The 72,089-nt window shown below is 40.7% G+C and overlaps 2 protein-coding genes across 2 annotated transcripts; both read right to left on the bottom strand.

Moving 5' to 3' along the window:
* Window positions 1-51,949: 51,949 nt before the first annotated feature.
* socs9 (suppressor of cytokine signaling 9) lies at window positions 51,950-54,409 on the bottom strand. Its single transcript, XM_078167012.1, has one exon. It carries the CDS (start codon window positions 54,267-54,269, stop codon window positions 52,638-52,640), a length of 1,632 nt encoding a protein of 543 aa, XP_078023138.1. The 5' UTR covers window positions 54,270-54,409; the 3' UTR covers window positions 51,950-52,637.
* Window positions 54,410-56,324: 1,915 nt separating this feature from the next.
* On the bottom strand, window positions 56,325-70,218 carry samd4b (sterile alpha motif domain containing 4B). The gene is made up of 13 exons (XM_033630654.2): window positions 69,873-70,218; window positions 67,733-68,257; window positions 67,091-67,561; window positions 66,627-66,869; window positions 66,369-66,478; window positions 65,960-66,046; window positions 65,422-65,713; window positions 65,218-65,303; window positions 64,853-64,968; window positions 64,413-64,611; window positions 63,430-63,556; window positions 60,899-60,982; window positions 56,325-59,252 (listed from the first exon to the last, which is right to left on the bottom strand). The coding sequence occupies exons 2-13, from the start codon at window positions 67,926-67,928 to the stop codon at window positions 59,224-59,226; spliced, it is 2,040 nt and encodes a 679-aa protein (XP_033486545.1). The 5' UTR covers window positions 67,929-68,257; window positions 69,873-70,218; the 3' UTR covers window positions 56,325-59,223.
* Between the last annotated feature and the right edge of the window lie 1,871 nt (window positions 70,219-72,089).

Raw genomic sequence — 72,089 nt, 5'->3', positions numbered from 1 at the left:
AAGTTGGCCGCCTCGACCTCATGCTCCCTGGCAGGGTCCTGATGTCAATTTGTGAAAAAACTCTGGCAGGTCTGGAGGAGCTCCTTGACTCACAACGATCCTAATCCAGGGCCTGGAGGGAGGCAGGGCAGGGTTGGAGTAGGGAAAGGGGACATGCTGAATGGATGCTAGAGTGGACTTCAGTGTGAGGTCACAAAAAACTGTTAACAGTCCAGGCACTTGGTTTGCTGCAGTGTGTCACAGCTCTGTACCCACCACTGCAATTTTATTTCCCAGTGGCCTCAATTTGTCAAAAGGGATTCTGTGTGTGTCAGGACTTGCCCTCATAACTAAGGACAGTCTAGTTGTGAGAGAGAGGTAGTGAAACTGTTCTAATGCTAACACCCCTCTACTTAAGACAGAATAATCACTGTCAAACAACTGCATTTCCTCTGCCCCATCCCGCTCCCACTCTCCACGTTGCTTCAGGGGGTTGGTGTGTCATGCCCAGCATAAATAGAAAACAGCATTTCCATCTGTCTGGTAAACAAGCTGACTGCGCTGTCACCTCAGTTCACCCACTTTGGATATTTCCCCATAGATGAGGAGATTCAGATGCTTTATGTTGCACATAAATGAGGCTTTAACGTTAATTTCATCGAAAAGCAGCCACTGTGTTTATATGTGCCTTATAATGGGACGGAGCACAGTGCAGTGGCAGTATTGGCAAAGGAGCAGACACTATTCATCTTGCTTGAATAGAAACAGGAATCTTTCATCTTTGATAGATATAGAATTCCGAACATAAGACAAACTCAGACTTTTTTGTGTTGCTTGTTTACTGCACATCTAAATGCTTTGAATGATTTTCCTTTGATGGACTAAGGTGCTCGTCTGTGAATTAAGAGGTGACTGGAGGTGTTCAATATGATTAGCATTAACTTAAGGAGCTTTATAAGAAATATGATATAAATTACAATACTTGGTGTGAGGTTTACAGGTTTTGATCAGTGATAGCTTCATTTTAGTTCAAAGGTCTCAACTCCTCAAACAGCTCTCGACTTTATGAGTTAATGTCATGACATAACTATAACTTGCAATACCAATTTTCTTGACGATATGACAAATTAGTGAAAAAAGTCATATAGTTTTACATGTCAACCTAGCAATATTCAGTAAAAACTAAACAAAAATAAGCTCTAATTTCTTTAGTTTGTAAACATCAACAGTAACTTAGAGTGAGATTTAGATTTTGTATACGGTTTTAATAGTTCAACAAAATAAAATCTACCACAAATTACACATTTAAACAGCTCTAAAATACAAAAAAAATGTACCCTGGGATCTATATATATAAATCAACAGGCAATATCCTTCTCTTTAAGCAAAATCCTAAATGACTGAGTTGTTTTTTTTTCCACCTGGACCTTTATGCTCTGCCATTTCTCCTCTTATCATCACGCTGTAACCTGTGACAGGCTGTTATGCTACTATAACGATTGTACATTCACTTATATGTAGTTTTTTGTCGAGCCGTGAGCGTCACGTAGGTTTACATTGCCAAAGGTTTACGACAAAATCACTTGACGATACTGACTCCCATTTTGCACACGGTGAGCCAGGAGAGGGAGAGACACAGTGCTGCTGCCAGAGGAGCCGCTGAATGAGTTCCCACTGAGTGGTAAGTCGCTAAAAGAGTCTGAAAAGTCCGGGGCTGTTGATAAAATATTCAGGACGCCACAGTTTATTCCACACTACTGAAGCTGCTCTTCTTTTTGGAACCACCATGGAATCTGTAACTTCACTTTCAGCCATGCTTGTTGTTGCCGTGGGTAACAGTATGACGTCAATATGTCAAAAAGTCAAAATATTTTGAGTATCATGATCTGAATTTTTTGTATCATAATAAAAATTATACTGGTATTATCGTGAACTATATGATATGGCACAACCCTAGCGTTAACTGACAGGTGTGTGTGTGTGTGTGTGTGTGTGTGTGAGAGTATATATGTGTGTGTGTGTGTGTGTGTGTGTGTGTGTGTGTGGCAGTTCCTTTTTATTTATTTATTTATTTATTTGTTTTTTATTTAAAATTGTTGAAATGTTATTTTATTGTAAAGCTGATCGTGTGTAGTGTATTGCTTCACTTAGAGCCTCCTTGCCCCACTTCCGCTAAATGAGACTACAGAGACTACAGAGCATCATCATGCCAAACTCATGCGACCATAGTATAGTTTGCTAATGGCCTAATATTATCTTTCTACTTCTGGCGGTTGTATTTATGCTTCAAAAATAATACAAGTGGTGTTCAGTTGGGAAAATTATACTAATTTGTAAATGTTAAATGTACAGAGCTTATATTCTGCAATAATCTAAAGTCCAATGGAAAAAAATCCCATTGGCTTTTTAAAGAGGGAACCAGGGCAATGTTAAATTCCGTGTTGGCCTACAGTACAAATAAATGTCATCTCTGCAGCCCTCGATAAGTGTCCACCCTCTGCCTCTGGGTCATTAGCTCGTTGAGAGGTACTATAATCATCTCCCAGGTGCAACATCATGGCATTGTATCATGGCATTGTATGACACCAGCCTGGGCAGCAGCAGACTCAGCTGCCTCATCATCACCCCCAGTTGTGCCACTATATCACGTTTAATATATATTTTAAACTGTTTATATTCTTATTGTTTGGTTCATGGTTAAACAGTTAATTATTAATATTCCTACCTGATAACCTATATTGTTGCAAATAAAAGACACATATACTTATGTTTCAGGGTATTCAGGGTAAATGTCAGCTTTAAAAACAGAATAATACATCTTCTTATTATGCAGAACATCCAGCAGAGCCCAGCAAATTAGTTCACACACATACACATGAACACACAGGACCACAAATACCGCAAGTCAAAAGGTTCATTACATCTAGATTTTGTCTAATTTATGTGACCACATTTTCTCAGCACTATTTTGTTCCCGTTTTAATAGATGATTATAAAATTGAAAGTTATTCAACACCTGAATAGATTTCCAGCTGAGATGGGAGTCAGCTGTGATTGGGCTATTTATGCAACTCCAGCCAGCAATTTGTCTCTGTAATTGTGTGAATAATTTTTCAAAAAATAACCTTTGAATTATAAATGCTTGTTAGCCATTAATGAAAACATCTGTCCTATTGATGCTTTGCTGCACAACTGGTTAGATGTGTATACAGAACAATCATAAACTCTGGGCCATCGCTTTAATCATGCCAGACTTTTCTTTTACCCTGTGATTCTTCATAGTCAAAGTGTCTTTCATTAAAGAAATTGTCAATAAAAATGATTTATTCACCTGCTCTATTCTTGTTGTCGCCCACATGCTTTACTAATATAAATCATTTAGCAGATACTACAGACACTCAAGAAACTCACTCCCTAATTGGACAAAAACCTGGTGTCAAACATGTGATCAACAATGGGTATTAAATCCTGTGATCCCATGACCAGACACTGCAAGACTCACACATCATTCTGCACCCTGCTTGCACACACACATAAGGTAGATACACACACCTCTTGCCTCCTGTCAAATCTGTTCACAGCTTCATAAACAAGGCACAAATAAGCACTGATACCAGCAACAAGAGCTGTAAAAACCGACAGCTGTGTTGATATCTCCATCAGGGGGGATAGAGATGACTCTGCTGCAGATATGACACTCTTCTCTTTACACAACATATTAGGCAAAGTAATCACTTAACAATGCTGCAGGTAATCAGTGCAGACAGGATCATATGGTCACCCATTTCGGATGCTGTCTGCTGGGATATGACCTGAATTTCAAAACTATCGCCATCGACACATCGCCTCCCCGAAACAAAACAAAACAACACGACTGTTTGCTTTCGGGATACCAATTGTGTAATGCAAAGAGGGACTGATTTAATTTTGTTTGTCGGGGAAAAAGCTGCATGTTGTGCCTGCATTTTCTCTCGACACCAGAGTAATTTTTGCCGTGTGAAATCAAATCTATTTCTCATTACACCGGCAGTGTTTGAAAGGCACAGTGTTACATATCCATGGGATAATGTTGGACTGTTTTGAATAAAAGCCATTGTCTGATATTTGCTTTCCTAAAATAAAGAAAAATAAACTTTAGTGGAGACCAACTTTGGATACCAAGCTGCACAGCCTCGGTGTAAGAAACCCATTTTTCTTGGGTCAAATGATGCGACCAAACAAATATGAGATAAAATCCTTGGATTCCTCTGCTGCAAAAAACCCCCCATCTATTTCATAACTTCAGTGTTATCAGACTGAAGATCTAAGAAATGAGTGGACTTGATTCTTAGTAAGATTATTTCAGGATTTAAATGGGTCAGAGGGATACTGGAATTGTGCCCGTTTCCCTTTTCTTGATCAAAGACGTTACATCCAGTCTAGACAAGAGAGACTCTCTTGAATGCTTCATGCTGAACAGCGAGAAGAAAAGCTGTGCAAAAACCAACCTCCATTCCCCCAAACAAGATTTGTGGTTGCTGCATTTAAGGTGTCACCGAGTAGAAACAACGCACTCAATTTTGTTTCCATGGTGGCCCTGTATCTTCTGATAAAAGCGATTTAGAGCCACTTCTGTTAACATCACATTTATTTATCCGTTGACCTTTCTTATAGCAAGGACTTGAGAGTAACTTTTGCTCTTCCAGCTGTTTCTGGACGCTACACTGCATTATCCATTAACTGCTTATACTCACTGCAGACATCTTATCAGCCTTAAAGAAGTATTTCACAGCTGGATAAATAGTCTATGCGGTAGAAAGACACAAATACTTTTGAAATTGGTCTTACATGACCTGAGAAAACAGAGAAAAATGGCTGTGGTAGAAAACCTACAACTACCAGAATACACTGTGCTGGATCGGACCAAGAAACGCTCACACTGGTGGGTGACGTAATGCAAGCTTGTCCATTTTGGTGCAGGAAACAATATGGTTTTAAACTGGTAATAAACAAGCTCAAATGGGGCGCCGGTGGCTTAATGGTAGAGCAGGCGCCCCATGTACAAGGCTGTTGCTGCAGCGGCCCGGGTTCGACTCCAGCCTGTGGCCCTTTGCTACATGTCACTCCCTCTCTCTCTCCCCCTTTCACGCTTGTCTGTCCTATCAATTAAAGGCTAAAAAGCCCCAAAAAATATCTTAAAAAAAAAAAAGAAAAAACAAGCTCAAATTACAGTTAGACAGTAAGCTAAAATATGTTTCTGAAAAAATTTGAGGTGAGACATATGCAACACAGTCACAGAATCTTGGTTTATATCTGGTATTTGGTTTAACGTTGCTTTGGTATGGAATTTTTCCATTGGATTTTGGATGGTTGCAGAAAATAGGCTCTATTGCATTCAAAAGTTATGATACCAAAAATTTTTGTTCACCAAGGTAATCTTCACAAATGAAAACTACTCCTATGATTTTTGAAACGTAAATGTAATCGGTTGTAATTAGGTTATAAACAAACTACACCATGGTCGCCTGACTTAATGTCACCACAACTGTAAAGCTCTGTTCAGCATGATGATATTGTGGTCGTACTAAGCCACTTCTTAGGAACCATTCTTTTTAAGACATTCATTTATTTTTTCTGTAACTGCTTATCCTGTTGGGGGTCGCGGGGGGGGGGGGCTGGAGCTTATCCCAGCTGACACTGGGTGAGAGGCGGGGTACACCCTGGACAGGTCGCCAGATTATCACAGGGCTGACACATAGAGACAGACAACCATTCATGCCCACATTCACACCTACGGGTAATTTTAGAACCACCAATTAACCTTTAATTAACTTGTCTGTCTTTGGACTGTGGGAGGAAGCCAGTAGTACCCTGAGAAAACCTACACTGACACAGGGAGAACATGCAAACTCCACACAGAAGGACTGACATATTATATGTCATAAGAAAAAATGTGAAAGTCTCTTCAGCTTGCATTTCCCACATAGCCTACCTTATTTCAGGCATCTAACCAAAAACCCATTAAAAGAAATCCCTTGAATTTGAGAGAAGGGAACCGGGAGTGTGAAAATGCTAACTCCAGGTTAATTTCCTTGTTTTCCGACTCATTCCTGCAGCACTCTATTACAGCCAAACAGTGCACTAAAATATGTTTCTGAAGACATTTAGGAGTGAGACAGGCAACACAGTAACAGAATCTTTGTTTTTATGTGATCAGCACTTCCTAGTTTTACCGTTTGATCTCGGTTTGCGAGAGCGAGAGTTAGAGAGGCGGGTCCTTCTCTTAATCCGCTTCTATACTCTCTGTGTCAGTGGGGGTAGGTGTAGGAAAATGCGGAAGGACAATCCGTAGTTCACGCAGCAGCCCCAGAGCCAGCCAAAGTCGTGGATGATATGATTTGAGCTGAGAGATGAATATGGAGATCCGGGCACTGGTAAAATGGATGGGAGCTTACCACAGTTTATTTAAACATACTACCCACATTGTTATGATACAAAGCTGGTTGACAATCGGCAAAGTGTGTCTTTAAACCTAAAATAAAACCTAACGGCCTTGTCAGTGTCAATACTACTCCAGCCGTGAATTGCAAACACATCTGTATTTGTATTATTTTAACACTTCCAAACAGCAAATAGCTTTTAGGTCATTTCACTCTGAATGCAGAATGAGATGACAGAATTTATGAAGCAATGTGCTTTGATCTTGTTGTGTTGTCCTCATTTTACAGGAAACACCTGCCTCAAACACATTTAGGGAGATTAGGAGTGAGCTTGTTATCTTTCCACTCCACGTTTGTGTCTATTACAGGACTGGAATTTCAATGCAGGACCAGACACTGTGAAACTGTCTGCACAACCGGCAGAACACAGACGTCGTTCATTTGTTGCTGAAATGTTGTTCAGCCACATCAAGGACCTGCTCACATTGATGAAATCCCAGCGGTGCTGTTGTGATGAGGTAAAGCGATGCTGTATCTTTAAAAACCAACAGGTCAGCAGTAGTTAAAGTCAGTGCAATTAAAAAGCTCTACTGCACTCAGCCCAGCAGGAATGAATAGAAAAAAAAAAATCAACCCTGATGTATTAAAAGGTATTTTCTGGTTAAGGACACTGATTTCAAAGTAATTCAATTGAGAGAAAATTCAGCACAATTTTGTCATTCTAGCATTCATGCTTCAAAGAACTGAAATAACAACCAACATGCATCACCATTTTCATCTTCCAGAAATTCCCTGAATGCCTAAGAGACTTTTCTCGTTGGCAAAGAGCATTACTCCCTTACAATCATAAAGTCTGTACTGAATAAACACTCGCAGCTCGCAACATTGTCTTATTGATGTGCAGAATATACATGGGTAGGCGGAAAATCCCAAACCAAATTTCAGCGAGATGGATTGTGATCTCATCATCCGGGAAAGGCGATGGCTGAGATTGATTGTGCTGCGTCTTTTACAAAAAAATAAAAAGTTGGCAGCCCGCATTGTGGATTTCTCATAGGAAAAATCACTGTTTGCTCTGAAAATAATACATCTGTGGCTGTGTACATTTGCTCCAGGCTATAGTGTGTCAGCCAACAATCTTTAAAGCGCATCGTGATGTTTTATGGTGATGGACTGACAGTGAGGTAGTTGAGCTAACTGTGAAACTTGCTGATCTACAAACCACATTGCCTTTATGTTCATGATATCTGTAATTTGCTATTAATCGTCGCGTAAAATATACACACACACCTCCCACTGTCACCATGCAGAATGTGAGCAAGGTGAAAGAGGCTAAATAAAAAGGACAAAGTACAAGACGGACATAAACAATCAGCTATCTTATTTCTGCAGCCTATCTGTCAGTCTTATCAGTCTGTCCCCACTACAACGGTGTTAATGATATCTCACTGGACCCTGTCAATGGTTAGAACACATCAGCCGAACTAGAGCCCATGCTTTGTAGATCTCATTTGATTTTCACTGCTGATAGTGGATGCGGCAATTTATGCCAGCGCTCATTCAAGTAGATGGAGATCAAAGAACCTCGTCCTACCCCTCCCCTCGCTCCCATCTCTGGTTTCATCACATCTGCAACAGGACTCCTTACAGAGGCTTCCTGATTCACCCAGTGAATGGCCAGAGTCAGAATCCTTTCCTGCAGTGTGTGTACTGAAAATTTAAAGTTTTACAGAGAAGTGATGGAAATTTGCTCGTATTTGTGTGTTTACCAAGCATGGCAAATGAGTTCTCTCAATCTTTCCTGATCATACCAGGTTGTATTAGCAGAAAAATAGAGTGTGACATGTTATTTTCCTCTCTGGAACTGGAAAAGACAGACTGAGCACCGTTTTCAGGTGTTACCGAGTTGTACGAATGATTTCATCACTTTACACTGACAAATATTCATCCACGGTGCACCTATGGACAAGGTTGTCAAGCCTTAAATATCAGTTTAGGCCAACACCCAATGCATTACACATCACCAAAGGGAAGAAGAGAACATTTTCAAATCAATTGTTGTCTTCGTGTTTCACTGATGAGTTACATGTACAGTACATATAATGGAGTGTGCACAAATTAGTATACCTCATTAAATATAGACCAGTTTGTTTTGCATTATCCCTGAAGGTCTATTCATTATAGCATTTTCTGTTTTATCTAAGCAGCTGCACATGAAAATTAGAATGTTATTATGAATAGCTTTTACTTCCTAGTTAAGAGCATGTCCACTCCAAACATTTGATTTGGTGCACATTTACCAATCAGTGTGACTCTTATTCAGTTTCTACTGCAAACTAATGTGCCTTATGGAACACTGAGGGATGCTGGCACTTAATTGATGTTTGCAGTGAGACACAATACATGACTCAGAACACGTGGTGAGATCTGAAATAGGTTTGGAAATGTAAAAAATTTAATGTCAGATACTACATGCAGTACTGGATGCTGCAGGTTATACGCTACCCTATGTTCTCTATCAGTGGCTCCCAACCTTTTTGTCTCATGAACCGTTAAAATGACCATTCTTATGGTCACAGGTTGTGTGTGTCTATCAGCTTTGAGCTGTTTAGTATTTGAAGAAGGTATGTGAGGTCGAGTTAAATATTCTTTTGAAGCCAGAGGAGATAAAACAGTGTTTCACAAGGAACACTTTTTTTTCCCTCTCCTGTCATGTTAATCAGCTCATGAGCCCCTCAGTTTTATCCTGTGACCCTGATTGAGGATCAGCCGATTATCTGCCTGGCTGATTGCTGGCTGCAATATGCAACGTTTTTATTTTATTTTTGGAAACATTATTTTTTTCATCCAATATCCAATAAAATAAATGAATCTAAAAATCCACTACTTTAGCTGTGACCCAGCCTCACTGCCTGCAATAACAACTCTGTAGCCTCACTCAGAATCTGATTGGTCACAAATAACAGCCAACACAGATTGGAGCTGCTCCGATCAGCGAGCAAATGTAAGACAGCAGATATTACTGATGTTGGAAAACACTACTATCCAATACCATGAAGTTGCAAATACAGCGAGTCTTTTCATTGGTAATGTTTTACCATTGGTAGCCGTAGTAACTGGATGTAACTTCAGTTCTATGAGTACGAGGAACTGCAAAGTAGAGCTTAGATTCTCTGCCCGAGCCCGAACCCGACCCGGACCCCAACTATTCTCGGGCTCGGACGTGTCAGGCTCCTCATAATAGACCTAGGCTATGTAACCAACTACTTATCACACCTGGGGTGGTCACACCCCCCCCTTGACGGCGCCACTGGCCGCGCACATGTGAGTTGTTGACAGTGACAACGTGTGTGTCGGCTTTGTCGGGTGTACCAAGTGCAGTGCGATGCTGGCATATGACAGCAAAAAGTCGGGGACCTCGAGTCCTCGACACTTAAGAGGCACATGATGAAGGCTTGCCATGGAAAGAAAGACATGAGTCAGCTTTCAATGTCCACATTCGTATCCTTAAAAAAAATGTTGGGTTTAAACCGGGCTTGGGCTCATAATTAGAGTTAAAGGGACGGGCTGGGCTCAGACAGAACATGCACGGGCTCGGGTGGGGTCGGGCTGGATATTTTGGGACAGATCTACTGCAAAGAGAGTAAGAAGGAGTGAGATGGCGCCTGGACACGGCAGGAGATGTGGCGAGTTTATCATAGTTTTAATGTCAATGAACACAGCTGATCACTTACACAGACATTTTAGACACCAGTTGTGTATAATGCAGACCTGCCAATGTGCATTAAACCAGCATGCCTATGACTCAGCTGTCACTAGGGCTGTACTTGACTCAGAATTATGTCAGTCAATACTCCACTATTCGTTCCTTTTTTTCCATGTAGTGTTTAAGAGTTTGAAAGGGATTCGGCGGGACGTTCAGTGTAACAGTGACATTCACATAATATAGTAAACAAGCCAACTACACTGATGACGGATGGAAAATGTGCAAATTTTTTTGCCGACACTAGATATAAAACCAAAGCCAAAGACGTTATCTCGGAGCCTTACAGTGCAAAGCCTCTACTCCTCCAGGCACCTGCCTCTGTGTCTGCAGGAGCCTGTACTGCAGAGCAGTGTGAAAGTGAAGAGCGCATGCTCTGCAGCAAAATCTGGGGGAACAAAACATCCCCAGAAATAGCCTTCACTGCACACTATTAATGTCTGCTCGACTTCAAGCATACTCAGTCGACTGAGGAGTCTTTGACTGATGATTTAAATCTCTGAAACATCTTTCAGGGGGCAGTCCTAGCTGTCACTCTGTCACTGTTGGTACAGACTTCAGTCTGCAGTGTGGCTCTTACACCACACTGATAAACCAGAGAATTACATGGCTCTTCTTTTAAAGGTAGCACTGAAAGGTTCTTGCTCTCTCTTTTGTAACATTTAATTGAACATATGCTCAAAAGCATTTAAACAAGCTTTGGGATGGAGTTGTGGATTTTGTGTTGTTCTAAATTTTGACATATTTACATTTTTGTTTTTGCAAATTATTAGTTCTGGATATCGGTCTCCTTGATTATAAACAATCTGTAACAGTCGATTTCTAATCCAGACCACCATGTTACCACTGTCCCATACGTGTTATATGTTCTATTTCTGTGCAACTGCAGTCATGTCAGCTTGATTATTACATGACACAACAGTTATATAATTTTGGCCCTATTTTCCCTGTGAGAGAGCTGGAATGCTGCGCCGAGTCTTGCAGCCTTGCTGTGTCATTTTAACAAGAGCTCATTACAGCTTCACCATGACAAACCTGATTCCTTGAAGAAGGGAAATGCGGTACAACAAAAAGCAGTGAGGACTTTGTTTCCAAGAGACCAGGTAGCACAAACCTGACAATGCACTGCAGCTGTGTGCCGCAGTGGATGCACCCAATCAGAGTCCACTTAAATACATGTATGGATGGCTTTACTGTTAACCCTTTAAAGTGCAAGACAAAAAACCTTGAAACCAATTTAAAAAAAAATTATTTTGCCGTTTGAATGACACTGAAAGATGAACAGCAATATTCTTCCACTTTAAATATGATTATTTTTTGCAACAACAAATAGTCGAATGGCAGAATTCATAGAGTTTTTATTAAATCCACTCTTGCATTGACAAAACAAGGCCAAAGATGCAGAAAAAAGATGTTCAACATTAGCCTAATTACTGAGAGTAATTCTTATGGCGACTGCTGCTGTAATTTATTAATAACTGTAAAAATATGCAGATGAATATTCATTAACGCCTTTGTGATGAAACACTAATAACAGCTGTTAAGTCTTTACAGTCAGGCTCTGTTCATCTTTGGAGCAGATGCCCAAGTAGTTTTGTTGACAAAGCACACCTCAGAATAGAAAAAAAGACAAACAAATGTGCCAAATGTTTATCTGACATGCACTAGGAAAGCTTATAGAAAGTAGCAGAGATTGCACCAGATGATGTGCGGCCGACGAGTCTCATCGGACAGCAAAAAGGCTGCTCTAAAACTACCGTCCTCTGAGGTAATTCACAGAGCAGTGATGAAGACAAGGCACCGTGATTTAGCTTCCCATTAGCACACATATGCACACACCCACGACTCTGCACACAAACAGCCATTGTTCAGCATTATACTGCTGGAGAAATTGCGCCCTGCCCACAGCACAAAGCATATACTTTTTGATCTCAGTAAATGCAGCCGTTTATGGCAGGTAATAGCATTGTTATTCAACTCTTTGCAGACACTAAATGAAGCAACTCTATCAAATATTCCATGACTTCAAAAAAATACCTATATAAAAGGAAACCACATTCATACCAGCAATATGAACAGTTAACTGATAACCTTACCTACGTGGTGATGGCTGGTATAGTTGCAATATGGAGCGGAGCTACTGCATTGTTTTCCAATTTCCACTTATGCCTCAGACTTATTTTTCTTCCAGATACAAACTTTTCCATCTCCCACCACCAAACAACATCTCAATGAAGATAGAATTTAAAACTCACTTTAATCTATGTGGCATGATGGAAAACAACAAACAATGTGGAAGAAAGATTTATCTGTTTTTCATTTTTTAAAGTGTGAAGAAAAGGCTGTATTTGACTTCCAGGTCTTTCTCTTAACTTGTTCTGAGGTGTCACATACAACTCAACCTTTTCAAATGTCAGGTGTATGCTGCAGGCCACGGTGAAAGAAGAATTCATTGGCAGCACTGTTTTTCTCATACACAATGAGTATTTTTTTTGCCTCTGGTTCATCTTGAATAAATGATGGGTTCTTGTGATTAAATTTGCGTACAAAGTTTGAATTCTAGGTTTGTTATGATCTTTTTTTATGAGGAAGTTGCATGCTGATCAACATCATCTATGTCAGTGTTGGCTTCCTACTAATTTTCACCTGTAGTCCCCGAGCAAGAAACTGCAGAAAAACCAAAAACCCTGATGAAGACTGTGAGATGAAACGTGTAGGCACTAAGCCCATTTATTAACGGCTGTTTAATTTTTGCAAAGCAGTGTGCCTTGGTATTTTCTGGTTATGACTTACTGAGCACAAAGCGAGGTACAAGTCTCACCTCTCCCTCTTTTGTTGGTCACATATGTCCTTGGATTCAAAGAGCACCTGTTTTTTGATTCCTGCATAAGTGTACTAGCACTCCTTAGCCAATCTACTTTATATATAATTATCTATGCTGGTGTTGGCCTCCTGCTATTTTTCTTTACTTCTAGTCTCTGAGCAAGAAACTGCAGAAAGAGCAAAGCATGTACAAACATGTACCAGGGACATATTCAGTACATCTATTCAAAGAGGTAAGTGGCAAGCAATAGAGATTCTTTTTAAATTGCTTTCTTGAATTGTTGGATAGATATTTAGAGGCCATTTACAAATGATGCATATCTCATGGGCAGGATGTGTTTGCTTTTTCTATTTTTTACCAAACCATCTCCTTTACCTACAACCACAACTAAGCCACAGTCTTTCACTTACCTTTGAAATGTTTTAGTGGCCTTAATCTAACCTTATGAGTAATGCAGGATGCAAACCCTGTTTTCCTCTATTAAAGTTCTTTGCTTTGTATCAAGCATGTAGAGAAAGGGAGGCTGAAAGAGCTCAAGCATCTGCCACTTTTCCATTGATGTCCAAAGTGCCCTTTTGTTGAGGCATTTTTTTTTCTTGTGGCCCTTGTCAACTTTGACAATTAATTAGCTATAAATTAGAATAACTTGACCGTTCACCACCAAATTCTAACCAGTTAATCCTTTAGTCCGACTCGACATTTGTGCCAAATCTGAAAAAATTCCCTTGAGGCCTTCAAGAGATATCATATTCACAAGCCCGAAACAAATGCAAGGCCACAGCGACCTTGACCTTTGGGCACCAAGATCTAATCAATTCACTGTTGAGTCCAAGTGGATTTTTGTGCCAAATTCAATGAATTTCCCTCAGTGGTTTTAAAATATCATGTTCACAAGAATGAGGCGGACAAAGTCACAGTGACCTTGACCTTTTACCTGTGACCTCAAAACTCTAAAACTCTAATTAGTTCATCACTGAGTCCAATCGGAAGTTTGTGCCAAATTTGAAGAGATTCTCTCACAGCATTCTTGAGATATTGTGTTCACAAGAAGAACAGAGGGTCGGATGGACAGACAACCCACAAACAAAATACCTCTGTCTACAGCTATCACCAGCGCCAAGGCATGAAAAAAATAACTGCGCTGCCACCACCTGCCACAGGTGAAAGGCCATCCATGCATCATGCAGACAGTAACTCAGCGATAATGTTTACATGGTCAGTTTCATTTGTGTAACTGATAAACACATTATATTCATAGTGTTAACACAGTGTCACCTTCAAATCATGCATCAGTTATGCAACATCAGTATAATAGTGGTTCTGAGTACTGCTTCTTACTGAGACTAAGTAAGATGTCTTTCGGGAACACTCAGTGAAACCAGCCGCTGCTTGGATTTTGATGCATGTCTGTTACGGTACGGGTGCTTGGAGTGGCCAAAAAAAATATAGGCCTGTTAAATTATGTGATTTAAGAAAATAATAGCTGGGCAACTAATTGAAGTTTTACAGTATCATCAGATACCCTCCTCATCTTTGACCATCCTTCCACGGGTTGCCTGAGGGGATAACCCTGACAGTGACAGTTCTTGAGAAATATAAAGGAAAAGTCACCTTTAATGTCATTATAACGCATTCATAATTTTCCTTCATTAGAAATTCTATTTTAAAAAATCCCTCATTAGTTATGTAAAATTCAATCAGGATCAGGATTCCTGGTCAGCATGACCCTGACTATATCATGTCAAATTTCATGTGATTTTACTGTACAGATTTTACATTTAAAGTGACAGTCAGCTAAAATTTAAGTACAACATTCATAATTTTCTCATTTTTATTTATAATAATTCCCAGTTGATTTCATCAGGTGGGGGACAATGACAGCAGTATGATGACATTTGTTGTAAAATTCCATGTTATAATCTGTTTGAATATGGGTTGCTATGAAGACCTGCAACTCTAAAGGTCTGTACGTGGCCCTGCTTTGTATGCCCACTGTTGACCAACCTCCCTCCTACAACTGTGTGGTCCAAGAACAGAGCACTTCCTAGACTCGAAAAAGTATTGCCACTGAAGAAAACGAAAACAATTCAGTTTGTTAAATTTAGTATATTGATGTCTAATAAGGGGTTGTACTTGAGGGAGAAAAACTGAGACAATAAGAAAACAAACAAGACTGCAACAAACCCAGAATTTAAATGTGATCCATCAAGTCAAGTTTGCCTTTTAATGCCACACACTTTGCAAAGATATTAGCCACAAAAAAAGTTCTGGGTCAGTTTTAGCCACAAACGGAAGCTGTTTATACATATTTGAGCCCAAGGCTGACCGTGCCTGAACCCCCTTACACAACCCCATGTCACGCTGTCAACAAACTAGCATTTGAGGTCTGTGAAAATCCTGTCTTACACTGTCCTATCATCACACCTGCTGGAGGGCATGTTGCAGCTGCAGAGGCGAGAGACTCAGTGTGCCACATTTTAAAGCAGGATACAAAGCAGCAGAATGGGGGGGGGGGGGTGAGGTCTGTGGTCTCACTGTCAAGGTGTGGTGACCCGTGGAACATGTATCATAACTGATTTTCTCTCTTTATCCTTTTGGTTATCCCTTCCTGAAAGCTGTAAATGATGTGCGGGCCACAGCTTATCCAGAACCACATCTAGGAACCGGCCACTGCAACAGGAGATAGTCAAGGGTCTTGATTCACTAACACCACCTAGACTAAGCTTATCTGGCTCTGCAGATGCTGCTACCAACGGCTATGACTCTTCCTTTGGTTCTGTATCCTTAGCAGGTTTAAAATGGTGATGTAGTAATGAGAAACTTGACAGGAAAGGTTTTATTTTACAGTCCAAGTTACACTGTTTTTTATCAAAACGGTACTTATCGCCAAAGCCCCCCGCAGTGATTCCAACAGGGTAGGAGCCAGACTGGATTTTAAATTATGCATTGTTTATTCAAAGAACAAATAATTATTATTATTATAGATTATACACATTACACTTTTAAATATGGTAACATCCATAATTATATTCAACCTGCATGCAGTGTATAATAGATGTAATTATTCAATTAACTGCATGTGACACGACCGTATCCTTATGACTAAAATGCACAATTAAATGCAGAATTCCTAATGCATGCATCCATTTGTCTAAATCACCCTCTCAGATGACTTTCCACAATGGATTTAGACTGTGTGGATGGTTAATGGTTATTCACGATTCCATTTGCTCATGTCTACACTGCTAATAATTCAACAGCAATTTCGGTGAAATGGATTCATGTGTTGAAAAAATGTGATGTCAACATCCACAGTAATGAGCCTCCTGCACTTATGTTGAAGAATTAATAATAGTTGTTTTTTTTTTTGGCAAAATGTTCAGAGGCAAAGGTACAAAGACACTTAAAGTGATTATGGTGCAACATAATTCAGATAATAAACCTGTTACTTTGAATAATTTTTGGTAATGCAAGAGCCAAAAGCCATTCTTCATCATGAATTCACTTAGAGCCCATTAGTGTCCAGTTCTTTGTTGTTCTTTGGCCACCATGTTGTCTCCTCAGGAATTACTGTAATCATTTATTGTAAACTATGTTGTGGCTCTACAGGAACAGGACAAAACACTACATTAAGCTGGGCATACACTGCACAATTTGACCCTGTTTTATAAATGTTGTTGTTCAATTCCAACCTACACTGTACAAGTAAATTTTCTTTGATATAAAGCCAAAGCTCAAGATTTATGTGCTCACACTGTGCGGTGCAATCCTCAAGCCACAGCGCTTACACTGCACGTGTAAACTAGACAATAAAACAGTCCATCGGCACCTACGGACTGTTCTGGCTATTAACAATTGTCAATAAGGATTTGTTTGAAAGCTCCAAGGCTGCAGGAATATACAACTTTATTTGCTAGCAGAGATACAGTTCATAATAATGTAGAGTGGCAACTTCAGAGGCTGAGAAATGAAGCCAATGCACAGTGCCAAAAACTGCAGTTCCTCGAATGGCCACTTGAGGCTGGCTCCAAAATAGAGTCAATCCCCATAGACCTCCATGTTAAAATGCCCAACTTTACAGCCGAAATTGACACGTTTACAAAAACTTTTTTACCCTCTATGGCTAATTTCAATATTCATCACACCTGTACAGGATGTAGATTTTCTGTTTACATTTTACCATGGCTTAAAGTTGCAAATATTTAAGGGCGGGGCCACTTGAGTTACAGGCTGTCTGTCTACATACGGTCACCTGTGGCTCCAAAAAAACAAGATGGTAATGGGTGAAATACCATACTTGAGGCTCCAAAAGTCCACAAACCAATGGGTGACATAACGGTAGCTATGGCCATTATTTTATCCATACTATGGTAGAGACGTCCCAAAAAGAGCATAAAAGTCAATTTCTGCAAAACGGGTCAGTCCAAGTTTAAACTGTCTTTCTCTGTCTCCCTTTCCTTATCTCTCTCTCTCACACACAAACAAATTAGCATGTTAGCAGCACCAACAAACTAGCTGGGTATAGGCCAGTGGTTTTCAAACTTTTTGTGCCCAAGGCACACCAAAAGGCAAGCTGAAATATCAAAGAATACCTGTATTTATATCTGTGCACAACAGCTTCTAAAACGTTTGTTAGCAATCTTATCACAACATGAGACAATAAAAATAAGAAAAACTAGACAGGTAGCTTTGTTGATATTGTCTACTGACTTTTGGTGGTAGGTTGTCTTCACTGGTGCTTTGTTGTAATTTGCTCCGTACAATAAAGCCATCCATTGTCCCACTCATGGCTTCTCCGTTTAACTGTTATAATCCCTCACACTGGCTGCCAATCAGGACTTTTGATGTGTCACACACTCATAATTCCCATGCGTAAATGGCATCAAATAGGTTCCCTGTGAAGGTTTTTTCTAAATTAGAAGTTAAATTAAATTAAATCAAATTTTTTTAGCTAGAGTTTGCCTCTTCATTAGGAATGGATACACACAACATATTGATACAGTCAATTAAAATGCATTCATAACTTTTGTTTAGGCCCAGTTCAATACTGCAATAAAAATGTGTGGTTACCACAAAATCTCACAGCACACCTGGAATGGCAACATGGCAAACCAGTGTGCTGCAGCACACCATTTGAGAAACACTGGCCTAGGCTACGCTGTACAATTGATTGATTGTGTAAGTAAAAAAACATTTTGGGAATTGGCTTGTGGTTCTGTTTCAACTGTCCAAGAGGCTATATTGGCTAACCAAAATTTCTGACATGTCAGAAATTCATCCGAACCTCTGACAGGTGCTGGGCTAATAGGCCCATGACCGGTTTTTACACCACCCCGTACGCTACACAGCAAATGACACCCGACAAAGCTGAAATTCGGCCCATGCGGCTCAGAAGTTGGGTCAGAATCTGGCTCAAATTGTTCAGCATATGCTGACCTTCAGTGCACCAAAATGCAAAACTAAGATTACGTACTAGATAGGTACCTCCTGTTTTGAAGTGGTTGCCATCAAAGCGAATGAGGGCATCGTGTTTGTCAACAAGCTATTACGACACACTTGACACTGGTGATTTCTGGCTTATTAACTGGATAAAGCCATTAACGTTTGAAGAAAAGTAGCCCCCTTAGGTATCCTTTACTGCTTTTCTTTGCTCCTTTGATTCTGCATGGCTGTTGCTCATTAATGACCAGGTTTAACTATTGGAAATTTGGTTGCTACGAAGCCACCAGTCTGTGGAAAGCTGTTTAATTAGTTCCCTTATTAATTAAAACCCCTCTTTGCATGAGGCGCCCAATTACTAAATGTTAAAAAATTCTGAATACTGTGGGCTAAACTTTTCTTTCAGGGTATAAGCACACAAACACTAAGTGAAAGAAAGAAATCCCTCAGTTTAAAATCCAACACTCATGACATCACACAAAGCAAGGGGGAGATTGAGGCTAGAACTACTGTGATTATAGCCCCCGAAATCTGAGCAAAGTAGTGATTATAAAGATCATATTACAGGGTTTTGCAGTGTCTCAGAACTTCCTTGCTGACTCGACTGGTCCCAAATCAGAACACAGCATTTGATATTCCAGCTGGGGACTTGCCGTGGGCATTAGCAGTAGGTTGTGATGTGAAAGTATAGAGAGAATAAAGAGGTAGTGGATGTGGACCACAGAGCACTAACTGCAATATTGTTTTACCATTTAAGCCCCACTGAAGCATGATAAAACGGTTTATTCTATTTTCGGGATGGTGGTATCCTCATGAAAAGAAGTATCTCCCGAGTTGGGGGTTTATCTTTATCACACCAAAGGTTAACATCACCCAGTTAATTTCCTCGGGGCAGAGACTTAAATTTGTTACAACAATGACACGAGTTTTATAAAAGGGTTCTGTGTGTAATCACTTTAATGAAAATATTAAATGGGAATGACATGAGGTCTAAAACTGGAGGCTCTGATGCCTCTGACTCACCGATGTAGACCAGGGCTCTGACTCCCTGCAGCTGTTTTGGTTCTGTCAAAGTACAAAGTTTGGGAATCAAACACTGTTTTCCTCTTTAGGTTTTCATTTGCATCTTGAAGCATTAAAACGTGGACATTTCAGTAAAGTATTTACAGAATATACCCTTTCAATGCAACTCAGAAAATAAAGGTGACATTGTGAGTTCATAGAAAGTTTTAGTTTAGTTTATGACTTAAATTATGGATAGCATACGTGCTACATTTGGTTCCTACTCATGCTCCTCTCATATTTTCTAATTAAGTAATAATGTTGTGGCAAAATGGCAATTCAGTCTAGCATTAATTATAGGTATAGTTTGTAGGATTTCGAGGCATCTAGCTGTGATGTTGCAGATTGCAACCAACTGAAACTTCTCCTGTGTGCCAAGCATGTAGAAGAGCCCTGTTGGCCAATGTGAAAATGCAAACATGGGAATGGCCCTATCTATAGCCAGTGTTTGGTTTGTCTGTTTTGGGCTACTGTACAAACCTGGCAATGCAACATGGCAGACTCCGTAGACAGGGACCTGCTCTGTATGTGGATATAAACACCTCATTTTAAGGTAACACAAACATGACAATTCTTATTTTAAGGTGATTATATGCTAAAGAAAACATGCCTTTTTAATTACAGTCCATTTCTGCAAATACAGTATATCCCCCTCAATCAGGGGTGTCCAACAAAAGGAACCGGTTTGCCAAAGGATCCAATCCAGCCTGCTGGATGACGAGGCTGAGAGGTGTACGGTTTTAGGAGCAAGTTAAACAGTGAGTAGCTGCTTCAAAAGGCCTTTCCACCCTGACCAGAATATACTTCTCTGAAAAACCCCCACTAAATACTCAGATCTTAAACATTGTGTGAAATATTGTCAATCAGCAGCTGCAGTATAAAGCAACTGTATCAAATATCTGTCTTGAAACAATACATGTGGAACCCTGTTTGTCTACTTTTCAGTCATTCCACATTTTTTACTGACTGAATGTGGTCACATGTTATTGAAATTGCACTTATTTTTCCGAGGACATCTCAGGTTGTTCATCTATTTTATAAAAGGATGAACATTTGCAGAATGTACTTGTGCTTGTTTACATGAAAAGAAATGGAAAGAATTGGACCAGTTGTTATTTAAAGGTTATTCTGTAGTGGCTTTATTGGTCTGGCCCACTTGAGGTCAAGTTGGGATGTATGTCGCACATGGACTAAAATGAGTTTGACAACCCTGCTCAAGATCTGACACACTGGACCTTTAAGATAGTATTTCACTGTTTGAAAGATGGTCTTTAATAAAACATGGCTGTCTATGCAGTAGAAAGATGCAACTACTTTTGAAATTGGTAATAAACAGAAAAAAAAAAGGCTATAACATTAACTTTTTATGACACAGGAAACGGCATGGTGCCTACTTCCTGTTCACAAATCCTTGTTCATTGTTTTGAGAAACAGCAGGCTAGAAATGGGCGATACAGTAACAGAACCTTGGTTTTATCTTTGGTCATTAATGCCTAGTCCTACAGTTTGATCTCTCTACGTTTAAGAGAGAAAGAAAGGGGCGGGTCTCTCTAGAGCTGCTTCTTTACTTTTTGTGTCCGTGGTGGTGGGCGTACATAACGTGGAAATAGAATATGTAGATTGAGCAACAACTGGATGACACAAAACTTGTCATCTGATGGATCTGAGCTAAGAGATGAGCAGGGAAATCTGTGCACTGCTAAAATCGAGGCGGCACAGTGGTGCAGTGGTTAGGGTTCCTGGTTCGAACCCAGGGTGGAGGGAGCCCTTCTGTGCAGAGTTTGCATGTTCTCCCCATGTCAGCGTGGGTTTTCTCTGGGTACTCCGGCTTCCTCCCACAGTCGAAAGACATGCAGGTTAACTGGTGACTCTAAATTGGCCGTAGGTGTGAATGTGAGTGCGAATGGTTGTCTGTCTCAATGTGTCAGCCTTGTGATAGTCTGGTGACCTGTCCAGCATGTACCCCGCCTCTCGCCCAATAGCCCCCCCATAACCCTCAACAGGATAAGCAGTTACGGAAAATGAATGAATGAATGAATGAATGAATGCTAATATGGAGGAAAGTTTACCACAGTTTATTTTTACATACTAGTACCCACTTTGTTGGGATCCAAAGCTGATTAGTAAATCTTCAAAGTATCCTATTAATATACAAATATAGAGTCTGTAACCTCAATATCAATAATGAGCAACATGTTATTAGTGAGCACCAAGTGCGCTGAGAAAATTATTGCAAATTTAAATCATAGCACATCAGAAGTATCTGTGCTACATGTTGACATTTCGGCTCTGGTATTTATTTTTTTTCAGTCTGACACAGGATTAGCTCATCGCTGCCTTCACTGCCTGTGGGATATTTAGTCAGGTGATAATTATTGTAGCAGTCACTTAGTGACACATGCGGGAATTAAATGCAAGCCCAGAGTAAAAAAATTAAAATATCATAAATTTGTAGTCTAGTCCTGTTCCAGTGTCAGGTGCTTTATTTGAGCACAGTTGTAGTTATGAATTTAAATAATATGAATATTCACTTCTGGAGAATACAAATCACTGCAAACACTGATTCTGGGGATTAGCAGCACCCCATCATGAGTTATTTCCTACTGACAGCAATGTGATCAAAGTAAGGAAACATGAACAGTAAGTCAGAAGAAAGAAACTAAAATGGTTCTGGTGGTTCTACAGTAAGATAGAGAAGACGAATTAATTATCACCTGCATATATTCTGAGCAATCGGAATTATTTTCATTAATACTGTGACTTCTGGGGCGACAACACGCCAGTAGAAAGATAATGTTGAATACATGCAATGCAACACACTGTACTGTATATAGTTCTAATCCAGACGGAGGACCTAAAGGAAAGTCTGAAATGCCTTCTAGATATTTTTCTCCCCACAATGACAGAATCAATATGCTAACTGAGATAAGGATTGACCTTGCACTGTAGGAGATGACTGGACCGAATGCATGCCTGGAAAGGGCGCCGCACTATGGGAAACTGTTATGCATGTCTTTCCAATATACTGCTTTACTATATGTTTGTGCTATATGCTGCAGATGGGCTGCATGAAACCTCATTTTAGTGTTTAGGTTTGGTGCGAGAGGCCCCTCAGATTGCTGTGATTTCATCTCTTCCTGGCACCAAACAGTACAATAGAAATGCTGAGACAAGGATGAATGACCTAATCTCATTTTATTTTCAAAGGTTAGCCTTTTCTCCATCTCTTGGGCCTCTGGCCAGCTCTGGACCACCAGGTGTCCCATCTCCCCTTTCAAAGACAGGCAATGTGCCCTATTTTACAAGACATTTAGAAATGTCACAGTCATTAACAGTCGAGAATCCGACCTAACGTACCCTCTTCGGGGGGTGGGGAGGGAGAGGCAAGCACACATGAAGTGATATTGTAGATATTGTAGATTTACAGTACAGCACTCATCACCCTCTTAATCCAGAATCTTCTAATTTGTCTATAACAGCCATTATTAGCCATCTTTACACAGCATAAGCCATAACAAATCCAGCTTGGATAACACTGTAATTTGGCACAAGCAACATTTACTTAGTGTTTTGGCAGAGAGCCAGCTTAAACCTATTTTTTGTTGAAGAATTCAATTTGGCTTTATGCCACGTGTGAACAATGCCCGTGATTTACTGCGTCCTTCCCTTGGGAGCACGTATGAACACAATCATTTATACCTGCAAATGGCTTGCTGGTGACACATTTCTGACCATGAATTTGTGCTGTGTCGCTGTTGTCTAATTCTGCACTAGCCAAAAAAAAAAAAAAAAAAAAAAGGCGAAGCACTATTTATTATCTCCGGGTAGTAAAATTGCAGTTTAGACACTTCCCTTGTCACTGCTGCAACTATTCTACACTAAAACTATCAAATATAATTTGTTACAGTGCCTTACTTAAAAGAAGAGGGAATATCATTTTATGCTACAGGATTCAGAGCTAATGCGTAGCGTGACACTTGTATAAATTCCGGTCCTAGCCACAACAAACATAGACAAAAGTGACATATCCATTATGTCTGTCTGAGGCAGAGAAGTGACCTTTGAAACTCATTCTGTTCCTGCACACAGATTAGAAAAGGGAGCACAAATTCCTCCATTTATCAATCAAATGTCCTGCATGTTTGTGAGGTCTCACTCACCTGAATAATTGAACAACAGGATTCATGCTGTAATGAAATGCTATAGGAAAAGCAAACTCTGCAACCCCGTTCTCATGCGCCTAAAATAACTCCTTCTACCAGAGTCTGACTGTTTGCTTATTCGAGGACATGCAGTGGTCTAAATCATATTCTATCCAGAGGAATGTGGGGGACAGATACAGACCTCATGTGCATGCCAGAAAGACTAAAACCGATCAAAGTGAAACCGTCAAATCCCTGCATGAGGCTGCAGTGTGGATATTCTAACTCAAATGAATTTAAGTGAGCTGTTGCTGCCCTAAAAAAACAGTTTACCTTCTTTATTTGCGACAATTTCTAGATCAACAAGCTCCCTGCTAAGATGAGATATGGTGAATATCAGATGGGAATCCCAAGAACTATATTTTTAGTGTGCACTTGGCTTGAGGTTTCAACACCCATTAAGACAAAATCAGACAACGCAGGGATTTGCTGCATTTAATCAGCTGACTTGAAGGGCTGGTTGTTTTGAGTCGCAGCAGCAAGGCCAAGAGGTAATTTGACTAGACACACATAGGGCATGCTAATGATGGTCTGCGCTTCATTACCCCAGCCTGGGACTGCACTGCTGAACAGAGCATTACTGAACAGATCTTTCTATCATGCAACCTTTTGTATGACTCAATCTCCACCCTGCATCGACTCTCTCTTGAGTTTGATGCATAATATTGTTTGCACATCTGATGACATGCAAATTTCATTTCCTAATTCAATTCTGAGAATGCCATTGCAATGTCATTACTACTGCCTTCCCACTTCATTTACTGAGCCCTGACTCGACAGTGATACGAATGAGAGTCCCTGCCGCCAAAGAGATGAAGATAACAGGATGATTCATAGTCTTTCAAAAGAGGTCACAGCTTCCTGTGCTTTTTACGACAGGAATTTGGGATTCCCTCGGTGCACGCAGTGAAGGGCAGCAAGCCAAGCGTCCCAGTTGGCATACAAAATTAGTTGTGGTGTGGATAAGCAGCAAACACCTCACAACTCATTATCCTGAACTTCAATTGCAAAGTCCTTTTGATAAGTGGAATGAGAAAGTGCACAAATCCAAATGTATTGTAACGCTTATAAGGAGGACCCTGACCCCATAAGGGAAAATTGCATAAAGCAAGACATAAATTGTGCAGGAGGATTACACAAATAGGATGTGGAAATTCACTTCTAATAAAACAAGGGGATGTGAAGGTTAAATGCGAGCTCTTCCCTCCATCCTCCCTGTTTCTAATTACTGGGTGAGAGCGTGAGAGAGCGGCGCTCCTGATTGCAGCTGCCTGGTGACTGCAGCAGAAACCAAATCTTCTCTGCTGTCCATTATAATGAAAGTGACCAGACCCTCAGGCACTATGTCAGTATTTCTGTGGGAAGAATTAGGCTCCATGACGGCTTCTAAGTTTAGCCTCCCCTTCCTGATGAGTTAAACACTGTCTTGATTTCTAGATCATAACCAAAGATAGCCATCAGGGTGTACTGTCATGTTGACAATGTGTAACTGTGCAGGGGTTGCACCCATGCACATCGTGACATTTGTAATAAACAGACAAGATCATTAATTAAAGCTCCATTTTAATGAGACTGCCACTGCCTCCTGGCTAACAGCCTACACTATGATGTACTGCATAATAGTTACATACCATTATCATTGGAAACTGTTAGCTGATGAAATATAACATTTCTGCTATGTCACAGAGTTGGCGTTTATTGCTGGTAAATTCTTACTTTAATTTACTCCACCAATTTTAAACATTGTAACACAACAACAGCTGTTCAGCAGGTTACACATGAGATACATGTGTTTTAAAGAATGTTTTTATATATTTCACCCATACAATGCATTTTCACAGCATCACAGCGAAGCGACTGAACACATCAGCTTCATATATTTTCTTGCCCTAAAGGACAAAAATTGTTATTAAAAGACGGATTTCAAAGGAAGATGCAAATCAAAAGCTTGCAGATACAGAAATTAAACTGCTGTGTTGAAATGTAATCTTATCAGATAAACTGTGTGTCGGGTTCATGCATCACAAAGTTTTTCAGGAGATGTAATCAGTTTGTAACTCTTCAGATTTTTTGACACGACACTCACACACACAGACAAGAGGTTTAAGATGTAATTTAATATGTCATCTAGTTTTAGATTAGTTAGTGGCAGTGGGTGTTTGTATACCAAGGGCAATTTCCTTTTTTGATTTTAACTGTTTTTTAACCGTTCTTCAATTACATGTTTGTTTAGCCCTTTAACAACAATTAAAAAAGGTTTAAACATGTATGCAGCATGACTATCGTTACCGTTCGTTATCGTTCCCATGAAACGGAACATAGCTTCTGTACTGTGACGTATTTCCCAATGATACAGAAAAATTGAGCAGTGCACAGTTACATGAGGGATTTAAATCAGATCCTTTGCATTTGATTGGACTGCTAAATACCAACAATCTTAGAGGTTAACGCAATACAGAGGATGGGGGAGATGAATACGTTAGGCCTCAGCCACATTGTTTTGGAAATGAAAACTGAAGCCCCTTTTACACTGCCAGATTTTCTGCGAATGTTGGGCTGTTTCACAGGCAAGCTGCGAGCGTTTTGACACACAGAGCCGGATTGGCGAGTTGATCCGAGGTGCCCAATTTTCCGCCTCGTAGGATAGACATATTGGTGGAATTGGTTTACAAAGACCGAGGTGGCCTTCCGCAACGGGAGGGGCTGTTGAGGACTTGTAGGAGGAGCTGTTGATGATGCCACACGTGCGAGCCACTGGCGGTGGATAAACAGGAAACAGCTGATAGCAGGAATTAGCGAGCAGCTAGTAGCAAGAGGGAAACGCAAACCTGACAGACACTGTAAAGATGAGCAACTGGGGAGACAAGGAATTGAGCACCCTCCTTGCCCTCGCAAACAAAGAGGCCATTAACAGTCAGATGACAGGGACGGTGAGGGACGGGCCGACTTACGAGAGAATCGCCGAAGGACTGACTTCTTCTCTCAGAGTACGTCACTGGTTACGTCACACGCTGAGCTACACATTTTGTTACTTGCTCAGGCCCCCATTGCCCCGAAAAAGGTGCATTCTGTAAACAAAAGTTGGTAGGCGGCATTTTGCCACACTCCCTGATTTTGTTTTTATACTGCCAATGCTGAAAGAGGACTGATTGGGCTTTCCTGAAAATTTGCACAACTCCTATCTAAAAAGTCTAAAGGTTTTCCTCACTGATATCTAAACAGAAATCTCTTCCTATCTCTCTTCATGCAACCAGCAAGTGTTAAAGTGCGGTTTTATATGACCGCTGTAGCCAAGTCTCATTTGATTGGAGGAAATTTTGTAAACGCCCCAGAGTGCTTGATGTGACATCAAATATTTAAAACCATTTTACGTGGTTTTACAGAAGCAGAAAATTGGGAATTTAATATAAAAATACTCTGATACAGATTTTTTTTAAACATAAATTTGGCACATGGCGAGAAATATACGATCAATTAACACGAAAAACCACAGGATTAAAACTGGGAAAATGTATTTTTCATTTCATGGGAACTTAAAGCTTAGTGTGTTTCCACAAGCAGCAATAAACACTTATGCAACACAGACATTAGCAGTTAACTATGGCTAACTGATGTTCAGTAGATCAAATATGTGATAGAAGTTTATAAAGCAGTTACACAAAAATCTGTTGAAACTGCTATGCAACAGTCGAGGAATTCAGCAAATGAGCACAAACTCCAGCCAACTACAATCAACATTCATTTTCTCTTCCAGACTAATTATTTCCTCTTCAATGAAAAACCCACGATGGATAAAAGGGAGACACCTTGCGAGACACAGCAGTCCACCGTGCAGCTGAAACACAGCAGATAATCATTCAAACATTTCTATCTACGGAGCACTTCTAATCCAATCCGCCAGATAACAGTGTTGTTGGGACACAACAACATGCAAATTCCACACAAAAGAGGTCAGAGATAAGCACCAAACCTGCCCAGAGGCGGCTAAATATTGAGTCACACTGCCACTATCCCATTAAATGTTAGCTTTTATCTAAAAACACCCTGCCCCTGTAATTATCTGTAGTTTGGAGCTCAGACAGCATCCAGTGTTAGCAAAACAAAACTCTAGCTCAATAATAAACATATAATGGAATTTACACATTTCCGAAAATAATGCCAAAGACTGAACATTTTAAGCCTTGTGACGGCATATTTTGGCAGTGCTGTTGTACAGGTGTGCCTAATAAAGTGGCCACTGACTCAGTGTACACAAAGCTTTGCAGCTCTTTAAGCATTCTGGTTTGGTTTCTGGACAGACAAAACCATAATAATGCAGCCTTATGTAAAACTATGCGGTACAGCAGGAGCTCAGACAAGCTAATTGTATGTTTTCTGTCCTGTGGAGAATGTCAAAGTCACAGAAAACAAAACCACAAAGTGCAACATTTAGCAAGAAAAGAAATCAAGGCAGTTACCACACTTAAGCATTTAAACAGACAGACACACACACACACACACACACACACACACACACACACACACAAATGTTTAGTAAGCCCTGCAATCATACTTTATTGATGCAAACAACAAAGATTCAATTCAAATTCACCACATTTCAGCAGTGGATTACCACTAAAGAGGATACAACCATGCTTTTAACAAAGTCTTCACTCTTGGTCCAAGTTGGGTGAATCATTAAATGAGGCCCGCCACTCTTTTTTCAATAGACATTATCTGTCACTCTCATCTCATGAATCTAGATCAAAGAATAAACTCCGGCTCCAATATCCAACATAATTCCCCATGACTTGTTTAATCCAGCCAACAACTGGTTTTCAGCTTTGATACACCAAAGTGAACAAAAACCTCTCTCTATCTCTATCTTTTTCTCTAACACCCCCCCCCCCCCCCACACACACACACACACACACACACAGAGTCCAATATAGTGGAAGTGTCCATCAGCTGAACTGCATTTTTCTGCCAGTGCTGTCGAATGAGTTCAGGGAGACTCAGTAATAATGTAATTGGAATCAATATCACAGTGTTAATAAGAATATTTTTCTGGTGTCACAATAAGCTTAATTTATGAAAATGTTACTATTATTATTGTTTTCAAAACAATGCAATGTCTCGCATTACAGTCGAAGAGTGTTCCACTATAATGCATCACAATGGGAAAAACTTCACTCTATTCTTTCTCCTTTTTTCTGTCAGACACATCTATATCTTGCACTCATGTATATATACACAGTCTCCATTAACACACTGCACAACTGTATCATAGATTAAATATCTTTGGAAATTACTTTGCTTGGACAATTTGATTTATTAAACAATAACATGATGTGGTCATATGATCTATCATCTGATATTTGTCATAATCATGGTCTTATGATTTTGTTTACTGTTTCATAAGCTGTGCTCATTCACTGCCTCTCTCTTTGACCCCCTGTTCTTGGTACTTTCATGTCTTACTGAGTCTGCATTTTGCCCTTCATTTAAAGATTGCATTGAGAACTCACTCTGTCACCTAATTTTAAGCTCTAGTAAACTCACAAACCATTATATCTGTCCTTACTCGCAGCATTGATATTACACAACACAATTGTAGGTCTTTTGGTTTCCCTGTTAAATATGAGAAGAACAAGTTTGGTGCCTCATTTCTTGACAGTTGTATGTAGATACTAGTGAGACACTCAATGTGCTGACTTGGTTTTAGGTCCTAGCTCAGGGGCACCTGGCATTATTACTTGAGTGACCACTTGTAATCGAATTAATTAATTTTACTTAGCTGTTCTGTCTGCAAATAAACATGATCATTTCATTCATCAGCTGGTGAGAGTCCACCCGCGCACACAGTGACAGGGCTAACCGTTAGCATCACACTGCTAACATTACCTAATGGTTATTAACAGGTTTAATGCTATCAGCTGCTGCTGTGTTAGCTCTTGCTACCAGGGCAGACATTAAAATAACCATACACCAGGGGGTACAGCGGCTGCAAAAATGTCCCTTCAACTGTGTCTAACCTGTGTAACAGCAGCAACAGAAAGTTTGCCTACCCAGGAGGGAGTCAGATAAGCAAACCTCCACACCTACACGACACGGTAACCGGTGAACTGCCCAGCGGCCCCGGTGGAAACCAAGTGAGGATAACTCGAAAATTACTCGAGTTGACGGCAGCTACACTCGTTACTGTAAATGAAATTAAATCTTAGCGAGTAAGAAACCAATACTTTATCAATACATATGTTCAGCAAGCATGAACATGTTGACATGTAGACAGTGATATTCAATATGCTCCGTCCATAGTCTCTCATCCACTGACACCAACGTTATATCTTACACGCTAGTTTAGACAGCACACTAGTTCAGCTGATAGTGAATTGTTAATAATATCTAATCTAATCTAATAAGCTCAAATGACAACTGTCTGTATGAAGCCTAACTTAGTTTGACACTTAGCTTAAAATATTTTTAAACTTAGCTGCTGGCTGAGACAAACAGCCCCTCCTCTCTCTACCAGCATTTAGCGGAGCTAAATAAAGGGCACACATCAAATCATCTACGTCATCAGCCTGATTTGAATACATTTTCCAGAACTTTGAGGTGCGGTGGAAACACAAACCACACAGATCACCAGGGATTATTTTACCCAGGTAAATAAAAACCTGGAAATAAAAGTTCCTGGAAATGTTGGTGGAAAAGGGGCTATTAGTGTACACACCACTGAGAGAATATGGCCATGTGCAGCCCAGACCACCTCCAAATGTGGTCTTAGTCAGTGGCGGCTCCTGCCAAATTTCTCAGGGGGGGCAATTGTTGTGATGATGGCTGAGGTGAGCCGTTCAATGGGTAAATTTGAATTAATTTGGCTCTGCAATGACTGAACAATCCACTGTGGTCATCAACAGACTAATTTTCATCAGTTTGCCCACACAAATACCTTTGAATGTAAACAGAGGCCTGTTTTACCATTAATCAAATAAAACTGAGTAAGGTATTCACTGAGTCATTCTCAGTCTTAATCAGAAAACATTTTATTATAGCTAAGTGGAAATGAATTTTGTATTCTGATTAAAGAATTAAATGCAGGCATACCCTACAACTTAATACAATGCACATCACATAGTATCACTGCTCTTTGACCTGACCTGAACGTTTTTTGTTATTGTTTCTCAGTTATATATTGGGGGGACATTTTGGGCATTGGGGGGGGAACATGTCCCCCTCAATGTATATGGTGACTACGGCCCTGTCAGCATGCATAATTAGGCTACAGTTGTCTGGGTGCGCAAAGGTGAAGTGGCTGGTCTTGTCATACAAAGTTTGATGGAGTGTCAACTGGACAATATGGAAATATTTGCATCTTGAAAGCCGGACTACAAATGTGGATAGACAGGGAGAAACACACGCAAGCCTAAGACGTGGTACGATATTCCTCACTATATGAAGTGACTGATAACAAGATCTGTATAATGGGTTGTAAAGAAATTCGTCAGGTTTTCACTTTGTAGACAATTGATCTGTATGCATAGCGTGATGGGATGACAGCACAATGTGTGTAGTATCACATGAAAGCTCTGCTCCTGCACTTTCATGTGATATGCGTGGCATTTCTGTGCGAGCCTGCATTCGCGAGTAATCCATCCAAGAGTAATGTGTGTGCAAAGCTGTATGAAAGCTCTGTTATACATAATTTTAGTGTAACTTTATCATTTTTTTTCGCTGTGAAAACATTGGACTACCGACAAGTGTCCAACAAAGCTGCAGTTCCGCTGTTTCATGTGATATGAGTGGCTTCTTGCTAACGGTCGCGGAGAAAATCCATAAAGAGGAATGAACAGGTGTGAATTTGGGCGCACTATGTGTTGTCCTTTTTAACCTATATGGTTAACCTATATGGTTAAAAAGCCTCTTGGATCAGCTGGAAACTTTAGCCATGTTGATCTTGAATGTGACCGCTGCACAGTGGCGCTGCCTCATGTGCTGTCGGAATAATCGGAAAAATGAGTTTCCAACCGTAAAGCAATATTTCAGTGGAAATGGTTGACGACGTGTTTTTTAAACATTTTGAGTGATAAAATATAACACATCTGCTTTGTAATGTCCATGGTGTCTCCACAATGCCACCTAAACGCTCATGAACACACAATGAAGTAAGAACGACTTCCCGACACGGGGAATCGGACCATCCGAGGAGCACATGAATGATACTTGGTGGTTTACGTATGACGAAAACACGTTGGGGCAAGCCCTCCCAGAACCCATAGAGATTGCATTGGAGTGCCTGCATTTAGAAAAAAAAAGCATTTTACATGGAAGTCTATGAGAGTGAGTCGGGGCGATTTCCAGCCAGGCTGATAGGCCTATCGCCCCAAAGGGCCGGAACGTGACTTCACACTGCATCTGATTGGATATTCAGAGGCAGGACGAGCTGTTTCAAGTGAAAATTATCAGAATAATTAATATATTGTGTGTAGGCTATATATGACAATAATTATGATGATAATCATACATTTATTATCATCTTTCTTTTCTTTTGTGGCTCGAGGAGGGGTGGCGCCCTATCGCCCTCTATTGGCCAGCCACCTTTGGTCTTAGTGATCGGATCTCAAAATGCATTGAGGATGCATTGGGTGCATTAGTACCTGTACTTAGAGAGCTGTCCACTTGTGATCCGTAAATAATGCCACATGCTAATTGGAGGTGTAAAGAGGGCCATTTATTTAGCTCTTACAGGATGGCGTCTTGCCATGGTTGGGTAGAACCATAGACTGTATAATAAAGATGAACAACATGACAGCTCCCCAAAAGTGAAGCCAAACCATCTAAATCAACCCCTGTTGGCTGGCTGCAGAGGTCATAAAGCCTGCTTCCTCCATGTTAGGGAATGGGCCATAAAAAAACATAACAGTACATGTCAAATGTATTTTTCCCCAAAGATGGTTTCTGTCATTTTAGGTAGTTCTTATCACACTGATGTACGTTAAAGTGTTTTTCTGATAAGTTTGGTTTTAATAAGTTATTTGATGATATAAAAAGAGGCTGTGATGTCATGACTGACAGCTGTGATGGACTTACGATTGAGTCGGACAGGTGTATGGGTGAGACCTTGATACCACGGCTCCATCCCCCTATCACTACTGTGCAAACTCCAGCCGGTAATGACATCACAATCCCAAGACAGAGGCACTTGTATCAGGGATATTTTGGCTTCAATTATGAAGACTGGAAGGAAGTGGAGACGTGCCGTCCATCTTTAAATACAGACTATGGGTAGAACATGCAAATGAGTTTCCAGTGCTCTTAGCAGGTAGAGGATTTCTCAGACTGGCTTGTTTCTGAAATCATATCTTTCTATAGGGATTTTCATAAGTAGTCTGTGGGCACATTTTCTCTCAGGATGCCACTGAACAAGCAAAAAAGAAAGACTGGGACAGTTCATTCTTCCTGTCTGTAATTCCACTTTATTTCCATAAGAACTGCATTTGAATGAACTCAAGTTTGTAATTATTCATTATATTTCAGAGCATTTTCTGTATTTCTCACTTCTTTGACCCCAAAATAAACACTACTAAGCATGCTGTCCTACATTTGGGTACAGCTGATTGCCGCAAGGAAAAATCCTTGGACATAGTTGTATTGCTTTTACAAGAAAGGAAATTAAACACGCAGAAAATAATGGCAATTTACTGAGTCTTACTCTCAATACGGCCGCCTATAACATTTAACAGAACAAAGCAAATTCATAAAATGAAACTAGCCTTATATTTGGCTTGTACGTCTCACAGGGACATATCGTTAGACATTAAATGGACACGGCCTGTCACTATCCCCCCATTGATACGACGTGGGACAGTCAGTCACTGGCTACCCTTCAGCTACATTGTGTCAGGTCAATGTGAGCTACGACTGAACAGGACTTCTGGCTAATAACCGAGCCAGTGGCAGGCTGAGGGAGGATTTTGTGGAAGTAGTTTATTCAGCAATACTGTAGTCAAATACACGTGTTTACTGAACATAAGGAATGACTTCTTTTCCTAAGATGTTTCTACGGACAATTTGCTGTTCATAAATGAATAGTCAGTTCTCTTTGAACAGTGAAAACTCTTAGTCAGGAGATATGTTATTAATACAAACATTTTATAGAAGTATTCCCTTTAGTTCAACAGACACAGAATGGCTAACACTACAGGCTACAGCACAGGTGCACTGTGGGACTCATTATTGTTCAATAAAGCATCAAATCAAATGCAACAAAACACAAATGTATCATGCAGGGTAAAATACATTTTCTATTTACCACTGAAGATGTAAAAGTGCAAGTATGAACCACAGTTTCCAGGCACATAATGTTATCCTTTCAGTGATCATGCAGGATTTAAATGTAGTGCTTAAAGTTACAATGTGTAATTTACGTGGTTGTTTATTAGCAAATATCAACTATTGCTTTCATAAATATATATTTACTAAACTGTAATGCAATTCACATACAAATGGAAGCTTTCTCATAGGCTTAGAATGATTTCTCTATATATACACAGGCAGGGCGCGGTATGCTGGAGGCTGCCTTCTTGCGTCGCCATATTTGAATACAGTGGCCGAAAGGGATATATGCGCTTCGCCTTTCGCGTTTAACAAGAACTTGCCATCACTGGAGATGGTTAAGGTGAAGCTCAATCCGGGGCGCTTCTGCGTGAACCTGCTTTGTACTTTTATGATTCTGTCGCACTTTAAATGGAGGACCACACATATGTTTTGCCCCGTAAGAGGGAAACCACGCCACCAAATAAAAGAAAAAGATCAGATAAGCGAGGACGGGACAAAACGCGAGTGAATATTGGTGTTGCTTACTCCAGGTGGAAAAAAACTCCTGAAGGAGAAGGGTTTCACAAGGGATGCGGAGGTTGCCTGCTTTCTGCTAGACAGGTAATTCAATCTGATATTTTAAAATCATTTTGGCTCCATGTTTGCAACTACTTTACCCTCTCGTCTAAGTTCGAGTGACGGCTACGTTTACGTGCTAACGTTATCCTAGCCTTGGCTAACGTTATCCCAGAACTACAGCTAAATGGTTAGCCTAGCCTACAGCCTAATCTGTTGATTCCTCTCGCGCTGCTGCGAAGGCTGCCACCCTCTCCTCCTCTTCCCTCTGGGTAGCCGGTCTTCCTCCTCTCCCTCTCCCTCTTCCTCATCTCCCTGTGTCCTGTGGAAGAACACTCTGGAAACGCATGTATTATAATCGTACCAACCTATATTTGCCGCACTGTGCCGTGACTATCCCATAAAACGTGTTACTGTAGCATTACTGTGCTAATGTTTGCTCGTGTTACCAAAACAATTAGAAATAAAACACTCCTAACATTAACCTATATCTCACTGGTAAGCTATAACATATCGTAACATGATTTAGATTGCAAAATAAATATTCACCTCGTCGCTAGATACTCCTGAAAAACTTGAAAAACTCTGCTGTCTGCGCAAGGCTTTTTGTCCTACGAGGCCACCATCACTTACCTGACGGGAGGGGTGAGTGAGCGCGAGTGAGCGCTGCAATCTAGAATTTGACCGCTCACCATTTTTACACACTGAGGCTTTAAATAAGGTAGCCTGTAGTTTATTCAGGAGCCAGATGAAAGTCTGACAGATGTGGAGGCCTGTACGATGAGATGGAATTGATATTTTCTACATGTTTAAAAAAAAACAAAAAACTTCCCAGTCTTAAAACATAACACTTTCAAGGAATACTTTATTTCCCCAAATGATCATTTGTATATCAATTAGTCGCCCTGTGTTATGCTGAATTTGTGAAGAAAGTTTTGTCTTTTTTGCATTCATCCATGGTGAATCCAAAAACAGAAAATTGTTGATGAATTTAAGTTATGGGGGTCCATTTTTAACGACAGAAAATCTATGTCAAAACATCTGTTTACAAACTCTCACAGAACTCACGCAGCATTTTCCAACTCTCATTTATTCAGTCATACGTTAGTACTTCTCACACATGCAATTTTGCTATAGTATACTAATCAAAACACAGCTACATAAACAGTCTCATGCACCTGCTCTATTTATGCTTAAGTGTTTTAAATAGTAAGGGTTTGAGCAAGAATGCATGTCTGGGAAGTGCTGAACAAACGACTGGATAAATGAGACTTGGATTACACTGCAGGAGTTGTGTGAGAGTTTGTAAATTGATGTTTTTATATAGATTTGCTACTGTTAAATGAGTCCCACTTTACATCAATTCCCCGTTTTCGAATCCTTCATTCATCGTGGAGGCATGCAAGAAAAACATTTTCTTTCCAAATTCAATGTAACACGGTTGAGTAATTGTTATATAAATGATCATTTGGTAGAGGGGGGAGAATTTCTTGAACAAACTCTAAAAAAGTGGCTCATAAAAGCCTTCATCAATGCACAATTGTGGTGTGTCCTGGTGCTAGAAATAATGTATACAAATAAAATATATTGATCACTGTGGGCTGTTTTTTTACTTGGCCCTTACCAAAAAAAGCACCCATAACTCTGCTGCTGCATCTATTTTCTGAACAGGTGAAGATGAAAAGCAGAGCTGTGCCAGCCACGCTACACCGTACCCAGTAAAACCCATAATAGCCCACATCATTGCACAATTCTCTTCTTTGTTCATCTAATAGGTAAAACACAATACATCCTTTGTGCCAGGAACATTTGCTGCCACTGGTCCTGCCTGACCACAGGAGCTAGAAATTGGCAGCTGGATCAGACTTGTGTGTGCCAGAGACATGCCACCAAGCCAAACCATAATATGATCGAATCTGCCTTTCTTTGCTTTGCCACACCTACTCCGCAGAGCCACTGTACAGTTTATCGGTCTCCACCCATCTGGGCATTGCCTGGTGCAGTTTCCAAAGTTTTGTATGCCAAGCAACCACAAACTGGTGCATTGCAGCCACAGTCCCTCACAAACAAATCATTAGCTTTTTACCAATTTTGTGCAAAGCAGAGCACAATCTGTTGTGACAAAATGTATTAAATAACAAGGGTATAGGGCCAATTCCTTATATTGCATTCAATTTATTACTTTTGGGAGTATCTTATTCCTGCCAAAAATCCAGTTTCCTCAACAAAACCAACACTAGTCCAATTCAGTGTTTTTCCGAAATTGATCTTTTCAATTTGTGTGTTGAAAGTCCTTGTTCTACATTTTGGTAATAACCGAATAATATTGGTTCTTCGACACACGCTTAGTATTCACTGTAGTTACTTTAATTACTTAAAAGGTCAGTATTATAACAGAATTTGAACAAGCCATTATGCAGCATTCACTAAGTCTTAGCTGAACCATATTGCTTTCAATTGGAGGCAAAGCATACCAATAAAACTGAAGCAAAAGAGACAGTAAAATATTGGCTCTGTTTACAAGCCAACAGCCTCTTTAGCTATTCAAAAATGTACTTAAACCCCTGCTCTGAAACTTAACACTAGCTGTCAATTTCAGTGCAGCCATACAATGAATTAGAAGAAAAGATATGAGGGAAAGATGCCGGGGTGTCACAGCTCTCCTGCCCTCAATTATGTCGTTCAGACATAAAGATTAATGTTACCTACTTGGTTATTCTAAAAGCAGGTTACGATTACATTCTGGCTGTTAATATTATTTTGCATTTAAACTGAAGGGCTACATTTCTGTCAAGTGGTTATCTCCAGGTCTGAAAATGAAGCCAATGCAGAAGTGCCTTATACCTGCATTCTTTCTAATGGCCAGCAGGGGGAGACCCTTCTGTCAGCAGGGGGAAGTCCAATTGTATTGTTTATTGTTTATTGTTTATTGGATGGATCCCCATTAGCTGCCGCCTTGGCGACCACTAATCTTCCTGGGGTCCATAAAGTACATAAAATATAACATAAATGATAACATCCAAGACATAAATACATATAGTCATACATTCCTAGCATAACTACACTTACAACAATAACAACAATAATAATACACATACATGTACACACACACACACACCAATTATGTATGCATAATATCATAATATATTAATAACACTATAATTATACTAATACACTATAATAGCACTAATAATACCATACATTAGTAGTATATTTTCAGTCACTACTATCATAATAATAATTCTACCAATTTCAATATCAATAATAAATTCCCAGTCATATAGTCTGCTGCATTAGGTGAGCCTTAAGTCGTTTTTTAAAAGTTAATTTATTTTGTGATCGAGATATGTGAGGAGGTAACGAGTTCCAGGACATTATTGAACGGTAGATAACTGTGTTTGAGTAGATTAGTTCTCGGAGTTGGAGGTATCAGATATCCAGAGCTGGCATTTCTGGTGTAATGGTTATGTCTGTCTCTAGTATTTTGTAATTGGTTAAAAAAATATTCAGGTGTCTGATTGAATATGATGTTTCTAAAAAACATCAGGATGTTGTAGCTGAGTTTAACTTCAACTGTGAGCCAGGAAACCATGTAACGGAACAGTATTGCAGATGACAGAAAACCAAGGACTGTATTACCTGACTGATCATAGAGGATGACAAATACGGAGAGCATTTTCTAATCAATGCTAAGCCTCTTCCCATTTTGTACACAGTACTATCAGTGTGATCAGACCATGACAACAGTTCATCCAACATTACACCAAGTAGTTTCGTTTTCTTGACCTGCTCTATTGCTGTTCCCGACATTGATAGATGCAGCCGTGGGTCACCAATAAGCACACTTTTAGAGCCAAAAATAATGCATTTTGTTTTAGAGATATTCAGGACCAGTTTGTTATTTTTCACCCAGCTAGATACCCTCTCTAGATCCTGATTCACAATGGTTTCTAGTTCATTTATAGTTGAGGCAGTGCTGTACAGTGTTGTGTCATCAGCGTACATAACCACAGTGGAATTTTGTATTGCAAAAGGTAGATCATTTGTGTAAATAGAATAAAGTAAAGAACCAAGGCAGCTCCCTTGTGGAACTCCACAGCTGATCTGCTTACAGTCAGAAAGGCTACCATTAAAAAAGACTCTCTGCGATCTCTCAGATAGATAACTGATCATCCAAGAGAGTGCTTATTGGACGGCTGTTTGCACCTGTGAAGTTAGATTTATTGTCCTTTGGTGTTGGAATTATCTTAGCCTCTTTACAAATCCTTAGGCAAACCCCATTAGTTAAACATCAAACATCATTTTCAAGTCTATACAAAAAAAGACCCTACTTCTCACTTGAATTATTACCTCAGTAAACATTTTTCTAATGAGTATATATGGTCTCAGTCGCTAATTTCAAGTCTCCTCCAATACAGCAAGATGTTCATTTTGTAAATTATGGTCGCATTTAGAGTAAAATAGACAATTAGGCAGGGTATGCTTTAGAGCAGGGGTGCCCAAATGTTTCTGAATGGGGGCCAGATTAGACAATGTGAAAATAGGTGGGAGCCATCTGCTTCTCGTATCATATAGTTATTAAAAAAAGAAAAAAAGAATCCACGTAGATTTGACAAAGTTTCATTTTTCAATGCAAAAGTATTCAGCTTTCCATCGCTTGCCTGTTTACCATCTGTTAATGAAAAAGCACATTGGTTCCTGTGTGGTTCCTACTTGGTGCATGTCCACAAAGTGTATGATAGTCCTGCCATCATACAGTGAACGGAAAAATGCGAAGTGATCTTGCTCGATTACCAGACCACATATGGCGTATTTTCAAAGACAAGCCGCAGGTTGTTTAAGAACAAGTCCGCTGGGGCGTCGGTAGCATAGTGGATAGTGCCGGCACCCCATGTATCGAGGCATTGCCTCGACGCAGTGGCTGCAGGTTCGAATCCGGCTCGTGGCCCTTTGCTGCATGTCAGTCCCCACTCTCTCTCTGTCTCCCCATTTCACCCTCTGTCCTGTCAATAAAGGCAAAAAGCCAATAAAAATAATCTTTAAAAAAAAAAAAAAAAAAGAACAAGTCCGCTGGCCACAATAGGCCCCAGTCCAGACTTTGGACTTGCCTGTTTTTGGGCTACATTGTGATTGACAAGTCCCCACCTCCTGCACCACCACAGCGCTGCCATTTCATCCAAAACAAATCATTCATTTATTTTCTTTAACCGCTTATCCTGTTGGGGGTCACGGTGGGCCTGGAGCCTATCCCAGCTGACATTGGGCGAGAGGCGGGGTACACCCTGGACAGGTCGCCAGACTAGGCAGGGCTAACACATAAAGACAGACAACCATTCACACCTACGCCCAATTCAGAGTCACCAATTAACCTAACCTGTATGTTTTTGGACTGTTGGTGGAAGCCGGTGCACCCGCAGAAAACCTGTCAACAGGAAGCACATGCAAACTCCGCACAGAAAGGCTCCCCTACCCTAAGGTTCGAACCCCCCACCTTGGATTCGAAGTGTCCTCTTGCTAAGAGGTGACAATGCCAACCGCTGCACCACCACGCTGTCTAAGATACGAAGATAGATAACGTTAGGCAAAATGTAAAACTTGGGCTTTAAAGTGAAACTCCACAAACCAGTGGGTGACTTCACGGTGGTTACGTCCACTTCTTTGATACAGTCCATGACTTCTGTCCTTACTCTGTCCAAATGTGTTCCTGGATTGGGGCATTTATCGATATTCTATCAATACCAGGATATTAGTCTAGGTATTGTCTTAGATTTTCAATATCTTAGGAGTTGTCTTTTCCTGGTTTTAAAGGTTGCATTGCAGTGAAATGATGTAATTGTCTGAACGTACCCATTCTTGGAACCCATCGGCTGTATTCGGCGTCTGACTTCTGGCAGACGGCAATCCAGCCTCTGGGAGCAGACCCCCGATTTTTTGGCATTCCGGTTTGATTTGGGTGGAGGAGGCGAATTTCTGTTTCCGACTTCCGTTTATACATAAGTAAATATGCTGAACCACTGCGATGGATTCAGAGTTTGCAGTGACGCCAATTATGTTACGCCTTGTTAGTTCACCGCACGGACCATTTAACCTGGCAACAACTGCAGCCTGCTCAAAAGTGATTGGTCAATATCACGCGGACTACAAATACCCTAGCACCGGAAACCAGGGCTCTTCCACTCTTCTTCCGCAGGCAAGATCTCCGGGGTTTGCCTACAGACTCTACATTAACTGAATGTAGAGTCTGTATAGAGACTAGAACTTACCAGACTGTTCTAGCTGTTTTGTTATTTGCCTTTATGCACTAATATATCCACATTACTAATGATTATTTATCAAAATCTTGTGTAAATATTCTGTAAAACCTTAAAATACCATCACAATATCAATATTGAGGCAGCTGGTCAAAGATATTGTAATACCTGATTTTTTCAGTTATGTCCATTTGGATGCTGACCTGACCCTTCACCACACATGTTAATGTTATTGGAAAGAATTCACCTCTACAACAACCACGAGAACTGCTCTAAAATCCAACAACTCTAAACTTAATTTAGATTTTATTACTATATTCGCTGGTGTCAGTGAATCATCAAAAGTATGCAATTTGGTTAAAACATGCCTGACAGACTCTGACTAGAAACGATCAAATTGATTAAATTAACTGCAACCCGCGGACTCTGCACCAGCTTCCAATTAAATATTGCACAGAATGCAAATACTCCTTACATATAAATCACAGCATGCCCTTGCCTAGGCATATATACAGTAAATGATATGCACCCCTACAAGTCTGCATGTACGCTGAGGTCCCATATTATTGATGCATTTGTAATTCCAAGATTAAGACAAACTAATGCTGAACCTTTCTCCCACGGAGCTCCCTTTTGTGAAACAGTCTATCTTCACAGTTCAGTGTGAAGCCTTCTTTTAACGGCCTTAATTTTTTTTATTCTATTCTCCAGTTTCTACCACTCACACATACTCACAACCATTACCACAATGTCATTTGTTTTGTGTGGGCACTATGTTGTTTTTCATTTACTCTATTAAGACGGTTTAAGTCTATTAGTCTTTAGTTGAGTTTATTGAAAAGCTGGTTGTTGTTTTTTCATTCTCTTTTAGTGATCATTTTTCTTTGCTTTGCACCTATGTGTCATGCAAAGCTGTCTATTTGAGATAAAAAGGTAACAAATGCACTTGCTTGTGAAATGTTAGCACTTTGCAGTATTACCCAAGATATAATATTTTACAGCATCCACCCTGACACAGAGTTAAACCTCTCCCCAGGACTGTGTGGGTGTGTACAGGCTGTGATTGAGTGAAATGTCCTTCACTCTTCTATTGAGTTTGTTGAACCCGATAGGGTGAGACAACTTACACCATTATCATTATTATTAGGTGACATGATGGAATTCCCATCATACCCATTCCCCACTTCCAACTGACCGGAGGTCTAATCAGCCAGGTTAACTGAACACACCTGCACCTTTGAATGATGTGCTTCAACTTTCCATGCTAGTAATGGCTTGACTTTCACCTCACAGTCAGCTTTTTTCATGCAGACATTGTCACCTGCCATAACACCGGTGCTATTAATAGAATTAACAATGGTTCTGTTACATTCCAGCCCGGTCTCATAGAAATATATGACATGAACACGAAGTCTTAACAGCTCATTAAGCGGTAGTGGGCACAAAAGGTTAAAATTATGTACTGGCAACACAAAAATGATGCAAATGCAAAGTCACTGAGGATCTTTTGTCTTGGTAGACACATAAATAAGGTACAAAGAGCGAGTAAGTCAGCGCAGGGCAGATGGATGGGTCAAGCAAACATGGACTTTTATCCAGGAGACAGCTGTACATGTCCCGTGTGAAATCAAACGTCAACATACACTCACCAGTCACTTTATTAGGTACACCTTGCAAGTACTGGGTTGGACCCCATTTTGTCTCCAGAACTGCCTTAATTCTTCGTGGCATAGATTCAACAAGGTGCTGGAAACATTCCTCAGAGATTTTGGTCCATATTGACATGATAGCATCACACAGTTGCTGCAGATTTGTCAGCTGCACATCCATGAAGCAAATTTCCTGTTCTACCACATCCCAAAGGTGCTCTGTTGGATTGAGATCTGGTGACTGTGGAGGCCATTGGAGTACAGCGAACTCATTGTCATGTTCAAGAAACCAGTTTGAGATGATTTGAGCTTTGTGACATGGTGACATGGAAGTAGCCATCAGAAGATGGGTACACTGTGGTCATAAAGGGATGGACACAGTCAGCAACAATACTCAGGTAGGCTGTGGTGTTTGAACCATGCTCAGTTGGTACTAAAGGGCCCAAAGTATGCCAAGAAAATATCCCCCACATCATTACACCACCACCACCACCACCAGCCTGAACTGTTGGTACAAGGCAGGATGGATCCATGCTTTCATGTTGTTTACACCAAATTCTGACCCTACCATCTGAATGTTGCAGCAGAAATCAAGACTCATCAGACCAGGCAACGTTTCTCCAATCTTCTATTGTTCAATTTTGGTGAGCCTGTGCGATCTGTTGCCTCAGTTTCCTGTTGTTAGCTGACAGGAGTGGCACCTGGTGTGGTCTTCTGCTGCTGTAGCCCATCTGCTTCAAGGTTCGACGTGTTGTTGGTTCAGAGATGGTCTTCTGCAGACCTTGGTTGTAACAAGTGGTTATTTGAGTTACTGTTGCCTTTCTATCACGTTGAACCAGTCTGGCCATTCTCCTCTGACCTCTGGCATCAACAAGGCATTTTCACCCAGAGAACTGCTGCTCACTGGATATTTTCTCTTTTTGGGACCATCCTCTGTAAACCCTAGAGATGATTGTGCGTGAAAATCCCAGTGGATCAGCAGTTTCTGAAATACTCAGACCAGCCCGTCTGGCACTAACAACCATACCACATTCAAAGTCACTTAAATCACCTTTCTTCCCCATTCTGATGCTCAGTTTGAACTTCAGCAGCTCATCTTGACCATGTCTACATATGCCTAAATGCACTGAGTTGCTGCCACGTGATAAGCTATCAGTTGAACAGGTGTACCTTATAAAGTGGCCGGTGAGTGTAGTTGCGTGACAATGTGAATATAACGTAATAGCACGAAGTACGCAAGTTTGTTACTTACATCCCGTACAAAGTTATTTTAACCAAAATCACGATCTTATCTTAAACTTAACCAAGTGTGGTTTTTTTGTTCTCTGAACCTAACTAAACCATGACCATTTCACAATAAAACTATGTCGCCGGCACTTAATTTTAACACATTTCATGCCTACCACCACATAATATGTTGTTAAGAAGTCCATTTCAGGTATCCCACTAAATGGAATTCAGCCATCATTAATTTTATCATTTATACTTGTTTTTTCCAAGTGTGACGTAAAAATGTCTTCAGTGAAAGAGGCCTTTATGGACTCAAAACCCCCAAATCATCTTAGCTTTTTTCAGGAAGATGGATTAAAGAAACTTGTGCAATGGAGGCTAGTAGAACACAAACTAATACAGAAGTGGGGTGGGATCTTGGCTCTTTCTGCTCTTGTAATAAGAGGACTGAGACATCCGAGTGACACCCTGCCACTATAGATTAAAGATTTGTGCTCTAACTACTCAACTAAGTGATTTCCCATTGTTGTTGTCCGTGGCATGTACACTACATTTTGATAAATATCCACCGATGCAAAACTTCACCTTTAGTAGATGAGAAAATCAGTCATGCTGAATGAGTGATTTGAGACCCCAGTGCCAGGTTCCTGCTGGTTTCCATTGTAGAAACAATTAGAGACTATTTCACACCTGCTATGCCCAGTGAATATAATTAATTGGAAGTACCCTGATCTACATATCCATGTTGTCAAATTTGGAGAGGACCCATTTTGCTGTGTTACTGTAGTCTGTAAACAAAGAGTTGTTGAGCCTTGAAATCCATGTGCGTATTACAGAACCATCTAATGTCTATCTACAGAGTTTCCACAGCCATTACCTTTCCTGTGCATCTGTAGTCTTTTTCACTTTACTGAAACTAAAAGTAGTTGAGTCTGCAAATTTTTCTCCTAAATCAGTTTACTCAGCAGGCTGGGATGTTATGCTGCTTTTTTCCAGGTTTGATTGAGTAAGCTTCGGTAATATATTAACTGGAACACAGAGGGGTAAAAAAAAACTATCCACCGAGTGACACGTGCGTTGCAAAAATACATCAATCACTAATAGGAAAACAACTTGACATGCTAGACGTATCAGCTACTAGCAGTATGGTTAAAGCCAGGCCTTCTGCTCTGAGGCAGAAATACATTATAAGACCCCCACTTCTTTCTCCCCTGCAGTCTCCTGCAAGCTCACTCCCCAACATGTGTCACTCATGTCTCACGCCTAACAGAATGGGGCCTACTTTGAAGTAAAAACTTTGCCTAAAGCAACCACAGGCACTGAGGAAGCAGACAGTTAACACAGGCAATCTACATTTAAAAGCACTGCTGACATTCACCTGTCATGTCTGCTGTTTGTCACCATAGCTTCCATTAACGGCACAAAAGAGGTGTGGTTTTCTTTTTGCACTACCAGTGTGCATATTTGGATGGTGGTGCTTAATTTTACACATGCGATCATATTTTATACCAGTCTAAACAACAGCCAACAGCACACACAGCTTTAGTATAAGGCAGATGTATACTAACAACAACCAAGAGTACAAACAAAAATCCATAACCCAGACAAACTGAACTAAACCCAAGATGTGACCTCGCTCTGCAATCAATAACCACAACTATGATGTTGATCAACAAACCAAAGCAAACTGCTGCACAAGCCTCACACACATACACGCTGAATACCTAATAAACAGAATACAATCAGCACACAGCGCAGTGATGCAAGGTATGTTTTAAATAATTACTCACTTTGTCCTGTGAATTCTGCAGGGTCTAAGTGGTTCATCTCATCATATGCAGTAGCACATCTTCCTCAGTGTCCCATTATATAAATTGTCCATCCTGTGTGCTGTGCAGCTTTGCGAGCACCTCTGTTTGTGCTGATTGTTTTTCCTCTCTGAGAGGCATTAGTATTGCCTTCTCCATAGTGCATGTCTATAAAAGTGTGGCGTTTATCTAACAATCCAGTCCATTATTCTCAGGGGAGGACAGACTTTGCAGTAAAACCAGAGGAAAGTCTCTTTGCTGCTCTGTCACATGGAGCTGATCTGCTGCTCCTCACTAACAACAGGTGTCCCGTTGTGTCTCTCCTTGCTTCCGGTGTCCTCTTAACAAAATAAAAGTTGTAATATTTAGTCGGTAGCTGCGATTTAAACTCCTCTTGCTCACGCAGCTGACGTTAAGTACCGCTTTTAAGGTCGCACGTGACACTTGCATGCGTAATTAGCTCAAGACATGCAGGTAAGCACAACCTGAAATTTCAAAACCTTAAGACAACACTTAAAACACCTACCGCTTTTTAGGAAGATGTTTCTAGAAGCCCCCATAGAGTTGGTGCAACAATATCCCCTGGGATGTGTAAAAGCGTTTGTTTACTGTTTCTCCAAACAAAGATGGCAGCAGGAAGTCCAATTACAAGATGACTGCTCACCTTCCTGCATCACCTAAGCAGCATTTTTTATTGTTATACCTAACTGAATCAATTTTGTCATATCTATTCCTTGTACTACTTCATGTAAAATAATGTCTTAAAATATTTTTTGCTTTACAAAATGTGCAAGGTGGCCATAGGTGTAGATTTCAGGGGGACGTGCAGGGGACACGTGCCCCTCAGTACTTACATCATGTGCATTTGTTCCGCCCGGTAAAAATATGGAAGTAGCAGAGGATATTTATTTGGACAAAATTAAACACATTTAGACCATACATTGATGCAGAACATGCACAAATAGGTACAGGAAATTAAATGTTTAATGCTCAAAACTTTCAACCCCTCCTATCATATGTCCATCCATCCATTTTCAACCGCTTATCTGAAATCAAGTCAGGGGGGCAGCAGGCCGAGCAAAGCATTCTAGACGTCCCTCTCCCCAGCAACACTTTCCAGCTCCTCCTGGGACATCCCAAGGCGTTCCCAGACCAGACAAGATATGTAATCCCTCCAGTGTGTTCTGGGTCTGTCCCGTGGCCTCCTACCAGTGGGACGTGCCCGGAACACCTCCAGCGGGAGGCGCCCAGGAGGCATCCTGATCAGATGCCCGAACCACCTCAACTGACCCCTTTCGATGTGGAGGAGCAGTGGCTCTACTCTGAGCTCCCTCCAGATGTCCGAGCTCCTCACCCTATCTCTAAGGCTGAGCCCAGCCACCCTTCTGAGGCCACTCATTTTGGCCGATTGTATCCGCGACCTCATTCTTACGGTCATTACCCAGAGCTCATGACCATAGGTGAGGGTTGGGAGGTAGATGGAGAGGGCTGAGCTGCGCCAAACCGCCAATCCATCTCATGCTCCATTCTACCCTCACTCATGAACAAGACCCTGAGATACTTGAACTCCTTTGTTTGGGGGAGTAACCCACTCCCAACCTGGAGGAAACCTCCTTACTTCCAGCTGACATTACTGGACATACAAGAAGAATTACATTATTTTAATTTCAGAGCGATAGGAAAGTCTTTGAGCGAGCTAGAGGTCTGAGATCTCTACAAGACTGGCCATGTATCTCAAAGAAAAACAATTGCATAGCCAACTGCTACACATCTATGGAATTCAACTGTAGTCATTAATGTAAAAAATTAAGTTGTAAAATTATGCAAGAGGCACAAACAAAAGCTGAGCCATTTTCTAATTCAACCACCACCAAATCCTCATTTGTTCTTGGCAACATCTGTTTGCACAAAGGTGTGATAGATTTATGCAGTGCATACTCCTGCATGGTGCAGAAAGGTGCCAAGGATGAATAAGACCTGCAATGGTGTTGAAGTACGTTTTTGGTATCTATGTTCCTTGTAGTGTGTGTGTTATGTGTGTATGTTAGGTAGGCCTACATATTGTCATATTAGAGACCAAACCAATCCAATTTTGCAGTTACAGGTACAGATCACACAATGTCATGATTGACATTTCGCTCTGAAAACAGTTAGACATGCTAAATAAGGAAAAATGTAGCAGATGTAGCAAAAATGTGAAAAAGAAGAGTTAAGTGAATAAAACACTTTTAAACATCTTCCCGCTGTAACATTTTGACATGTCACATGTGTAATTACAATAATGAGACATACACACACACACACACACACACACACACACACACAACAACAACGTTACCAAATAAAATGCACTCACTTTAATAAGGTACAAAGGCAGGTCATCAAACAACTAGCAGACCACAGAGCTGATTCAAGTTCTGGTTTGTGTGATTTGATTACAGATAACTGCATTGCCTGAGCTCCACCAACATGTTCCCCTGCAAATGAAATGAATCCACTCTGTGACAAAAACGTAAAAGAACTGACAACGACAACTTTAAAGTATCACTGGGTTTAAAAGGTGCCCGTTGTGAGGAATGACTCTTGCTAATGCTGGCAAGGTCTCCACATTCCTTTCTCATTTGTACTTTTCTGTTGTAACACACTGGTCATTGCAACTATCATGCGAGAGCATAATTAGTCACAGAGAGCAGGAGTTATGCAATTCGATATATCATTTCTGCAATTACACATTTTCCCCTGCCTTTTATCAATGATGCATGGGCCTTTTTAGTCGTCATTGTGAAGGGTTATTATAATTAACTGTTCTCCTCACATAAACAATGCTTATCTATAATTATATCTGTGTTATCTGTAGCTCCATTACAGTCCATTTGTGCAAACACATTACGATACACACCTCCATTCTGACATCAAATTGTAGGACATGTTAATTTGCAAAGCTTCATATATAACCACATATCTTCATCTGTCCATGGTGTATCACTTTATTATTTCCAGGCTGCTGGTTAATGACTTCATGGGTTAAAGCCTAGGATATGGGCTGCTGTGTGTAATTTACACTGCAATCCCATCAATCTGTGTAGTATCCACATTGTAGCATGCCCAACACCCCCATTATTCTATCAACAACCTGTCAGAGCAGAGCAGAGCAACATACAGAGGCAGCAAGAGCGTGTGCAGGACAAACACAAGCAGCTCCAAATTAGAATACTGCTGTTTTTTCTGTTGCAAAGGCCTCACGTGAGTTCCCGCATGCCTGAGAGAACGGGAGTGCATTTGGATTTTAAATAGGAAGGAAAGGAAATATTGTGTTGTCAAAGGCTTGCTTCTAGGGAAACAAACATCAAACGTAAGCGTGTCACTGTGTGACAATGTACCTCCTAGGGGGGGAATTGTGAGACTTTTAAGAACTGAAACTTTAATAACTCTGGAATTACTTACTTGGTTTTGACATGAGGTGCTCTGTTTGAAAAGGTGTGACTCAAAATAGGCAAAAAATGTTCCTATTCATGTTCAAGGTTGAAATTTAACTGGATTCATTTGCTGACCAAAAATACCTCCCTCTCTCTTTCTCTCTTTCGGCTGCAGTGTTTCCTGTCACAGAAATGTATTCCCGCTCTCTGGGTGGAAAAGAATCGTGTTTAGCCTTATGCATCATGCAAAAATCTGAAATCAGTTTGATGCACCCTCTTCTGAATTAATGGCCTAGATACATGCTGCATCTCATGGTAGTTTAGTTCACAATCTATATAGCTCTAGATACAGCAGCAAAAAGCATAGACCTACAAAAAAGAGTCACTCGCTGTGCACATTTTCAGTCAAATAAGCCAAGTCTGTGCCACACGGAGCCCTTTTAGGGCAATTGTTAGATTATGTTCAGCAGATTATTTGGGTAAGTAACTGTCCCCAGGTGTTCTGCACATTCCAATCTTATTCTCCACCCCCGTGATGCTCGACTGTAGAGATTAAGCTCAGCGTAAAAGCTCTTCCCTCAATGGAAGGAAAGGGAAAAAAGAGGCCCAAACAGGCACAAACACACTAAGTATGTGTAGCCAATCAGCTTTCTGCTTTGCTTGAGCATGCGGTCCCTCTGGGCCCGCTGATCCAGGCAAAGAAAAGTCCTCTTCTCTCCCCCCCCCCCAGGACCTGTAATACCTGCATGATGAGTGCCACAGTGCTGCCAGCTGCAGCAGCCACACTCAATCCCACCATCTCAATGCACCACACACGGAGAACACACAGGCCTGAGAACAGCCGGGGTAGAACACACTGAAGCTCTTTGCAGCCACCTGCTGTGCATTATGTAATACCGCACGAGTGGATACCCTGTATTGTATGGAAAAACTATTTATCTGTACGTGGTGTTATGTAGATATAATGTGCATAATTATGGCTGCATATTAAATTGATGAAGCTTTATCTTACAAGTGTGTAATTTCCTAATTACAACCTAGGATATTTCCTGGAGAGACATTTGTACTTTAGTCCTAGGCACAGGGCAAACAGAAGCACAGAATCCGACAGGTTAGGTAGTTGCATCAAGTTTAAAAGCAGCTGAGGATTTGCAGAGGAATGCTAGTTATACACAATGTAATATATGTACATTAATTATTCATAATTGGACACATCAAATTGTACACTTCCCCCTGAAAAAATATAACATTTTTGCATGTCCAGATGACCTGCTGTGCTCTGAAACTCTGCAACCTACACTGGCAAATAACTGTAAATTGCTCAGTGGAAGTGCCAAATCACACAAAAAATTCCAGATGAATATGTTTGCTCCTTTTTAGGGAAAGTATTGGAAACTATGGGACTTGTAGAATCAAGAGTTTAAAGTCTTAAAATGTGGTCCAGACACAGACACACTTATTGGATCTTATCTGCCAGGCATACCAGATTGCAGAGCCTTGTGCTGGGGAATAAAAGACAAAAGCCTTGAGCTGTCAAGGGTCTGAAATAGCTCGTGTCGAGGCTTCACAGTGCAGACCTCACTTGTGTATGCGCGACAGGTCAAATGTCTTTCAAAACAGAAAATCTGGTTTTTATAGTTCAGTTTTTAAAGTGACTTAATTAGGTATACAAAGGTCAAAGGTCCTGACTTTGCATTTCGAATGCAGACTTTAATGCTGCCTTGGAAGCGCTGTTTAAATTATAGCTGCTTCATTAGTGGATGAGTGCTTGTCATGGATGATTTGCATTCTGCATATCAAATCGCCCATCTCAAGGAGAAAACAGCATCGCAGTGCTTCAGAAGATGATCAGGGATCCATTCTCCATGCTTTCCCCCATTAACACCGGGATGGTTGTCTTTTGTGATTATTACTTCGTGCACACAACAATTAGCGGTGTGGTCTCTCTTGTGTGTTTTTTATTAATGCAAAATGCTGTTCACACACACAGCAGTAAATGACTCTGCTGCATAGGTAAATTTAGTAATTAATCTTTGAATAAGTCGCAGATAAAAGGGCAAAGGAAAGGCAGTCTAGCATGAAATGCCCTTTACTTTCTTTCTGTTGTTGTGGTGACATTGTGTTGTATCTGTACGATCAAATATGCAGATATTTCTGCCATTTAATAGATTGATATGACTTTGGCAATGTCCACAGATAGCATGGTTCTAAAAAGGTGTACATTTTAGTATTTAAATATAAAAAATGCATATTTTATCTTTGTATTTGCTCAACATGACACATATGGCCCAAGAAAGTGCAGTCTATTGGTGAGACTGTGAAATGGGAGTCTGACATATATTTTTAGCTGATTTATTTTTCATATTTTGCTGAACTGTAAGAATTTCATCTTGACTTAGGTTGTATTTTGAGCTTTACCTCTCCTCAGTGCCTTTAGGTTTTTAGCTTCAGATTGATTCCCTCTTCGCAGAGCTTGTAGATTTTTTGTCTCCGTAACTGACTTAATGTCAAGATCCGGAAAAATGTTCAAAACACATAATTTCTCCCATCATTCTCTTTGTTAATTAAGATTCATCAGCGCTAATTCACTGTGGTAATTTCGTCAATGAACTGCTGGAATGGAAGATTAGTGTGTCGACTCCCCACCTCTTTAAAATACACAGCAGGAAATGCACAGCAGGAAATACAGCAACGGAAATCTTTTTCTTCTTTAAGGATCTGGGTTTTTACACAATAATTAAATGCTAATTCAAAAAGACCTGACCAAACCTCTGGACTGACTGAATGACTACATTTGGAAATGGGCAATGCAACAGTCAGATTTTGAGTGAAATAATATCCATAAACATCTGGGCTTTATCATTTGTATTCTAATACAGCTGCTTCACCTACTGCTGAGAAGGTCATGAAGGCCACACTTGATCCTTTACTTTTAAAGTAAGAAGACCGCTGGCACTGTCTGCATGTGTTTTAACCTCAAAGGAGAAACTGCAGGAGGTGACATCATGTAACGTGAAAACAAAGCAGCTGCAGAATCTGAGCATATGATTCATTTAATGCCAGTTGTGCAAAATCATCATTTGCATGTTTCCCTACATCTAACACCACCACCGGAAACTGATGTGCACGTAATTGTACTTTCAATGTGTGACAATTATCTATTTTAGAGCAAGCTTCTACTTTTCAGTAATAACAAGCAGCATATATGCCTACCTCTCACCCCTTTTAATGAACTGTGGGATCATGTGGGAAACAATGATTTATTCTGCATACGTGCTGCACTCCCACACCTCAGTAGCACGGAGAAAAACCTTGTCAGTATGTACTCCACCTTCTCAGCACGTGACTGATGAACATCTCTATTATAATCATCTTGATTCACACTAGGACACTTTCCCCCATCGTCAGATAATTAAGCTGATTTAGTCACACTTGAAAACACAGAGGCTGAGTGAGGGTAGTTCTCTGAACACCACAGATCTAAATAAGTTTGTTTAATTTGAGCATAAAGAACTTTGAGTGTGCAAGATCAGTGAGATTACATAATGTCTCATCAGTGTTGTTTAGTGTTAAGACGTGTACAGCAGGAATAAAATAAATAAGTACATTGTAGTGTAGGTTAATACAACCAGTTGGAGTGAGGAACAAGACTCATTGTTCAGTTCAGTGAGTGTTAAAACTGTATGTAGTAGTCAATTTTAGTCTGTATTTTTTTGTTGTCCTTCATTCCCACCAGGTGTCCATTCGCCGTACACGTACTCTCTGCTTATAGTGGTATTCTTTCAGGTGCTTTTTCAAAGCATTTGGAATGGGAAGCATGTTAATGCCATCATAGGTGGTGCAGCTGCTTATGACTGCTCGGCAGATGTGCTGCAGGGAGAAGGGCTGTGTGCGATGGATGGGGTTAGACAGCAGGGGCTCGAAGAACATACAGGAGTTGGGGTCCTTGTAGTGCTCCAGCAGTCCCGTCACCGTGGGCGCATGGAAGACACTGGGGTCGTGCACGTCGAAGCTAAAGTTGTGGTTCCACTGTTCAATGCGTGCATGTAGCGAGCGGCAGTAGCGGCGGAAGCTAACTGAGAAGAGGTAGTCCTCCTGGGCGGAGTCACGTAGAAGGAAGGTGCCTTCGGGCTTTCCCTCCAGCAGCGTCTCTGCCTCGTAGCGGTCCATCACCCCCCAGTAACACGGGAGGTTGGTGATCTGCAGCAGGTCTGGAACTAAACAGTGAATGTAATCAATCTGAGTGTGGATGCGGTAGCCGTCGTGAGATTTGGGATGCTCAGTCGGAGGAACTACGGCTCTAGAGGGCACGTTGGTCGCTGTAACCTCTGGGTCAACCAGAGTGTCGGGGATGATATCACCGGTGTGGACAGAGGCTGATGCTGAGGCCACCACTTCATCCAGAGTGTCCAAACAGCTCTGTAGAAGGAGCTGGTGCTGCTGCTGTCTTTGGAGGAGAAGCTGCTGTTGCTGATGAGCGGAGGCTCTGTCAGCCCCGGATAACTCATTCATACCATGAGCCAGCTTCGGGCCGTGCTTGTAGAGAGGGTTAATTTGGGCCGTCACCTCGAATGTGTGGATCTCTGCATTGGGTGGTGGCTCAACACCTTGTTCGATACTGATGCGCCTGCGCTCTCGCAACCTGTCATCAACGTCCTCCACCACGGTGGCCATTGCTGGAGTAGGGGCGCTACACACTACTGCAGAATCAAGAATGGGAGGCTGGGTAATGGGGGCCGTGTGTTGCTTAATGAGATACCACTTCTGAGCCAGCTCTGATCCTACAGGGAAAGGGCAGTCATCCAACATCAGCTCACTGAGATGGATCTTGCGCCTCGAGGAGGCACAAGCAGTGGATGACGAAAGAGCCTGTGGAGATGGCGCTGGTGTCGCCGCACTGTGTGTCTTTATTGGGAAACACTGCCCCATTGCATCTTGGATTTTTTGCCGGAGAGTGCGACTGCTGCTTGACCCTCTGCCCTCGCCATCACTGGATGCAGGTGACTCTGTACCAGAGCTAACTGTTCCCAGTCCTGGCTTGGCTATTACTCGCTCTTGTCCTAGTAATGAGGCAGCGGCTTCCAAGCCCTGCCATCTCCAAGTCTCCTTCAGGGGAGAGGAGGAAGATTGGTCCCTTGTCTCGAGGTCACTCAACAACTCACCATACTCAAAGCCATCACTGACGGGCCTCTCAGCTGCTGGATCCTGGGAAGCAAGGCCTTTTTTCTTCCCCTTTCCACCTTTCCGTCCACTGCCTGCATCTCGCCTCTCCTCTGAGCGGCTCTGTCTCACCTTGGGACGGGCCCCCCTCTCTCGATCTTTCCCTCGGTTCCCTGACTCCTTTGGTAATGACATGATGGATTATGTGGTGAAAAAGCAACAGTGAGGCCTCTTCAGGGAGCTGTCAAGGGATGACGTGTAATTGAAATTAGCTTTTGGTGTTGACTTTCCCATCCACATCCCTTGTTTGAGACGTCACTATCATCGTCCATGCATTGTGGCTTTATGGAGTAAAAATGACCTGCAAAACAAAAAAAGAGTTCAGTTTAAAGCCTGCGGTCAACTTTTTAAGATAATTTATTTTCATATTATATAAAACTGATACAATCTAACCTGACAGCCCTGCTCCAAATTTTGCCTTTGTGAAGGTCATTATGTTCACTTTTTGTTTAACCCGCTTTAGAGATGTTAATTTTACGGCTGCAGCTGACACTTACTGTCATCAGCATTTAATCTGTGGACTATTTTCCCCACTTAATACATTAATTTTAGGTCAAGAAAACAGTAAAAAATATCCATCACAATTCCCCAAAGCCCTTGTTGCCATCCAAACCTTAACATATCCAATTTAAAAAACAGAGAAGACTATGAAAACTTCTGAAGATACATTTGAAAAGCTGTGCCCAGTTCATCTGTGTCATTTCTGCTATGAAAAATTACTTAGATGATCAATCTTATATCAAAATAGTTGGAGATTAATTTCCTGTTTATCAGCTAAAAAAAACAATTATTTCAGCTCTACTTGATTCAACTTTATGGTCATTTCGGAAGCCATTTTTGGTGTCGTTGAATTGCATAGCATTACATCTAGGAGGTGTTTTCAATGTGTGGATACTTTTGAGTCGATCTATAAGATGGGAAGAGTTCACACTCATCAGTATACATTGAATTCAAGGCACATGAAGCAACTAAAGGACTTAAAGGAAGCAAACACTAAAGCCAGCACAGGCCAAGCTTTGATTAATCCCACCACTGTGGCCCCTGGCTCTAGGAGGAAGCTGTCTGTGCTGTAAAGTTGCCTGCATTGTTACCTTATTTTAGCTGTCAGCACAATCAATTCAACTCTTTAATACTTTGTATATCCTGCCTGAAACTGACAAACAGGTACACAGATATGTTTACTAGTTAAACCATCCACATCTACATGAAAGCACCATGACTTATGATGCTCTTCCTACAATTTAAAGCTTCTTCTAACATGCATATAAGTTATGTTGAATTCATAATATTATGGCTAAACATACGCTGGTGACAAACCCATAGGCTACCCGGAAGGCAGTGAAGTTATGAGGCGGTTTTGACTGTGATTTAAAAGAAAGATCAAGTTGACAGGAAACTAACATTACAGCGCTGATCAGCTTAAATTCCCTCTTTTATTAATCCAACTCTTGTGTCAAACCATTATCTTGTTTTTGCCATGAAAAGAGCATGAACACTCGGTATCAGGGATGTGGCTCTGTCCTCCCACAAATAACGTCAACTACTATAAAGAGAAAGTGGACGGTCGATTACAAACAGAAATTCCCCAACTTTTTCCACTACCTCTCAAGCTAACGCTAGCTAACATTAAATACTTGCGAAGTGTCAACTTCTTCAGGCATATTCACGATTTAAATCACCCTTTACAGTAAAAAATATCAAGCGATTAACATTTACGTTAGCTTCCGAGCTAAACTCGTTAGCAAGCAGCTGTTTATGTTCGGGAGGCTAAGTTAGCAGGGCAGCTAGCTAGTTGCTAACTTGGGTATCGTACTCTGCTGTGGGAGGAAAGTTGTGTTTATGTGAACTTATTTCTAGCTTTTTTAATAGTGAGACAAAATACGAGCATACCTGAGTTGTTGTTGTGAAGTTTCCAGACGAAAGAGCTCCGGTTTCTTCTTAAATAAACTAATGACGTTAACAAAAAGGCGGCTAGCTCACATTAGCTTGATAAATGAACTGCTGATAGCGCGCAACCCGGAAGTAAAAAGTAATTGTAGTAATTTCTCCAGGAATGTCGGGACATAATAAGAGAAGGCTGTAACATGACAAATGAGAGCAATAAAAATAACTCCCAGCTGACTTTTAGCAGCTGCTAAAAGGCGTGTCCGATGTGCGACAAAGTAAACAGACACAAACACAAACCACAAGTGAAGTTGCAAAAGAACTGAACCTCTTTATTTGGACTGTCAATGATCCAACGGATGCTGCACTCCAGACCATTCACACATATGAGTGACAGTAAAAAAGTAGAGTAAGCATGGGATGCAAAAAGGTTCATAAAATATTAGAAAATGTCTGGGGAGTCATCAGAATTAAATATAAATTGTACAAGACAAATGTATGCAATGTAGCCTACAGCTGGCTGCATTAATTTAATAATTATGCCTGGCAGGGACATTAACATGATCTTGGGACCACTTGGTAGACGTCTCCATATGACACAGGCTCTGTACCTCCTAGTGGATGCTTGGTATGTGGAAAAATACACCAGGCTTAACTTGTTAAGTGCATTTACCCAATTCTTTTCATGCATCACTGGAATGTAAACATGGAGTAAACATATTCCTTGGCCTGTTATTAGTGTTCTGTTTACTCATAATCACATAATTTGTGGCTCAGATAGGCATTGTCACCCCCTGCTGCGTCTTTATCACGCACAGACACTCGCAGAAATCTGCTGCACTGTACCTCTGTGTCTATTTGCAGCAATACGTGTAGGCTGTCCAAAGCTACAGAGGCTATGAAAAGGATAATCTGAGCCATTGGTAACATAACACAATTGATATACAGTATATTGAAGAGTTAAAAATAAGATAGCCGATTCTTAAAGTTGTCAGCATTGTTAACTCATTGAAAGTCCTCTGTGGGCATGAGTGTGATGCTTTTTAGTAAGTCAGATCTATCCAAGAGCCTGCTCTGAAGAAATCCATGACTAGAATACTACTCAAGACCATTAAATCAACATATTGAAGATGCTGGAGCTGTGCATTTCAGGCACCACATGAACAGTTTTCAGGACATGACAGCTGACCTTTCAATCACAAGGCTAGGAAAGCTTTTCTCTCTATCACCACTGCATGACCAGAAAAGCAGGCGTTACATGCCTCATACAGTTATCACTTTGAAAAAAAAAAAACCTTGTGAGACTCCATGAATTAGGGGGGTAGAAGGCTTTGTTTTCAGGCTCTACCCAGCCAGCTCATGTGCGAGAAGGCGTCAGTTCTTTAATGTGTTACATAGTGAGACAATGGAGTATTCATGACATCGCATAACATGAATTGGGCATTATCCCAGAGAGATGTAAACAGTGACATTTAGGCGGTATAAACATACAACATTAGTTGCAAGATTTCTGCTCTCTAGCTGTTGATGACTCTGGGCACCATCAACCACCATGTCCTCTATCTACAACAGTGCTGTATTAGTGTGGCAAAACATGCGATTATAGAAAATAAGCATAAGTTATCAATATCAAGGGAGAGTAAAAAATACAATTGGAAAAAGATATCTGTAAATAACCATCTTTACTAGACAGACCTCCTATGGCTCTGCTGAAATAAAATGTGAATTCTTATCCCTGCCTTATGATGCAACCAAAAGTGATCCAAAAGTTAAGACCATATTACACATACATGCACCTCCGCTCTGCCACATTCAAAGACAGAGGCCGTATAAGACAAGTTTTTGATTCAACACTGATACCACATGATAATGTTAGGGTTCTGAGACTGAAAACACATTGAGACACAAACAGAAAGTATGGACATCGTCAAGCACCTTGAAAAAGTATGATTCATCAAATCATCACATTGGCCGTTTGAGGAAGAGGGCACTGCGAGGGTGAGGCGCTGCGCTCTGGAGCATTTATTACATGAACAAGCTTCATTTTCCAGAGCCAATCATAAGAAGGCCAGGGGGTTGAGATGGGTTTCATTTAGTTTTCTCAGCCAGCATTAGAGTGTAAATTGAAAACACTCTACCCTCCTCGCTTTTATCAATTCAATATCAAATCAGCTCTCACCAGCCCTTATTCACCCCTGTGGGGATTCCTCGGCACAAAATGAGATTCATCATCATTTATGTAGTAGGGCATAAAATAACAGAGACAAATTGCAGCTGGCATAAATTATTCGGACTGCTGTTCTTTTTTTAAAAAAAATTATACCATTCTCTTGCATTTCACTACAAATATCCTTCTCAGATTAACACAATCGCACAACTCTTCTCTTTGGCTTTGTACATTTAGAGGAGGACAGTCGCTTCTGCTTTGACTGTGTGTTTGGGGAAAACAACCAAAGGGTATGCCCGTGGTTGAGTTACAAGCTTTTCCTCAATCCTTTTGGTCCTCCCTTTCTTGCCTTTGCCTCAAAATCATGTCCTCTGGAGAGGAAAAAAAAGAACCAAGGAAAGCTGTTTAAATTTCAACCAACACCAGTCGTCACTAGCACTGGTTATATAACAATTAGTCGGGCTAGGAAGCGTATTGGTATCCGTGTATCAATACCTGTCAATAAGTGGAACCTCAGTGAGTGTATCCTAGAGCCAATTACACTTTAGTAGCTAATATCAAAGATCATTTAATGAAAGTGCCTTACTCCTGGCTGGACATTTTCTGAATCTACACATTAACTGGTGCAGGGGCTGTGGCTGTCAGTGTGTTCTGGTAAGAAGCCTTGCTCCAAGGCAGGAGAAAAAGAAGAGTAACTCATAGGGCAGAACCCCTTTAAGACAGCACCAATCCACCGTTTTTCTCTCAGACCACGGCAAACTGAGCCACTGCACATCATGTCACAGTCCTGCAGGTGACATGGAGCAGTTAGCTTTTTTTTTCCTCTGTCCTGCAATATAATAATCATCTGTATTCCATTTTTAATAAACTTAGTTGTATATAATAAAGTACAAAAATATTAGAGAACATATACACAGTTTTTTTGTCATTTTGTAGTGACTGCTTTGCCTGGTTTTCTTAAGCATACGTATATCTTTGTGCTGGGTGATGAGGAACTGAGCAGGCCTCAACTGACGTGTAGTTTTCCTTTCTTCTTTTTCATATTGTCGATGTCCGGTCTGTTCCATCTGAGGAGGAGATTGGAAATATAAATGTTTGAAGACATTTACAATCATAAAAAATACCATACCATTTACATTTAATCTGATAAGAGTAGTTAACTTTCAGACAGCTCTACTCCCTTTTCTCCATTTTCTCCCAGGAGCAGATTAAGTCATTGATGCCTTTTTATGTGTCCATGAATTTTTTTACATTCATCGCATGCATTTTTATTATATGTCAACCACTGATGTTTGCATTTCTTGTATTTATTAGATCTGTTTCTAGATAAAAGCAGCTCCTTTTATACATTGGGGAATTGCTTTGTAAATAGTATAAAACTGAATGTGTAACATCTCATTTGTTTCAACAGTCGTGAATAAATTCCAGTGTATATGTCCCTGCTATTTGATCTTTGACATCCAGAAAGTAAGCCAAAGTAACTACGTTTACTTGCACATTAATATTCCACTATAAATCAACATATTGCAATATTCTAAATTTGATGCCATTAATGTGAACATATTTCAGTTGGATTTTCTGAATTAGGCCTTTTTCTGAATGCAGTATTTTCTGATGAAGACATGGGATATGCTGAGATTATTCAGGTTTTAGGATTTTTCTTTGGACATGTATACAGCGCATTGGGAACATGTGTCTCAATTTAAGATTTTACTGCCATTTGCTGTTTACTGTCTGCTCTGTACGATGTCATAGATGCCCTCTACACAACAAACTAACCAGCAGTTTGCAAAGCTGGGGTAGAGATGTATGTTCAAATTAAAAGCCCACATTTCTGGTTGGGAAGAGAAACACACCTGCTTTTAAACATTAGGAAAGACTTGGACATGAATAGGTTTTCAGATATTTGCTAATGTCGCATCACTGACCTTTTCAAAAAGGGCTGTTGAATGAGTAAAAGAGGGAAGACTTCTGTTTTGACACAAAGAGGCAAAGTGGCACAAGCAGCTCCTGTGGTCCTACTTTTCCATATTTTGGCATGATAAACAATATGCATGGGCACATTAATCTGACTATGCATGGCTGCATGTATATGGGAATATTAGTCCAATAGTCACTTTGTCACCATGTAAACAGCCTGGTAGGAATATTGTCTTTTAGGAATAAGGGCAAAAAACGGAATATTCTGTGCATGTAAACGTAGTCAACATGAATTTCAGATTGTTCACACAGATACAATCCTATCAAACTCACAATGAAGTGTTCATGCAGCAGGGATACCTTTCTACGTCATTCACAGAGTAAAATAATACAGAGCTACCGTCCCTTAATCTTCTTTGACACGATCATGCAAATTTTGTCATTCAAGTACACCATATGATGCACAGAGGTGAGTATGTGTCATTCTCTCTCCACAATAGGACCCAGACTGTGACTTGACTAATGATATTGTATAATTCAGATGCTATGAAAAATTAATACACAACATAACTAATTAAATATGAATGATAAAAGTCATCAGACTTTTTTTGTCTCTATTGCGTGGCAGAAGTTGTGTGTGAAAAATATTGTTATCCCTGATGGACACAAACTGTTCACTAAATCCTTTCTGTCATGACCTAATTGTAAGAAGGTGTTTTTGTCTAGTTGGTAGTTTAGTGTGAGGTTTGCCAGCCAGTGGCCTATTTAGTACTGAGCTGCTGAGGACACTTACCCCCTAAGGCATGCTCTGTCATACTGAGGCACAGTGACTCCAGCGTGGGGTTGATCTCCAGGTCAGCACCTGGAACTTGGCATTCTGTGGGAATGAGTGGAAAGAGTCTCAGATTAAAGGAAGAGTGAGGTTCATATTATTGTCAAATTTCAATAAAATCTTTTTTTTTTTTTTTACACTATAAATTTAAAAAGCAACTGTGTTGTTTTTTTCATTCAAAATAAAGAATGTCCAAGGAAAAGAACAGGTGCAATTATAAGGACACTATTATGCCTTGTCATGATTAAAGATCAAGTGTATAGGATTTAATGGCATCTAGTGGTGAGGTTGCAGATAACCTTAACATAACTACAAAAATGTATAATTTTAATTCAATTAATACTCCTTCAAGTGTGTAGGACTCAAGGGGGTAACTGTAATTCTCAAAAGTATTTTTAATAAAACATATTTATTTCTATTAAATGACAATGACTTTAGTATCATCTGCACAGAACCAAACTATGTACAGCACACCAGCACAGTGGTTTCATTACTCACTCTATTTTCCTCACATTGACAAAGTGCTATGGTGCTAATGCACCGTTCACACATTTCCTTAAAATAAACTAAGTGCCAAGTAAATGTTACAGCATGTTGGAAAGAACTCGGGGTAGAAAGAGTGCATAACTACTGCTGAAACATGCCATGAACTGATGAACAGTATGATGATCAGTTTGATCAAAAAGTAACTTGCAGTCATGATGCTGTCTGATACAAATAAAGGTGAGGTACCCAAGTTACATGGCTTAAGTCAAGAGTGTGTTGTGTGTTTTGTGTTTGGCGTGAGTCACAGCTAACATTTCACTTGCTTACAAAACCAAAATGTAATCAAAAGCAGTCACTCAAGACACACTTGAGCTGTATTCTGATGTCAGGAGTAAACTGCCATTTGTCTCGAGTGGATGCAGACGGGATACATAATACATGTCTGAGGAGGGACGGAGTGTGAGTGAGCTTGAAAGTGAAACCTCAGAACACAGGCCAGCGACGGCCATTTGGGTGTCAAGTTTGACCCTTGACTGATCTTTAACTCAGCTGCAAGACTGTGCAGTGATGAGTGATGTCTAGACATGTTTTGAAAGGATCAATTTGGAGAAGCCAGAGGAACACATCACTAAACTCTGTTGAAATACTTGTCTCTTTATTATTATTACAAAGTACACATCTTTCAATAGAACAGAGAAGAGGGAAGTTACTGGAGTATCATCCAAGCATCAAGTGAACTCCTAGAATCTTGCCTATTTTTTTGTCTATGTGTATGTGCTGTATCTGTTACAGTAAACTTGGAAATTGTGAAATAGTTCTGTAATCCTTTTTTTCTATAGTGAGGTTTTATAAGATAATTTGTATTGAACTTTAAAAATGCAATACTATGAAATACCTCTTAATCAATTTTAACAACTGATGTGAGTATGTGCACTACAGGGAGTAAATTAAAAGCCAGGGAGGCAGCAAAGTATTTAGTTTTTCTGGGGATTATTTAAATTGAAACAAAACAGTAAGGTGCTTCCTGACGGCCAAATGGTTGGGGCGCACATCTCTGTTTCAGTTCTGGCCAAGGGCGGGTGTTGACATACCCTCCTCTCTCCCCTTGTTTCCTGTTTTTCCTGTCTGTACTGCTTTATCCAGTGAAAGCAAAAATGCCAAAAAATAGTGTTAAAAAACAACAAACACCTAGATGTGAGGTGAACATCGCATGTCATGTGGGTGCTAGGCACGTCAGTTCTAGTTACTGAAGCATGGTGTACAGACAAAGGTGCTATAAACAAAACATCATCCTATCAGACACAGTCCTGTGGTTAGAACAGAGCCTTCCCCATTTAAAACTAAAACAAGAGTATAAAGTAGCGAGAGCCCCTGGCTGCAGACATGGAAACTGTAGCATTGCTGGGTTCATACATCTGTTTAAGTTATGAATTTTTGGCTTTCATACAGAATGCTTTGCGATGGAAATGTTCTATGCAGGCTCTGTTGAAAAATAGCAGGACCATTACAGATGAATTTGCAATGCTCATGTCTGGCATCTGGCACACAAGACAAGGCAACCATAAAGTTATGTGTATTGTACAAGGTGACAGATTGTTTATTGCTACATGCCGCTATGCTGTCTTGTTATTTTGCCCTTGGCACAGCAGGAGAGCACCTCTCTGGCTTGGCATCTGACCAAATGGCCTTTTTTACCTTTTTTATCAAAGTTGTGTAGCTTGAGTTGCTCACAAAAGTCACTATCTGTCAAGTGTGCCACTTCTAAATAATTTCTGTCCCATTAACCATTTCCAGTTTAGCTTAAAAAATTAATTCTACTTTAAAAATGAATGGAGTCCTAGATACACAACGTGAAGCACACAACAGTGTGAGAAAATGTGAACAGGAGATTAAGAACAGCAAGACTTACAGATGTAGTTTTGCCAAAGAATACAGTATATCGAAATGTAAACAAAGACAGGAATAGACTTATAAAAGAGAACAAGAGGCTTTAACTCATACAATACCTTGCTGCTGGAACATGAGCATGGTTTGTGGGGAAGTGTGGACAGGGAGTGAGTGGGTCCGCTGCACAGAGCTGCGACTCTGACTTGGCATGCTGTTACTGCCCCCAGGGTTGGCAAACCACAGGTTCTATAGAGGAAAACACAAGTTCTCATTAGGGAGATGCCACTCATCCTCGGAGGCTGACGGGGGTTTGCTTATCTTTCAGCTAAGTCATTAAACAGGATCTCTTCAAGGTATGATAATGAATCAATTCATATCAAAATGTGATCCCTAACCTCGTGTGCTGTCGTCATGTATACTGATTAAACTGCCAAAATCTCCTGTTATTTCACTTGTTTTCCTTTAAGAACAAATGTTTACTAAGGCCTATTATGACTCCTTGGGCATGACACCATGCAGGTCAACACCTTAAGACATAGTGAAGGTTCAATAGGGCTGGCATGATATCAGATTTTCACTACACGATTATCGTGGACAGAAGATTTCACAATGACGATATTATCTCAATGTGTATAGAAATTTTGAAATAATAATAATGCTATCAGTTTGCTTTGTCTCTTTTTCTGGCAAATGAATAACACTCAAAATACAAGTGTGGTGGAGAGAGTGTCTGTAACTTTAAGTGTACAAAATCATTCAAAAAGAGCAGTTACACTTAATAGAGAAAAGGCAACCACGTTGCTTTGGGGAAGGTAGACAAAGCGATATTATTGTGTGTGTTATTAACACAATATCAATATTTCATTTTTAAATATCATAGTTATTGCAGGTACCCTTAAGGGACATATTGGAGAAAAACTCAGGGCAACACAACTTGCAGAAAATACTACTTAGTCACAAAATTCAAAGTCATGTTACTACTTAAAGCTGTGTAGTAAAGGTTTTCCTTCAACTTAATTATAATAGTATGATCCGTTTTGTTCACAGTTTCATGTGTCACATACTGTTGTTGAAATGCTCATCCACTGACAGGAATACTGACTTGTCTACCCTGGCCTGCCAGCGCAGGATTAGTGAGTGTGTGGCGTGGAGATGCTCCCCCAATCCCGCCGGGACTCAGAAGACCGATGCGCCCGGCTGGGAGTCCACGAGGAGTCATCTGGAACTGCCTTTGTCCCCGCCGCCCTACAACTCCACTCACAGAGCCTGCTGTGGGGAGGGAATTGGACCCATAGGTCCAGCTGGGTTAAAAAAAACAAACAAAAAAGAACAAACATCAGAAATCAATGAGAGTTAAGAGAGCTGTTACGGCTCCTTCCTATGAAAAGGTGATTTTTGAACGGGGTAGAAGAAAGTGAAAGAGAATCAAAGTAAAAGTTAGACAGTAGGGGTGAGTGCAGGGAGAATGTAACATTCAGCCTGTCTGACATCTCCCCCGCTGAAGAGGGAGATCAAAGGTAAAGAAGGCCAGCGGAGTCTCACCCTTTCTGTCGGTACACAGGCATGTCCAGCATAGCTTTCCGAGGGAACAGGCGGAGCAGTTTGAGGACCTGCTGCTTCCAGGAGACCAGCCTTTTCTTGTGAGTTTCTGTGAAAGCCTGCCACAGAGAAAAAGACAGCAGAAGAAAAAAAGGCATCAGAATTTCAAAGAGCACTAACAGAGCTTCAGCAGATGCTTCTGGAATTTGTGATTTTCAAAGGAAAAGTTTTTTTTTCTTCCTTTCAGGAGAAAAAACACTATTAACACTATTTTTAATAATTTAATATTTCTAAGGCACTATTTATAGTGCTGTTAGACTACCAGTGGGTGCATTTACAACAATGCCCAAATGACCTCATGTCCTCACCTCGTGTGTCAGACACTTCTCAATGAGCTGAAGGTAACAGCTGATATTCTCCTCATCTGGCCTTGACACTAGCAGCTGGGTGCACACTGAAACAAAAAGAAGCCTGGGCTTATTTTATATCCATTAAGCACATTTAGAGGGATCTGAGGGAACTGTGTGCACGTATAATCACTTTCAATCTGGGAAAAAACATCTTACTCTTACCTTTACCCATAACACGAGTGAACTGTCCCGCAATGTCGCCGTCTGAGATGGGTGTGGCTGAGGAGTCTCCATCACAGGGAGGTGGGTTGTGGGACTGGAAGCCCTCTGAGGCCGGCTCTTTATCTGCTCCTGTTTTTGTGGCGTCTGAAGTGGAGGTGGCTGTGTCCGGGGTGGTGGCCGCGTCCAGGGCAGTCTGTGACGCACCGGGTGGGCTGTAGGCCTTGATGGGTGTGATGATGATCTGTTGCAGCTCTTGGAGTGCGTTACGCAGGTTTCCCCCTTCCAAAATATCCTGCCATGAGATGATATTAGTGTCACATGTTGTATAAGCAACTCAGAGATACGCTTTGTACAGATTTCATTGAGTCCTGCTCTGTGTCTGCCTCTGTGCAGAATGTAAATTTCTCCATGTCACATGACCATCGAGTGCATACTCAAGTGCATTTTTGATTAACACAAGTGAAAAGTCATCAAGGAAGAACACTGTTATATAATTTTTTTTAGCACGGGAAGACGAACACCATCTCATCTGAATTACCTTTTCTAAAGACTTGAGCACACTCTGCCTCTCTCGCAGTTTCTGGATACTTAAGGCGATCTTATGTCGTGCTCCTTTAGTGACATTCTAAAAAGGGGAGAGAGAATGTAACAAGACACTGTGAGAAGCAGGCGAGTCATTTCTTGTGGCAACACTGTGCAATTTATACAGTTACTAAATAACAAACCTAATCACCATTTGTTTCATTAAAGCCAAGGGGCAGAGGCAAAATCACACCATTTGTATGTTTGACTGGCTCAATATAACTGTAGGGTGCATCACTTAATTTCATGCCTCATTGAGAGTTGATGTATCATCAGGTTCGAGGACAGTAATGTTCACAAATTGATAAGGAGGGTGGAGTAATCAAAGCCCAGCCCCAGAGTATGTAAAAGGGAGACTTAAAAACCTGCGACTCCAGGTGGTGCTCTGTGAGAATCATCATCTCCTCATAGGTCATCTGGGAAAAAAGTGATGCATATTTATGAAGGCGGAGACTCTTCAACCATGCGGGAACATCTAGAACAAATACACACCAAGGGACAAAAAAAAAAAAAAAAGGATGTTACATTTCGGCTTATATCACCACAGCTGTTGGCTGTGTGCGGCTGTTACCAGAGCAAAATGCTGTGAGCGCCCTTGGCTCAGTTCAGTTATGAACTCTGACCTTTCATGCCACTGCCATCCTCCTGGAAGGTGTTGCGAGCGGAGCCCTGTTCTTCTGTCTGCTCGCTGCCCGAGGAGGCAACACTGCTCTGGGGTGAAAGGGGTGCGTGGTCTGTGAGAATGAAGTTCTGTCGACCCCCTGCGTCATCCTGGCTAACCCACTCAGAGCCACAAGCCTGAGGACTGGAGGGAATAACGGACATGGACTTCTTCAGAGGGCTAGGCTGCATCTGCCCACCCAGACCTGGCAAGGGAAACAATCAATTTTAGGAACAACAGTAATTTCTGGAAAACTCCTTCAGAAGAAAATTAATACAGGTTAACACTAAGACCTGAGAAATGCATACTGTTTTCACAATATGGTAGATGTCTACAGTGGTCTCATAGTGGTCTCATATCCCTCTTTAAACCTATTTCCTCATGTTTTCACCCATTTCATAAAACGAGGAGAATGAGAAACAATACCTGTGTTATTGCTGTTGATGGGAGACGACATCCCGCCTGGGAAAGGCATGTGTCCGTTCTGGCCTGCTGGAGACGTGCTAGATGAAGGGGACTTGTCGTGCCAGGCGAGGCCAGGGTCCAGAGCCTCAGCAGAGCTGGGCCATTCATCTGAGCCCTGACGTGGGTGGTAGGGGCTAGAAGGGGCCCGGGGTGCGTAGCCACTGGATAGGTGCTCCTCCAGGTGGTTGAGCCACATGGCCAGAGAGGTGCGGTCATCCAGTGTGGTGGCAGGGTGGATGAGCGCGTAGGACAGCAGCTGCCTGCTTTCTTCTACAAACAGGCTACTCTCAATAGTGTGACTCAACACCTTCTGCAGCAGCTTCATGTACTCACATTTGGCCTCGCTGTTGCGTGGCTGCAGCAGAGGCAGGTGGGACAGCAGCAAGGACACAACCTTCTCCTTCGGCTCCTGATGCCACTGGCTGACAATTGCTAATGATAAAGGGCAAACAGAGAATTTCACCAGCCATTAATCTTTTATTACTGTATGAATTAAGGTCTTCTTCTATTTTAGGAGAAGATAGAACAAATAGTGCCCCATAATCATATATCATTGTTAAGATATGACAAAACACTCTCATACAACAAAAATCTCTCAGCTACCTGCATTGTTGGCCTCAGCTTCTAGGATGTGGATCTCTGTGCAGTCTGCCAGCCAGTGTTCAAGGCAGATGTGTAAGAAGCGAGCCTGGGTGCGGGACACCCTCTTCAGGAGGGACAACAGTGCCACCGTCTGTTCACACTCATTCCAGCCCTTGAACCAATCTGTGAGGATACCTACCTGGTCTCGGAACATCATGGCGTGTCTCCTCAGTAAGGAGAACAGGAATGTGTGGATGGGGAGGGGGGTACTGAAAAGACTGCTCTCGCAGACACAGGCAGTATCAGTCACACCCCGCACAGCGGGGTTGTATTTGCAACAGTCCTGGGATCCCCTCAGACTGGACCGAGGGGCCCTCACATGGTTCAGGTGCAGACACAACTGCAGACACCGATGTCGTATGGACTGTTGGGAAGATGTATTTTTATGTGAGGCTGAAAGTGTGTGTCAACTGTAGTTTGTAATGACACAAACAGGAAAAGCTTGGTTTTTCACTCTGGCATGGTCAGGATCACATCATCTGCACTCTATTAAATCAACAAACAGACAAAGAGGGAAAACTTAGATGACAATTCAACCAATGTCTACTTCAATTTTAAAATCATAACCAAGATTAAGTCGATCTATTCATACCACAGAATTAGTACTGGAAAATCTCTCCCGGTGTTTTAGACAGACTTGCATGGGGACATACATTTCTCTGCCCCAAATTTGCAAATAGGAGTCAGAATTTTCATAAATGATGGAGATGAATCATCAGCTTCAGTGAGTGACAAACTGATTACACAGTGAAAATACTTAAGATAGTATATAAATAAGAGATTATGTCACACACAGCCAATATAGGACAGACATACAACAACTTCTATAATAGGCAAAAAAAATGGTGAAATGATATATGACATCAAATTGAACTTTTCCATACAAAATGAACTCCGTAAGTATGAGAAATACCAAAAAACATCTCAGTTTTAACTGTGACTGTAAGAATATTATTTGAGGTAAGCTTTTATTTATAACTTTATCACTTCATACACACTCTCCTCATACCATAATGATTAAGGCACAAGTCATTCACAAAAGGTGTGCCAAACACCTTATCCTAAAGATAACAGTCCAGGTCATTAAAGCTGAGAGTAATGCTTACCACAACACACTAAAATAGGCTGCTATCCAAAGACTAAGGGCTGCTATTAATGCCATGTATTTACAACAGCTAGTTATAACTCAAAAAGTAGAACACAAACATAGTCACAAACCAGTAAGGGTATGCTAACATGCTGCCAAAGCTACTGATTCCCAACACTAAACGGTAGCACCTGTAACATTGTCAGATATTATTTTGATTATAGAACAAACCTGAGTGTCTGACTATGGGCTCAGGTCAGCAGACTGTTGTTATGGTCACCCCTCAATTAGGTTTACTAAGTTGAAACAAGCTAACATTACATCAGGCAGCCTAGCATTAGTTAGCAGTTAGCCAGAGTTAGCCAGGCCCAGTGATGTTACCCCCGAAGCAGACTGCTCAACACAGTATAGACTTTTAATAGCAGAAGTATCACACCAAGATGTTTCGATGCCTCATTTTACCACGCCAAAAGTCACGTGACCACCCAAAACCAGGCCCCTTAAAGTACGCCTCAGTGTTCAGCTATAGATTCTGCTTACAGTGACTCGTTATGTAGAGCAAGTTTTAACTTAACAAAGTCACAATAATGAAAGCATAAGATCGCTAACTAACTGTTTCATCATGGTCTCGGATTTAATCCACCGATATTCAGATGCAATACAAGGGGCTTGTCCAGCAGGTGTCGCCATTTTGACTGTATCAAATGCTACGAAACAGTGAACCATTTTTAACACACAATTGCCTCATAGTGATTCAGTGCTTCAGAAAGCTTCGTTTCCCCCAACACTAGTTTGGTCGGCCTAGTCACTAATAAGGGATTCAAGATTTGTATTGTTGTTTTTTTCGTTAACAGTGTTGCTAACCATTTTCTCCGTTTCGTACTTCAGTGTTAGCGGTGCAAACAGGGACGTTAAAACGCAGTTTTTATCGACAGCAGGTTGTAGCTAGTTGACTAGGTAAAGTTATGCGAGTTGTGATTAACAAGAAACAGACTCAAAAGGTTTGTTGTTTACCTTTGTCAGTTGTCACTGGTTAGCGAGCCAGGCTAAAGTGCTAATGCATAGCTAGCTCGACGGTAGGATAGGGAGAGCTAAGTGCTAGCGCTAGCTTCTTAGCTAGCAAGTTTTGCTAATAGATGCAATAACGTTAGCTTAGCTGAAAGAAGCGTAGATTTCGATCCCATACGAGGTATTCCTTAAGGATATTCCGTTACGGTGGCAAGCTCCCGTGGTTTCAAACAGGCCATGGTAAATAATGTGTGTACAAAATGTTTATTGCAATGCAGAATATAAAGAGTGTACGCCTGGAGAAATCTACTTCGATTTTGAGTTGACGCAAGACGTGAGTGCGACGTCACACGTCTGGACGGTACGTAATGTTTTGTCCCGCCCACTGTCTGGTAAATAAAAAGGCCCCGAGCTGTAACTCCCGTTCATGGACGAACTGAAGTGAAGTAAACATGTCTTATGTTTTTCTTGAAGCAGAATTTGGCGCTATGATCATGGTTGTATGAAAAGAACAAAATAAATCCAGACCTGACAACCTAAGTGACTGTGTGTTACTTATCAGAGGAGGTTGATGGCTGGGATGTGACTTAATTTTTATTTATCATAACCCTCCCTGAAGCTACAAATATTTTTCCTTGAGCCTCCCTGAGTGACTGGGGGAAATGCATGACCCTCCCTTCACCATAAATAACCATATTTTTTAATATTCACACCAAATGTACAGTAGGTATTGGAGCCAATGCAACAAGCAACCAGCACAGGAGTGAGTTATCCCTAAAAAAAAAAACAAACAAAACAAAAAAAAAAAAACAAGCTGAAATCATAAACAAAATCCAGATCCTCCTTACAAATTGCATCACCACGTAAGCTGTTGTGCACTTCAGCAGAATATGGGTGCATGACCGCCACACAAATCCAAGAAAACTTAATAAGCCTACACACAAATAGCTTCCATACACACATCACAGTGCATACAAAGCCAGCATTAGCAACATGTGCATATAATTACAGTTCTCCCAAATAAACATGTAACAGCGTAGCAGCAAATGCCAGAATAATATCAGTAACCCAGCACAGCAGCTGATTTTTAAAACTTACCCTTTGATGATCAAAAGTTTAAAATTAGATTTGAAAATCCTGGAGTTATCCTGTATGTATCCCAATGGAAGAATTTGTTGCACATAATGTGTATGAGGACTGTTGGAAATGTGGAAATGTGGAAATCTGACGATAATTTCTATTTTTACAGTTTCTTACTATGATGAATAGCATAATATTGGTGATTTTTTTTAAAGGCAAACATGCCTCTGGTCTGCTGGGAGGTTTTGGGGCTCAGATGGTATTTCAAATAAATACAAAATGCAAATATTTAAAGTTGTATGTTTCTCTTTTAATGTTATCAAGTGAGGTGGCTGCAGCTCAAGTGGTTGTCCAGTAATTGTAGTAAGGGAACAGAGTAACAGTAACAGAATTGGCAGTTCAGTGTCATTTTTCTAGCTTCTCAAAAGTTAGGTTTTGCCACTTTATAAATGTGATAATTTTCTGCTTTGTATCATTGTAAATTACTTATCTTTAGGTTTAGGCCTGTTACACACAGCCAATTACAATACATCCTCTTGGGCTTTGGGAACATTCAGTGGAGATTTTTCAACATTTTGGAAAAAATAATCAATAGACCATTCTGTCATGAAAAGAAGTAACAAAAAGTGAGGTCACTCACCACAGACAAAAACTGATATGAAATGTTTAACACCAAGACATACACATGAAAACACACACACGGCCTAAATGTCTTAGGGACTGTTTGTTACTTATAAGAGGGGAGGGGGTGCTGTAAAATAGGGGAGGCACATCACATATTTTCTAAGCGTAGGGGAGAGATTTATGGTTTTTATTTTGGCTTAACATCTGTGCCAGTTCATTTTTCTGTTGATGTAGTAACTCATTAATTGACTGTTTCAGCACCAGCGCAAACAATCCTGTGTTTTTTATGTAGGGAATGCTGACTTGGGAAACAAGGAAGTCATTTCAGACACAACCATAGTTGGAAATTATAAACAGATGAGAGAATTTTAGAAAATAGAATAAAGATAAGGACCTCCATAAAGTGGATGCTGTTGAGGGTAAATCAACACCAAAAGATGGAAGAGAAAACTGCTGTTGCATTAGTCTGAGTGGGCTGAGAGCATAATGTCTTTTGGCCATAATCAGCTGTCACAGCAG

Source organism: Epinephelus lanceolatus, chromosome 4, assembly GCF_041903045.1.
Source record: "Epinephelus lanceolatus isolate andai-2023 chromosome 4, ASM4190304v1, whole genome shotgun sequence".
NCBI lineage: Eukaryota > Metazoa > Chordata > Actinopteri > Perciformes > Serranidae > Epinephelus > Epinephelus lanceolatus.
The sequence above is the reverse complement of the archived record's forward strand: the minus strand, read 5'-3'. Positions and strand labels throughout refer to the sequence as shown.

Excerpts from the sequence above, each read along its gene's own strand:
- socs9 (XM_078167012.1), bottom strand. The coding sequence starts at position 54,269 with ATGTCATTACCAAAGGAGTCAGGGAACCGAGGGAAAGATCGAGAGAGG.
- samd4b (XM_033630654.2), bottom strand. The coding sequence starts at position 67,928 with ATGATGTTCCGAGACCAGGTAGGTATCCTCACAGATTGGTTCAAGGGC. Across the intron at positions 66,870-67,090 it reads CATCAACAGCAATAACACAG|GTCTGGGTGGGCAGATGCAG; the intron begins GTATTGTTTCTC and ends TTCCCTTGCCAG. Across the intron at positions 59,253-60,898 it reads GACAGAGCATGCCTTAGGGG|ATGGAACAGACCGGACATCG; the intron begins GTAAGTGTCCTC and ends TCTCCTCCTCAG.